Source organism: Lactuca saligna, chromosome 2, assembly GCF_052625555.1.
Source record: "Lactuca saligna cultivar CGN05327 chromosome 2, ASM5262555v1, whole genome shotgun sequence".
Classification (NCBI taxonomy): domain Eukaryota; kingdom Viridiplantae; phylum Streptophyta; class Magnoliopsida; order Asterales; family Asteraceae; genus Lactuca; species Lactuca saligna.
In genome coordinates this window covers 60,218,217-60,290,305 of record NC_136418.1, presented here as the reverse complement: position 1 = coordinate 60,290,305, position 72,089 = coordinate 60,218,217, and the positions used below count along the sequence as shown (strand labels likewise).

Sequence of the window (72,089 nt, the reverse complement as noted above, 5' to 3'; positions counted from 1 at the left end):
TCATTTTACCCAAAGGACATTTAGCAGTGCTTGATTGAGTATGTTGTGGGAATTACAGCCGGAGGATTTTCGGAGCAGCAACAGCAGCAGTAGACAGTCAGTTCCCGATCAGATCAACAGCTACTTTGAGGTGAGTTACCTTCCATTAGCGGTGGTTCTACGGCCACAATGCCGGCCCACTAGTAGGAGTCGTATGTTAGATGATTGTCTTTGTGATGTCATCTATGTTTGCTACTACCTGATATGTTATATGCTAGCATGACATGTTTTATGTGATAGAAGTAGAGATCGGTTGTTAGGACCGAAGGGTAGTGTAGACACCCCAGAAATGTCTGACAGTATATGATGATATGTTTGCATGCTGGCTTGTTATGTTATATACGATAAAGGTAGTAGGAGGGGACTAGTCCCCGAGGATCGGTTGTCAGGACCGACGGGTAGTCAGCACCCCAGAATAGCTTGACACGGGTAGTCGGCACCCCAGAATGGCTTGACACGGGTAGGACAGCACCCCAGAATGGCCGCATGGGTAGTCGGCGCCCCAGAATGGCCGTACAGGGTAGTCAGGCACCCCAGAATAGTCTGGCAGTATGTGCGTTATGTGTTTTAATGGTATGTGGTACGATGGGGGAACTCACTAAGCTTTGTGCTTACGTTTTTCAGCTGTTGTTTCAGGTACCTCTTCAGTCAAGGGGAAGGCATAGGCGCGGTAGCGGCTCATCACACACACACACACACACACACACTCCTTGATTCCGCATTTATGAGTTTACCCTGGGATTGATACTCTGATATTTTGGTTGTTTAACTATTATGGATTTCAAATTTGGTTTTCGATGTGAAATGGTTTGATTAAGCAATGTTTTAATTATTAATGTTTTCTAAAGTAATGTTTTAAAAACTAAATTTTTGGACGCGAAAATTGGGTCGTTACACCTCTGGTTCACTTAAAAATGACATGAAAGAGTGAAAATAAGGTCGTTCAAGAAATTAACCTAGATATGCTAAAATGAAATAAAAACAAGGAAATTATGCTAAGGATATACATAGAAAAAGGGCTAAAAGTTGTGCAAAAAGGGTGCACAAAATGCACCCAACAGATCTCCCCAAGCTTAGACCTTTCTTGTCCTCAAGAAAGAACAAGAAACAGACGAAACGGGACGATTTCTGGATGAAAAAAAAGAAACTTAGAACGAAAAGGGGATGAAGGATCCTATAGGTTAAGAATGAATGCATGCAATGTAATGCCATGAAAATTTAAGGTATGTATAAAATGCACTTGATAAAAAAATGAAGCAAAAGAAAAGAAGATTAAGAACAAACATAAAATATGTACTTTTGTAACTAAATAAAGGTACGATCAAACTTTACATCAATAGGGCTTCGATCATTGATACTTTGGCAACCATCCTGTTTCCTTCCACATATCACAGACTCTCAAAGTGAGGAAGACCTGAAACGGTGTAACCCAGTAATCCAACCAAAGTTTTATTTAATCTTTATACCTTACTAAGCTTTATGGGAGAAAATAACATAGTCCGGATTTCATGTCCTTAAGACTAGATGGCCAAGAATCAGAATCGACGCATCCTTAAGAACCCGTCACAGCGAATCAGCTTTCACTAAAACAGTGAGCCCACCCGAAGGGGCCCAACTCCTATGCTTTCACTTTTTCGAGAGCCACAAGTATCATATCACACAGTTCTTCATTCGCCAGATTTGACTTTGAATTGGCTTTTGATTGGATTGAACTTTGATTTGTACTTTTTTTGAGCTTGGATTCTTCAATCTTCATTTTTGGAATTTCTTCGTTTTGGCACTTGAAATTCTTATTTGGGTACTAGATATGACAATTTTACCCTTCCTTATTTCTTGACTGTGTGGATCTGATACTTAAGCTCTCTGTTACCGTGCGGGTAACGCGTGTCAACAAATAGGTCCGTGTTCTGTGGGTTCAGAGTTGCCGATAAAAGATTCTTTTTAAACATTCAAAAGCAAATCATCCTAAAGTTGTTATTATCACCCAAAAAAACGTTTCAATATAATTTTTTTTTATTATCTAAGGCTAGGGTCTCGAATTACAGTGTTTTGGTCCCCTAGTTAAGACAACTGATTCTACACTTCCGGTAACAATCTGGTCGCTTCGATTTTTTTTTCACTTCATGGAGCACTTGTATGTAAAGAGTGTCATCATCTCGTACCCCATAAATTTTTTTTATACAAATGCAGAATGCAAAGAAAATGAAAATGAAAATAAGAAAATAAAAAGAAGAAATAATAAAATAATAATAAAATAAAAATTTTGAAAATAAGAAAATGCATGCATGAATATGAATGAACCTAATATACAACTCTAACCCTCCCCAAGCTTAAAGATAAGCATCGTCCCCGATGCCCGGAGAGGGTGGAAGAACCTAAAACGGAGGTGGGGGAGGAGGATAGTAGCTGGGGTTTCGGGTCCAAGCCTAGAAGTCCTCCTCCTGTTTGCGCTGACGCTCTTGAGCCTGAGCGTACTGAGTAGTGAAAGTGGAAAAATTCTGGGTCAGGCTGGCAATATCTTGCTTGTAGGTGTCGAGGCGGGTGTGGATTGTCACACCCCAAAACCAGAACGACGGAACCGTTTGGGGGTGGAGGATGTCATGTCAAGTATCACGAGATATGTATATGGTAAGCGAGTAATAAATAACCATTTCATTTCAAAAGAAAGTGTTTACAAAGTGTGTTCACAAAACATAGAATTCATACACAAATAACAAAATAAGACTTGAAGCTGAAATGCTTCATCTTCTAAATCCCCAGCACGAGCACCTGTCTAATAGTCTCCTGAGAATACAAGTTATTTGAAAGAGTTGATAAGCAATTAAGTTGGTGAGTTCACAAGATTTTAGTGATGTGAGTAAGCTGTAAAATGTTGTTGAAAATGTATATGTAAAAGGTGATGTAAGCTGTAAGTTCTGTTTTGAAAAGTTCGCCTGTTCCTCTAGAAAATCCTATATTTCCTACTTTAATGGAAGTTGAGTAAAATGACACTAGAAGCCTTTCTATGCGTACTAAGTGGGTACAAGTTATATATATACTTAGAGTAAACAAACAATCGATTATGCGCATCTGCCCTAAACTCACAACCCAACGGGGAACAGTAAGTAAGGCGGATAGCACACATTCCATTGGTTGTTAGATCGTTGTCATATATAACCTTGGTGTATTCACTTGTTACTCATGGAGTTATTTATAATGGTTCCTTTATATCTAATGGAGAGTTCTTTTAAGAAAACCTATATTTCTTATAGTAAAATAATGACTACGGTTGTTACTTTTATAATAGCTTTGTTTATATTGCTATATATAATCTGATATCGGGTAGATAGTTAATTGGGGGAATCTGCCCTAAGCCCACAATCCAACGAGAACAGGACATCGGGGGAAAACACACATTTAACTAGCTATCGGATATTAGTTCTATATATAAACATGGTGTATAAACTAAGGTATTATATAGTTAACTCACTTAAAGCCCTTTTAAAATTGTACTGCTTAATAAAATGGATTAAGCCTTTTCTGGGAAATCTTTAGTTTTGTCTATCAAAAACACTGACTTTGATAAGTAAGTTCTGTACTAGAAAAACTGTGCTTTGACTCTGTGTTATAACCTGATCCATACTTGGTACCCTTATGATGACTTAATGTATACTAAGCATAAATATATATAGATTTGGGTAGATAATAGATTGTGGGAACTCAGTTCAAGACCCCAATCCAACGAGAACAGGAAATGAGGCGGAGAACACACATCCTATTAGCTATCGGAATCTATTAGCATATATGTATCCTATAGTGTATACATTAAGGAATCATAAGATTAGCATTATGGTCCTAACTTTTAAAAGTAGCCTTCTACCAAGACTCGACTGTTTGAAAGCAGTCTTCTACCAAGACTCTACTGTTATGAAAGCAGTCTTCTACCAAGACCCTATTGTTCCTTTGTCAACTGAAAAGTACATTCTCCCTAGTTTATAACCCATCTCGATTAGAGAATAGATCAACCTTCAAGTGTTACCGACACTTTATGAAAGTAATGGGAGAAATGAGTACCCTGATGTCGTTTATAATGACATACGGAGGTACTAACAACCTAAAAACATATGTGTGTTTTATTACGGTCATAATGTGATAAGAAATTCCCATACTAATCGTTCTCCCTACGAGAGATTCTGGGAATCAAGGTTGTCTTTCGCAACGAGTTGCTAGGCCACGTTATCCACATTAAAGTTATGTGATCACGTATACCCAATATAACTACCACAATGCATTGTTATTAATTGGTATAGTTAGATCCTGAAATTGTTCCATGCTATAGCACGTTATTACGTTATGAAAAGACTCATTTATCTAATAAGTTATGCTTATACTTTAAAAATGGAGTTTTGTATAACTATAAAGTAACATAACCTTTAAAAGAGTTTTGAAATGTTTTAACAACTTATAAATAACATAAGTAACATTTTGAAAGATGTTTATATCAAACATTTACACAATTATCATTGTGTTCAACTTGTATTCCCCCCCCCCCCCCTAAAACAATTAAAATAGTGAAAAGATTCATTACGGGGTATGAACTCACCTGATGTGGGTGATTCAAACGGGTATGCGTGTAAGGATGAGAAGCTCCACGAATGAAGTCCCGAGACACAATAAGTCCTAAATGACATTTAAGGATACATATTGACATAAATATAGTGTTTACAACAACTATATGAAAGGAAACGCCTTCCGAGACTAGGGAACACCTTAACCAAGTGTTGGAATCACATGTGATTCAACATAGGAAGGTATAAAGGCACTTAAATGAGTTTACTACCATGAGTTCACGGCCCAAGGGAGTTTACGACTGTAAACTCATGGTTACTCATGAGTTAGTGCAAGTTTGAAGTCTAGGGGGTGATTTAGGGACATTAGCTTTAACCTAGGATGAGAAAGACCACTTCTTTTGGCACTTTTGGGGTGTTCACGGCCCAAATGAGTTTACAACCGTAAACTCATGGCCAAATATTCTTATGAGGGTCCTAAAGGTCATAAAGAAGCATTCTAAATTCATGCTTAAGCCCTTGGAAGTGTTTGTGGCATCAAAACACCCCTAATTTGAGTTTTTGGCCCATAGACCATTTGGTCATGTGTTTGCGGCCGTAAACACTTGTGGGTGATTATATTTTAATTGTTTTGGGTCCTAGACACATCAACGTAAGAGGCTATGCTAGTCTCTTGGCTTAAGGGTGGCATTTAGGGCATTTTGAGACCCTAAAATGGAGTTTACTCTCCAAGATGTTCTTGGGGAGTAAACTCTCAAATCTTTTTGTTTTGAGTTTGTTTTCTGTTCCTAAACTCATTTGTGTACAAGTCCAAACTAGTTTCATGACTTAAGGAAAGGCTAGGCTCCATTTGGCTCCTGAAAAGGAGTTTACTCTCCAAGATGTTCATGGGGAGTAAACTCACAGATCTTGATGTTCTGTTGTGATTTTGATGTTATTAAGAACAATGTAAGCTATATAATACAACTAGATTGAAGTACTCACGATTTGGGATAAAAACCCGAAGATCCGTGAGAGAGAGAATTTGGCTTTTCTCTAATTGGGAATGTAACTAATGAATAATTTGGTTCAGAATCCTATATATAGTCCTGGGATTTTTGGCAGAAAATATTTAAGTCCCGGAATGAACTCTAATATCATAGAGTTTTAGAATAACAGAGTTGCACAAAACCCAAGTGCATCCTCTCTCCTAATATCTCCTTAAGTGTAAATCCTGAATTGCTCAAACTTGTCCCAAAAGTTTGAAAGTTAGCAGCAACAGGCTTGGCTTCTATTGAAGTGGATGGTTTCAATGAATGGAAATTTTTGGGTTGTCACATCATCCCCCCGTTAGAATGAATTTTGTCCCGAAATTAGCTCTCTTAGCATTACTACTGGGGTTGCGCTCTTCTGATTTGCAGAATACTCACTCGTAGACCTGGCAACTTGCCCTGGTGTTCTTGATAGGATTCATACTTGGTCCATCTATCATTACCTCGTGTATACAAGCCATATATAATTAGGATTACTAGGACTGTCGGATGTGCGACTCCGCTCTAGGTCCACAACTCAACGGAGAACAGGAGATAGGGCGGAAGCACACATACTAGATCTGCGTAATCATACTCATATACCACCCTCGCGTATACACTAAATAATAATAGGCGGGCTGTATTCGTCCTTAGCCTCTATGCTAGAACTTGGTCTGCTGGATGAGTGGTATGTCGTGACGGTCTGCGGATATCTGGCGATAAGGCTTCGGAGGACAAAGTACTCTTTGCATAAGTACTTCGGGGTTTAGAATGCGAAAGATAAAGTTTAGGTTTAGGTCGGACCTTTGATACGAATGACGAAAGTTTCGAGAACTTGCCGATCGAGGCGATAGAAACCTATGAACTCAGTATGGTGAGGACCACGCCAACTCATGACGAAAGGAAATCAACGGACTCTATACTGAACAAATTTTTGGTCAGATGAAAGAAACGTCTGATATATGACGATGTACCCCTGGTATGATTTGTATTGTACTCCTAGTATGTTCAACAATGTAATCCTTGTAACTGTTCTCTTGTTTCCTGTTTTCTACTTAAAGTTAACACTCCTATGTATCATACCGCTATGTGCGCATACATACAAATAAAAGTGCTTTATTAACTGAAGGGATACTTTTATACCGTAATCCCCTGCGGTACCACTACCATCGCCCGTCATATACCAGCTGTGCATTTTTAAGATGTGCCAGACGGTCAACTGAGTATCTTTGCCTCAAATCCTAAACCAATTAAGGAACGAGGATCTAAGCGGAGTCACTCACTCTAAGTCTGCAACATCTTAATTGTGCACAACCCTGGGGTATACGGTGAGCCATAATAGCTTCTCCAAGGGATCTTTTAGTTCTCTGAATATTACGACCTAATTTAACATGTGAGTTTGTTATAGTTACTTTTAAGTGTCATCCCCAATTATTAATCTTATATGAATATAAATTAATTTTAAAAGTAATTACTATTTTGAAAACGTACCACTACTCGTCGACGACTCCGGGGTAGATTCTCCTACGGTGATCATCAGAATACGTCCATCCCCGACTGAGTTTCTGATTATCGGGTAGTCCTTCTGACGGTGTCCAGTCTCACCACAGCCATATCAGGCTTGGTTTTCTTCAGTTCCAAGGACTTGGGAGATCGGTTGAGCTGGTGCCCTGCAGTAACAGACTGTGTGTCCCTTTCTGTGGCAGTTTAAACACTGCATTTCCCGGCACACTCCTGTGTGGTGAAAGTTGCATTTTCCACACTTCGGAAGGTTTCCAGCATAACGACTGGCAGGTGCTAAAGCAATAGGCGTCGTTGCGGCATACATAATACTCGTTTGTTGCTCTTGCGGGGTGTCTTGTGTTGTTCGTTTCTTCTTTCTCTTGTTCGCCGACTTCTGGTTATAGTCCTCTTCCCTCGATGACTCGGGAATAGGGACTTTTACGCTGTGGCGGACTCCATGATCGATGAGTCGCTGAGCCAAGCGTTTAGCACTATCGAACGTGGTTGGGTTAGAAGACAATACATTTCCTTGGGTCGGAGCAGTCAGACCCCAAATGTACCTTTCTATCTTCTTGCTCTCCGAGGTAATCATCTCGGGGCATAGAGCTGCTAGTTCGATGAACTGGTCCGTGTAGGTCACTATGTCTGAGCCGACCATAGTGAGATCCCACAGCTCTTGTTCCAACTTTTAAATCTCTCCTAACGGGCAATATTCTTCCCGCTTTAACTCCTTTAGGTTTTCCCAACCTATGGAGTTTGCCACTGATAGGGTCAATGACTTAACATGGCTGTTCCACCATGTTAGGGCCTTGCCATCGAAGGTACAGGCAGCAAACTTCACTTTGCTTCCTTCGGAGCATAAACAGATCTCGAAAACCGACTCTGTTTTCTCGAACCATTGCATGAGGGCAATGACTCCTTCAGTCCCTTTAAAGGACAATGGTTGGCATCTGGTGAAGTCTTTGTAAGAGAATTCTCCCTAGCACACAGGGACTTCACCTTGTGTAGAATTGGTAGGCGCTTCGCCTCCACCTGTACTGGTGAAGTGATATTGTGCCATGGCTGTTGCCACAGCCTCGGCCACTGCAGCGTTCAAAGTTGCTGCATCGATTTGTGGAGAAGGTATGGGAGTTATCGGAGTAGCGTGTCTGGGTGATCTGCGAGGAGGCATCTTTGCTAAAAGAAAACAAAGATGAGATGGAATAAGTCTATAGCAACGGACACAAGCCAAAAGCTGAAAAGACAAGGTTATCCTAGTTCTGGATGTATCGGGTCCTGACTTCCATAGGGTTTTAGGAACAATTCATAAATGAGTCTATACCTAATAAACTCTATGAATTTGAAATAACTATCCTAGAATGAATATCTGTTTCCTGAATAACTGTTACGACATGTATGAAAATAATTCTAACACATGAAAAGTGAGCAGTGTTTCCACTCGCTCGATAAATTAACCTAATTAATATTTATTAGTGTGATGCGCAAGACGTTTTGGTTACTTCGGCTGGTCTTTCCTTGAAAACTTCTCATGGACTTGTCCTTGTTCCTCCTGGACTCTTCTGTTGTCTACTCTGAGGAAGTGGTTACGTTTATCTGGGCTTGTCATGCGAGAATGAAAGTGACTAAAGAACCTATGAGCTTTAAGGTAACTTTATGGGGTGATCCTTAAGGAATCTTCCTATAATTATACTAGGTATACCAGTTGGTATTGTATAAAATTGAAGATCAAATAGACCTTAGAACAATTGATACCACCTCAACACTACTTCCTTAAAAGGAATGGATAGCGAAGCGTCGGTCACAGATTCTATGTCTATAAGATCTTGATTATATATAAAACTTTATGAATATACCCTGTAAGATTATAGACCTATCCGCAAGGGTCTTTTAAGTTATCACATAAGTTATGTATCTGGACCAAAATACTCCTATAGTATTCTAACATAATGTACTTGGTATGATCTAAAATCGTTATCGCGTTATAGTATCATAGAATACTCCCATAGTACTCTAACTCTAATTGTACTTGTTCTGACGTTCTCTTGACTGGTGATAAGGTAAGTGTTAACCCTTTTGCAACACCACATCAGTCCTGAACACATGTTGGTCACATCTCGAATGAATATAGTTGATCAGGCTATATTGATCCTAGCTATGATTACATAACTGTTCGGGTTGACGACAGTGCCCAACCTTGAAATACTTTTAGTTATGTTCTCCTCGTGATCCTAGTTCTATTATGTACATCTATGAGCAAGTAGGTATATTTTATAAATTGTAGTTATATTCTAAAATATATCATTATCTAGAGCACTTAAGACCCTAGTTCTATTATCTACCCCACCCCAAGCTTAAAGATAAGCATCGTCCCCGATGCCCGGAGAGGGTGGAACAACCTAAAACAGAGGTGGGGGAGGAGGATAGTAGCTGGGGTTTCGGGTCCAAGCCCAGAAGTCCTCCTGTTTGCGCTGACGCTCTTGATCCTGAGCGTACTGAGTAGTGAAGGTGGAAAAATTCTGGGTCAGGCTGGCAATATCTTGCTGGTAGGTGTCGAGGCGGGTGTGGATTGTCACACCCCAAAACCGGAACAGCGGAAGCGTTCGGGGGTGGAGGACGTCATGTCAAGTATCACGAGATATGTATATGGTAAGCAAGTAATAAATAACCATTTCATTTCAAAAGAAAGTGTTTACAAAGTGTGTTCAAAAAACATAGAATTCATACACAAATAACAAAATAAGAGTTGAAGCTGAAATGCTTCATCTTCTAAATCCCCAGCACGAGCACCTGTCTAATAGTCTCCTGAGAATACAAGTTATTTGAAAGAGTTGATCAACAATTAAGCTTGTGAGTTCACAAGATTTTAGTGATGTGAGTAAGCTGTAAAATGTTGTTGAAAATGTATATGTAAAAGGTGATGTAAGCTGTAAGTTCTGTTTTGAAAAGTTCACCTGTTCCTCTAGAAAATCCTATATTTCCTACTTTAATGGAAGTTGAGTAAAATGACACTACAAGCCTTTCTATGCGTACTAAGTGGGTACAAGTTATATATATATACTTAGAGTAAACAAACAATCGATTGTGCGCATCTGCCCTAAATTCACAACCCAACGGGGAACAGTAAGTAAGGCGGATAGCACACATTCCACTGGTTGTTAGATCGTTGTCATATATAACCTTGGTGTATTCACTTGTTACTCATGGAGTTATTTGTAATGGTTCCTTTATATCTAATGGAGAGTTCTTTTAAGAAAACCTATATTTCTTATAGTAAAATAATGACTACGGTTGTTACTTTTATAATAGCTTTGTTTATATTGCTATATATAATCTGATATCGGGTAGATAGTTAATTGGGGGAATCTGCCCTAAGCCCACAATCCAACGAGAACAGGACATCGGGGGAAAACACACATTTAACTAGCTATCGGATATTAGTTCTATATATAAACATGGTGTATAAACTAAGGTATTATATAGTTAACTCACTTAAAGCCCTTTTAAAATTGTACTGCTTAATAAAATGGATTAAGCCTTTTCTGGGAAATCTCTAGTTTTGTCTATCAAAAACACTGACTTTGATAAGTAAGTTTTGTACTAGAAAAACTGTGCTTTGACTCTGTGTTATAACCTGATCCATACTTGGTACCCTTATGATGACTTAATGTATACTAAGCATAAATATATATAGATTCGGGTAGATAATAGATTGTGGGAACTCAGTTCAAGACCCCAATCCAACAAGAACAGGAAATGAGGCGGAGAACACACATCCTATTAGCTATCGGAATCTATTAGCATATATGTATCCTATAGTGTATACATTAAGGAATCATAAGATTAGCATTATGGTCCTAACTTTTAAAAGTAGCCTTCTACCAAGACTCGACTGTTTGAAAGCAGTCTTCTACCAAGACTCTACTGTTATGAAAGCAATCTTCTACCAAGACCCTATTGTTCCTTTGTCAACTGAAAAGTACATTCTCCCTAGTTTATAACCCATCTCGATTAGAGAATAGATCAACCTTCAAGTGTTACCGACACTTTATGAAAGTAATGGGAGAAATGAGTACCCTGATGTCGTTTATAATGACATACGGAGGTACTAACAACCTAAAAACATATGTGTGTTTTATTACGGTCATAATGTGATAAGAAATTCTCATACTAATCGTTCTCCCTATGAGAGATTCTGGGAATCAAGGTTGACTTTCGCAACGAGTTGCTAGGCCACGTTATCCACATTAAAGTTATGTGATCACGTATACCCAATATAACTGTAAAGTCCCGAAAATAGATCTACCAATGATCAAAGACAAACACAGATGCAAACAACGAAATAACAAGCAATTAAAAGAACAAAAACCAAGCTTGCATACGCTTTAAAGCAATAAAACGTCTGATACAACTTGGAAAACACGAAGGCATCAACAACCAATAAAGTCTAATACCATGCCCTATTTATAGACTCGAATTACAACCGTAAGGAGTTTACGGCCGTAAGGAGTTTACGGCCGTAAACTCACTCTGACCGTAAACTCAGACAAAAACCTTCCTTATACACACCCACTACTATTAACTAGTATACCTAGACCAAACCACTATACAAGGGTCTTTCAATCTCCCCCTTGGTTTGGACTAGCTCGACCCCATTCCCTTCTTTACTAGCATGACGTCGATCTGCCCCATTGCACCATTCCACATTTTCTTGCTCAGAATCTCTGCAACCATCCTAGTATAAGCTTTAGCTCCTTCTTCATAAACATCTTCAACCACCTTGATCTGAAAATTGCTTAAGAAATGGATATCCCACTTCCTAAACTGCAACAGGTCTCTTCGATCATACAACCGTATGCACCCATCTTTGAGCTTGATGACCGCACCAGAAGTATTTTCATCATAAACCCAGCACTCCATAGAACCGAGAGATCCGTCTTGATAACCTTGAGCGATTGGAAATTGTTTCACTTGTTTCGTTGGTGGCCACATAACAACTTGTAAAGGCTTATCAGAAGAGGCTTCAAACACATCCGGATGTTCCAGTATCACTGATTCAGCAGTAGGCATCATTGGAAAACTTTTCTTGACCTGTTCATCTAGAAAGAATTTGAACTGCGACACTTGAGGATTATTTAGTAAATTGATAAACGGAGCTTGTGATAAATCCGTAATATCAATTCTTGTCAATGAGCTAAACGCATGGATGTCTTTATACAACTCGGAGTTACCACTCTTGCGAATGATAATCCAAAGTCGAAGGGGATCATGAAATCCCCATGTAGCTACACCCGAACGATCTCCATAAGTATCTCTGAAGCGAACAAGTTCAAGGTCGGTTACAGTGATCAATGGCCCACCCTTCGAAGCACTTCTTGTAGCATTTCTCTTGAATAGTAACTGACCCCTTTCAACATCATCTTGTTGATTTTTCCTGATTATTTCTTGAATGTGAGGAGCCAGAGGAGGAACAACTGTAACACGCGCAGCAGAACCAGAAGATTGACCAGTTGGCACATCTACTGGATAGGCTTGCATGTGTAAATTTATTCTTTTCTCTTCCACAGTTGTTTTATACTTATCACCAAAATCTGCCTCCAATTTCTTCTTCAGCTCAAAGTAACTTGAAGTTAATAGGTTGAAATGTTCTTGAAGATCAGTGATTTGTTTACTTTTCACTTTCTTATCTCTTTTAACCTCCGCTAACTGTCCACCGAGATAGGTTTTATCTGATTGGAGCTTAGACACCTGAATACGAAGATCAATATTCTGTGCGCGAAGTTCGGCAACCTGAATATCAAGCTCAATATTCTTTTGGCTGAGTACAGAGATCTCCTTTTGTAAACTTGCAATGGATGGATCATCATCTGGATCACCCCCTTCATCTATGGATATGCATTTTCCTCGATGACTGGGTAAGTTAAGTTGTTCTTCTGCCATATGCAGAGCCAATCTCTCGAAGCGGCATCTCTGTCAAATCTAGGAATTGAAAAGCCGGGCGGTGCTGAGGTACCGGCAACATCACAAGCTGAACTAGTTTCAGTTGCAAACATCTTTGTTACCGAAAGCCGAGTAGTAGTTGTAGCAATAGGCGGTGTAGGAAGACCGCTGACCAAGCTAGCAATCAGCTCAGATTGTCTTGCGTCAAGTCTTCTCTTCTTCGCTTGAGGCTGGTTATCTTGTAGAGGAATTACACTAACAAATGGTTCAGAAGTCGGAGAAATAGACACAGGAGGGCAACGTCCTATAACTATCTCCATAGGATTTGTGGTTGACACCATCTGTTCAGAAGTTGGAGTAAAAGCTTCACTTGACTTTCTCGTTTCAGTTGCTGACAAGACAACATCATCAACGTTCTGAAAAATCGTATCCAGATTCTCATTAGACAAAATATTGGCGCTACTGGCCAAAGAAGCCGCAATATCATCGTTATCAAATCCGGTAAGATCAAGATCTTCAAACGAATCATTTCTATCATCACCAATTCCCATTTCCTTTTCTTCTTGCCTTTGACTTGATTCGTGCTCATGATCCGAAACACTTAGGTCTTTTGGGGTCGGAGAAGTCGGTTCAGAAGAGTCGTAAGACACTGGTAGCTCATCCAGCTCTGTAAACTTTCCGAATTTCTCTAGCGGATAGAGCCCTCGGAAGATAAATTTTCCTTTTCGGTTTTGTTTGATTAGGCCCACAGTGTGTGGACCCAAAGATTTCATATCCAAGGTTTCTCCCGTCTTCCGAACCTCTGGGAATTGTATATTGACAAACATTTGGATGAAGCGAGGGTATTGGAGAAAAGTATCCCTTGTTGAGGCTCGGATGTTGATCACAAATTCTTCTAAGATGAACTTCGAAAAGTTGAAGTGAAATCCTGCAGCTAGAGACACAAACGCACCAGTCGTACGTTGAGAAATTTCATCAGCTCCAGACTTTCTTCCAGATACACAACTCACGAAAACATGAGCTAGAAATCTCCAATACGGATGGAGCAATTTCTTCAACGTCGGTGGATAAGTTCCCTCATAGCTCATTCGTCTTAGAATCCTTTGTACATCTTCAATACCAATCTCCGTCGGATAACCAGGTTGGTCGTCAATCAACAGCGCCTCTCGAATTAAGCTTTCATTGATTACGATGTCTCTTCCCTGTACCTTTGCTGCAATCGTGAAATTGCCACCGTCATCCATTTGCGTCCTTGCCGTTGCCCAGAATTCACGGATAATGTTATGATAAATCACTGGATTCACCGTAATCACCGATGCAATGCAACACTCACGCAGCCTATGGATCATTGACCGCATGTCAGAATGCACGACCGGTGGATCAGCAAGAACGATCGCCAAATTATGCATTTCCGCGAATTTGAGGTTAGTCATTTTCTGCACTCAAACACTGTTATAAGAAACCGACACAAAAATAAAAATTTATTTTGACCCAAAAAATAACAATAAAAATATGATCAAAATAACATTTTCTAGTAAAATTTTTATGTTTACGGCCTCTTCATTATTTAATTTTTTTTATTTCCCTTTTTATTTAAAATTAAAAAAACTGATCTTGGGCCGTAAACTCCTGTTTACGGCCTAAAGATTTCTTTGAAAAACTGACTTTTAAGTATCAAGGAAATATTTTAAGCATTTTGAACCTGAAAACATTCGAATTCATGGGCCGTAAACTCGGAGTTTACGGCCTATGAATACCGAGTTCGAAAATTACCCAAAATTCGACCTTTTGCTTTGAGATAACAAACAATAAGCACATATTTAGAAACACAAAGGCAAATTACATCAAAATAAAATAAATTTGAGTCGATATCACGAACATTTGGAGTTTACGGGTTAAGCTTACGGCCGTAAACTCCCCGAGTCAATAATTTTAATTTTCGAGCACAATGGAACGGTGAACTACGAAACAAAATACATATTTGGAATCTACACGACGATACCTTCACGATGATGTATTTGTTTATCGGAAATGTGAACGAAAATTTTTTGCGAGTTGAGAGAGTTCTCGAGTTTGCGGCCGGAATCACTTTGAATGTGGTGATTCCGGCAGTAAACTCCACCTTTTACTATTTACCTTCCTTACCCTCTTACCTGATAGTTATCCAGTATTTCCAATTTTTACCAATTAATTAATTTAAAAATTTTGAGGATTAAATTAATTTCTAAATAAATAAAAAAATAAAAACTTTAAAATAAAAACTAACACTACAATTTAAATGCTAGAAAAATAAAACAAAGTAAAATAAAATTAAAGATGAAAATAACGTTAAAAATAAAAACCAAAATTAAAAATAAAAATAAAAATAAAAAATAAAAAATAAAAAATAAAAATAAAATTTTAAATTGCAAACCAAAAATTAAAATAAACTAAAACAAAAAAGATAAGATTCTTAAAAATAAAAAATTTCAACACTTTAACGACTACTACTTTTGTGATGCTTGGATCAAAGTTATTGGACAATCTTATTTACTTCTCGGTACCCTTATCTTCACATCTCCATCTGACCGATTGTCAGTATTGTGGTCCACTTAAACACGAAAAACTTCTGACAGATTTGGACATTTTACCAATGACAAAATTTAGGTACTTAAGCAATTATGAATGTCTGTCACTATAAAAACTCCTAAATCTTAATCAGATTTATCTTATGACCATTTAACTGACTACAACCAGGGATATTGTTGTCCACCTAAATCGAGCAGCGAGATCTACAGACAACCTGTAATTGTTCAATTTTAGGTGTATCAGAACGTGTTTCCCGTTTCCTGATATGCTCCAGCCTTCAAGAACTTCCAGAGTACTCCTTACATCGGATGAGCAGACAACCATTCAGAGAGAAGATAGATTCATAATTGACTAACTTATTGCTTCAGAGGGGTTGAGAAGTAGAATGTTGCATATGCTGTGTACCAGGTCGGATTTGAGGTCACGCAAAGGAGACAACATATGGCTAACAAATAGGAGAATTTTCACATATATCACTTGCAGAGAAGGGAATTGCATATGCTGTAATCCAGGTCGGATCTCTTCCAATCACGCAAAGGGTACAACATATGACTAACAGTAGGAAAGAAAAGAAAATGATATTCTATAGACCTAACTTATCGGAATTTACCAGTCGCCCCATCCAACCGGAATTAAGGACAAAATCCGCACATCGAGGAAAAGTGACACCACGGTTCCAGATACGGTTTATTTATTGTGACCGATAGATTCTCATGTTTATCTCCCTGCTCAACCTATCCGAGCGTCGTGACATCAGGTTAAACGGATCTAACTAGGTCAAAGTTTGTCATGTCCTTAAATTCATTAGGTTCAACTTTTCCTAGTCAAGTCCATTTAAAGTCTTTTGTGCCTACCAGCACATCGAGTACAGAGCGTAGACGATTCAACTTAGGTACGTTACGCTGATTCAGATTGTCCGTTATCACTTGGTTATTTCATTTCCCATCACAATACTTACAACCGAAGTTGTCACAATAAATTGTTAAACAAAAAGGACACTATTTTTGGATTTTTTAATTTTTTAATTTTTTTGTTGTTTTTGGATTTTTTATTTTTTTTTGTTGTTTTTGGATTTTTTATTTCTCCCCCTAAATTTGTGCATGGGTGAGAACATGAAAGAAAAACAATGCGCAAATTTAAACTATCCTAACAAAAATTCAAAATAAAAACTAATAAGAACAAAAATTCAAGAGAAAAAAAATAAAATAAAAACTAAAATAAAATAAAAAACTTAGTCCTCAAAACGTATCATTTTCAGAAATCCAACGAGCACATCGAAGCGAGCTTTGTTAAAAGGTTTTTTGAACAGATCCGCCACATTGTTATCAGTGTGGACCTGTTCTATTCGAATTAAAGAACGTTCATAACAATCTCTGATAAAGTGAATTTTAATATCGATGTGTTTGGTTTTAGAGTGTTGGACTGGGTTCTTAGCAATTTGTATGGCAGCTTCATTATCACAATATATAGGGGTTTCGAAATAATTCAAACCGTAGTCCAACAGCTGATGTTGGATCCAGATAACTTGAGAACAGCAAGCTGATGCAGCTACATACTCTGCTTCTGCTGTCGAAGTCGAGACAGTGTGCTGCTTCTTGCATTGCCATGAAACTAGTCTGTCACCTAGGTATTGACACCCTCCTGAAGTTGATTTCCTGTCAAGCTCACAACCTCCATAATTACTGTCAGTAAATGCATAGAGATCAAATTCAGAATTTTTCGGATACCAAAGACCCAATTTAGGGCAACCTTTGATATACCGAAAGATTCTTTTAACAGCAATAAGATGAGAGAGTTTAGGATTAGCCTTATAACGTGCGCATTGACAAACTGCAAACATAATATCTGGTCAACTTGCAGTAAGATACATCAGGGACCCGATCATTGATCGATAGAGAGTTTGATCTATGGGTTCACCTTCTAGATCTAGAGTCAGAAGAGGTCGTTCAGCCATTGGTGTTGAAGCAGATTTCGCATCATGTAGCGCGAACTTCTCAAGAATATCCTCCACATACTTGGCCTGATGTAGAAGGATTCCGGTTGAATTCTGTTTAACCTGAAGCCCCAAAAACATGGTCATTTCTCCCAAAGAGCTCATTTCAAATCGTTTCTTCATTACACTTTCGAACTCCTTGCAAAGCTGATGGCTGGTTGAACCAAAGATTATGTCGTCGACGTATATTTGAACAAGTATCTGATCCTTGTCGACATGTTTTATGAACAAAGTTTGATCGATAGTACCGCGAGTGTAACCGTGTTCGAGCAAGTGCTTCGTTAGAGTTGCATACCATGCTCTAGGAGCTTGATGCAGCCCATACAACGCTTTGTCCAACTTGTAAACGTGATTAGGAAACTTCGGGTCGACAAACCCTGGAGGTTGATCAACGTAGATTTCTTCCTTCACCTTACCATACAAGAAGGCAGTCTTGACATCCATTTGAAAAACAGTGAAGTTCATATAAGAAGCATATGCTAGAACGATGCGAATTGCCTCCAAGCGTGCTACAAGAGCATATACTTCAGTGTAGTCAAGACCCTCGACCTGTCGAAACCCACGAACTACCAGTCTAGCTTTGTTTCGCACAATGACCCCTGAATCGTCCTGCTTGTTACGATAGACCCATCGTGTGTCAAGAGACCTTTTGCCTTTTGGTAACTCAACTAACCTCCAAACACCGAGTTACTCAAATTGATGCAATTCTTCATGCATTGCATCCACCCAACTAGGTTCATTTAGAGCCATTTCTACATTCTTGGGCTCAATCTATGAGATGAAACAAGAATATAGACATGTATTAACGTCTCCACTTTGACTTCTAGTTTTGACTCCATCCTCTAGCTGGCCGATGACGTTTTCAATTGGATGATCGCGTTGAACTTTTGAGGGTATTTCTTGGCGGATATCATTTAATGAAACAGGGAGGGTGTGTATGTTGATCCCTCCTTCATTTGCTGGTTCGGCAGCCCCAGATGGTTCTGCGACATAATCATCTGCAATAAGATCAGGAAAGAGTAATTCCATGAATGTTGAGGAGACAGCGGAAGCATCGTTTGGAGTTAACTCTTTCTCTGCAGACATATGAGGTGTCGTTCCAGCATCAGAAGGGTCAGTACGGACTGATTGGGGACTATCATATACCACAAACGGACTCTCTTGAGAAGTAGAAGATGATTCCCATGCTCCTGTTGAAGAAGACTCCCCCTCAGATGCAGCGGAAGATCCTCCCTTATGAGAACCAGAAGCATCTCCCTCAAGTGAGGCTTGAGCTTTTCCTTTTGATGAAACAGAAGATTTGGATACTGGCTTGTACAGGACTTCTTCGTCTTCATCTTCAGAGATGCCCTTCCTATACATATCAGTTCGAGATACATTGTTTGAGTACATGTCTAAGAATTTGAAAAGTGACGTATAATCAAACAACCAATCCGGACCCACTCGAGCGTCTGTCTCATTCTCTTCTAACCAACGCACGTCATAGGATTCCACAATTTGCTTGGTTTTCTTATTGTAGACTCTATAAGCGGTGCGTGCAGCATACCCCACAAAATAACAATTATCTGCTTTGGCGTTAAACTTCGGGTTGGCATCTAGGTGAAGAAGGGTGCAAGGACATCCAAATACTCGAAAGTGACTGACTGACGGTTTGTGACCATAGTAAATTTCATATGGAGTTTTCATTTGAGCTTTATTGATAAGCACTCGATTCTGAACATAGAAGGCAGTGTTTATTGCCTCTGCCCAAAAGAAAACAGGAAGCTTTGAGTCACACAACATCGTCCTTGCAGCGTCTTTAAGTGTTCTGTTTCGCCTTTCAACAACACCATTTTGTTGAGGTGTATGAGCTGAACTAAATTGACGCAAGATACCCTTTTCAGCACAGAAGTGATTGAGAACAGATTTCTTGAACTCTGTTCCATTATTGGTGCGAAGTGCTTTCACCCTTTGATTGGTCTGATTCTCAACAAGTATGATGAACTTTTTGATCAATTCAGTGACGCCAAATTTGTTGGATAGAAAGAAAACCCACGTAAAACGAGAGAAATCATCGATCATAACTAAATAGTAAGAACTTCTATTGATGCTTAGTATGTTCACTGGACCAAATAAATACATGTGAAGAAGTTGTAGAACCTGACTTATTGAGTTGACCTGCTTCGGCAAGTGTGGTTTTCGATGATGCTTTCCTTGAGCACATGACACACATTTCTCAAATGTGATAAAGTCTTTGACAGGTAATCCACGGACCATCTCATTCTTTGCAAGACGATTGAGATTCTTGGCGTTAGCGTGACCTAATCTTCGGTGCCATAACATTGCAGTTTGCTCGGAAATCTTTGAGAACAAACAAGTAACTTGCTCTGGGAGATTGCTATTCATATCGATAATGTAGGCATTCCCATCCCTTTTTGACTTTATGAGAATCCATTCTTCAGGGATGACAAAGCCCGGCTTTAAGATCATGCATTCCTTGTCAGTGAAATGCGTAGAATAGCCCTTGTCACAGATCTGCGAAACGCTTAGCAGGCTGTGCTTTAACTCTGGAGCGAAATTCACATTTTCAAAACTCGATACCAATTGTAAAGTCCCGAAAATAGATCTACCAATGATCAAAGACAAACACAGATGCAAACAACGAAATAACAAGCAATTAAAAGAACAAAAACCAAGCTTGCATACGCTTTAAAGCAATAAAACGTCTGATACAACTTGGAAAACACGAAGGCATCAACAACCAATAAAGTCTGATACCACGCCCTATTTATAGACTCGAATTACAACCGTAAGGAGTTTACGGCCGTAAACTCACTCTGACCGTAAACTCAGACAAAAACCTTCCTTATACATACCCACTACTATTAACTACTATACCTAGACCAAACCACTATACAAGGGTCTTTCAATAACTACCACAATGCGTTGTGATTCATTGGTATAGTTAGATCCTGAAATTGTTCCATGCTATAGCACCTTATTACGTTCTGTTCTGTTTTGTTCTGTTCTGGTATTGTTCTGTTCTGTTTTGTTTTGTTTTGTTCTGTTCTGTTATGTTCTGTTCTTCATTGTACTAGAATTAATGAATGGCATTCTCTTAAACTATACCTATAATAGCTTACTAACGCTCTAACTGGACTGTTACTGAAAAGACTCATTTATCTAATAAGTTATGCTTATACTTTAAAAATAGAGTTTTGTATAACTATAAAGTAGCATAACCTTTAAAAGAGTTTTGAAATGTTTTAACAACTTATAAATAACAAAAGTAACATTTTGAAAGATGTTTATATCAAACATTTACACAATTATCATTGTGTTCAACTTGTATTCCCCCTTAAAACAATTAAAATAGTTAAAAGATTCATTAAGGCGTATGAACTCACCTGATGTGGGTGATTCAAACGGGTATGTGTGTAAGGATGAGAAGCTCCACGAATGAAGTCCCGAGACACAATAAGTCCTAAATGACATATAAGGATACATATTGACATAAATATAGTGTTTACAACAACTATATGAAAGGAAACGCCTTCCGGGACTAGGGAACACCTTAACCAAGTGTTGGAATCACATGTAATTCAACATAGGAAGGTATAAAGGCACTTAAATGAGTTTACTACCATGAGTTCATGGCCCAAGGGAGTTTACGGCCGTAAACTCATGGTTACTCATGAGTTAGTGCAAGTTTGAAGTCTAGGGGGGTGATTTAGGGACATTAGCTTTAACCTAGGATGAGAAAGACCACTTCTTTTGGCACTTTTGGGGTGTTCACGGCCCAAATGAGGTTACAACCGTAAACTCATGGCCAAATATTCTTATGAGGGTCCTAAAGGTCATAAAGAAGCATTCTAAATTCATGCCTAAGCCCTTGGAAGTGCTTGTGGCATCAAAACACCCCTAACTTGAGTTCTCGGCCCATAGACCATTTGGTCATGTGTTTGCAGCCGTAAACACTTGTGGGTGATTATATTTTAATTGTTTTGGGTCCTAGACACATCAAGGTAAGAGGCTATGCTAGTCTCTTGGCTTAAGGGTGGCATTTAGGGCATTTTGAGACCCTAAAATGGAGTTAACTCTCCAAATGGAGTTTACTCTCCAAGATGTTCTTGGGGAGTAAACTCTCAAATCTTATTGTTTTGAGTTTGTTTTCTGTTCCTAAACTCATTTGTGTACAATTCCAAACTAGTTTCATGGCTTAAGGAAAGGCTAGGCTCCATTTGGCTCCTGAAAAGGAGTTTACTCTCCAAGATGTTCTTGGGGAGTAAACTCACAGATCTTGATGTTCTGTTGTGATTTTGATGTTATTAAGCACAATCTAAGCTATATAATACAACTAGATTGAAGTACTCACGATTTGGGATAAAAACCCAAAGATCCGTGAGAGAGAATTTGGCTTTTCTCTAATTGGGAATGTAACTAATGAATAATTTGGTTCAGAATCCTATATATAGTCCTGGGATTTTTGGCAGAAAATATTTTATTCTCGGAATGAACTCTAATATCATAGAGTTTTGGAATAACAGAGTTGCACAAAACCCAAGTGCATCCTCTCTCCTAATATATCCTTAAGTGTAAATCCCGAATTGCTCAAACTTGTCCCAAAAGTTTGAAAGTTAGCAGCAACAGGCTTGGCTTCTATTGAAGTGGATGGTTTCACTGAATGGAAATTTTTGGGTTGGCACATGGATTGACAGGAATTCATCCATATATTGCTAATGATAAGACGGGGGTGTAGCATAATGGGATGAGCTGGCACCACCGGCAGGAGAAGCATGGTGGTCCTCCTCTTCATCATCATTATCATCACCATCTTCCTCTTCTTCCTCTTCAGAGAAGGAATTGGGGAAAAGATATGGTGTGATTTGCCAGTCGGTCATATGATTGGGGTCTCGGAGATCAAGAATTCCTTTGTTGTCGGGTGTGATGAAGAGCTTGGGATCATGATTTTGACCCACGGTCCAGTGATGTGTGCCATCGTCTGCCGAACGGAAGAGTCGCATGGACTCAAGGACAGTAGTGGTGAGGTAAGGCTCACCCGACAGTGGCTGGTGGGGACCGGGGTATGGGGCTCGGATTTGGGCGCTCTTGGCGAGCATACTGACAATACCCCCGCAAACAATCTTTCCCGATCGGGATGTGCTTAGGCGGATGAGTTTGTGACACAAAAACCGACCATGATGAGGAATGAGGTTGTTCTCGGGATGGGTCATTGCATAGAGGATTTTGAGTTCTAGCGCGCTGATGGTGCTTCGCTCCTCTCTAGGGGGGACGAGCGAAGCAATGATTCTATGAACTACCTTCATCATGGGATGGATGAGTGATGAGGCTTTAGCGGCACTAGAGACATATGGGTGTAATCGGGTGAGTTGGGTCCACCACGTTAAGTCAAAATATCCTTGAATTGGGTCGGTGGGGCCAAATGTGTTTTCCGTTGGGGCCCCCACAATGGCATTGATTTGATCTAAAGAGATCTCATAGTCTTGATTCATTAGACGGAAGGAGAGGATCCCATGGTCCAAATACACTGAGGATAGAAACTCAGCTGTTGGGACTTTATAGCTCAATTCATGGACCCTCAACAAGCCGTGCCACCCTATGTTGCGAAACAGGGTTTTGACTTGACTATAAACATGCAACTCTTTTAGGGATGGAACATGCGCAAATTTTTGGATGGCATGACCCCGTTAAGGAATGACTCAAGTTTGCCTTGTTGAATTGGGCCAAGACATACGACACCACAATGAGACGGGTCGGCTGGAGGTGTTGGGGATCTAGATGGAGGTGATGGAGATCTAGATGGAGGGGATGGGGATCTAGGCCTCCGACGGCGGGCGGATGATTTGGTGTGTCTTGGTCTTTTGGAAGATGTAGCTTCCATAGTCAAGTTTTGGGACAAATTAAAAGTCAATAGGTTAATATGTCAAAAAGTCAACTGTTGACGGGTCTAGTCAACTTTGAATTTGGCCACCAAAATTTCGCGGGAAATTTGGTTTTCAACAATTTCCTACTAAGAATCAAGTCCAAATAGACCACAATTTCAAGTAATTTGACCCAAGAACACAAAATCCAAAAGTTAAGAGTTGGAAAGAATTTACCGAATCGTGTGTTGGATTGTGTTGTTCTTGATGGAAAAGATCTTCCTTAACCTCCCCAAGCTTACTCCTTTCAAGATTAAGACACTAAAACACCAAAATCAAGTGAGATTTTCGGATCTAGGGTTTTTCAAAACCCCCAAATCCACCATTAAAATGCAAGAAAATGGTGTTTAAGATGGAGAAGATGAAGTGTAGATGATGAAAATCAAACCTTTTTGTAGATGAAAGCCAAAATCTTGAAGAAATTGAAAGGTTTTTGATGAAAATCGGACCCTAGGTTTTTGTTGGGAGAGAGGGGCTGTTAGGAAGTGAAAGTGGGGATAAATGAGGTCAAGTCCCGATTTTTTTTCTTTAAAAAGGGTCATAACTGCTGCGCGGACACGACCCGTGTCGACCCAGGCCAAATTGACACGCCCCGTGTTGGGGGTTTTATGCTGAGTTAAGGACAAACACGAACCGTGTTGGGTCAAGGCCAAAACCAACACGACCCGTGTTAGTCTCTGGAAGAATTTGGGTGTACTTTTGCATGGACACGACCCGTGTCCATTATAAGCCAAAATGCGACACGACCCGTGTTGCCCTCTGGAAGAATGTGGGACTTTTTTTCACGGACACGGCCCGTGTCAATTGTAGGCCAAAACCAACACAACCTGTGTTGGTCTCTGGGGGAATTTGGGTCTTTTTTTCCATGAACACGCCCCGTGTTCCATTAAGGCTAAGAGGGACACGACCCGTGTTGGTCCCTGGATGCTAATCCCCACTTTTTGAACTTGAAAATTTCCATCTCTTTGAAATGAAATACTTTTCCACCCTAAGGTCCGTTCTTTTGGTTTGAAAACAATGACAAAACACATTTGGAACATTAAAAACCATAAGAATGCAAAGAACGAAATGTTTTAACGAAAAATGACGAAAATACCCCCGGGTTGCCTCTCGGTTAGCTGCCCTTGTTTTAGGTCATTGGCTCGACTTTGTCCCCCAGGTGTGCTTCATTCTTGGTATGTGGGGTTCTCCAACTCATCAACCTCTTCATTCTTCACCTCAAATCCTTCATAAAACGGCTTCAACCTGTGACCATTAACTTTGAATGTTTTACCTGTTTGCTTGCTCGTGATTTCCACTGCACCATGGTCAAACACCCTTGTGACCATGAAAGGACCAACCAATCTTGATCTTAACTTTCCTGAAATTAGCTTGAATCTTGAGTGGTAAAGCAACACCTTTTGTCCTTGTATAAAAGTCTTTCGGGAGATTGCTCTGTCATGATATGCTTTTGTTTTCTCCTTATAGATCATGTTACTTTCGTATGCATCATTCCGAATCCCCTCTAGCTCTTGGATATCAGGTTTCCTTTTATTTCCTACATCATCCTCACTCAAGTTGAATTTCTTTACCGCCCAAAAAGCTTTATGCTCAAGCTCAACTGGAAGATGGCATGCTTTACCAAACACAAGCCTATATGAGCGCCTTTGGTGTGCCAAACCGTGAGAAAATCTGTACCTTAAGGAAATCGACCACAACTTTGGAATCATTAGTACAGGTGGCCTTAGCCTCCACCCATTTGGATACATAGTCCACCGCTAACAAAATATAAGAACAACCAAAAGATGGCGGAAATGGTCTCATAAAATCAATACCCCATACATAAAAAATCTCATATACTAGAATAGGGGTAAGGGGCATTTGATTTCTAGAGCTTAAAGATCCGGATTTTTTTCACTTTTCACAATGTGCACAAAGCACATAGGAATCATGGAAAATAGAAGGCCAAAAGAATCCACTATCTAAAACTTTCCTAGCTGTCCTTTGGGGTCTAAAGTGACCACCACAAGCATAAGAATGACAAAAATTAAGGATAGATTGTACCTCTTTTTGCTCAACGCATCTGCGAATTACTTGGTCCGTACAGTACTTCCAAAGATAAGGCTCGTCCCATATGTATCGTTTGGCTTCCTTCTTGATTTTGTCTCTTTGCCAACGGGATGAATCTGGGGGAAATTGACTTGTGACCAAGTAATTGACGATATCTGCATACCATGGTGCTTCTTTGGCTGCAAATAAATGCTCATCTGGAAATGTGTCACAGATTGGTATACCATCTTCGGGCGATACAATGCGACTTAGATGATCCGCAACCACATTTTCCTTTCCACTCTTGTCTTTGATCTCAATATCGAACTCTTGCAAAAGCAGCATCCGCCGTATTAACCTCGGCTTCGAATCTTTCTTTGTAAGTAAGTGCTTTATGGCTGCATGGTCCGAATATATGATCACTTTAGTTCCAAGGAGGTATTGTCGGAACTTCTCTAAAGCAAAGACAATAGCAAGCAACTCTTTCTCTATTGTGGTGTAGTTGCCTTGTGCCCTATCAAGGGTCTTTGATGCATAATAGATGACATGGTGTGCTCGGTCAACCTTTTGTCCCAAAATCGCCCCAACCGCGGTATTGCTAGCATCGCAAATGATTTCAAATGGAAGATCCCAATTTGGCGGTTGAATAATGGGGGCGGATGTCAACAAATCTTTAAAAAGATCAAATGCCTTTTTACATTCATCACCAAACTCAAAATCGGCCTCTTTTTGTAGAAGTTGACACATCGGCACCGTGATCTTGGAAAAATCCTTTATAAACCGCCGATAAAAACCTACATGGCCAAGAAAAGAACGTACTTCTCGAACATTTGTCGGGTATGGTAAGCTCTTAATAACATCTGTTTTGGCCTTGTTAACTTCTAAACCTTTTTGGGACACCACATGTCCAAGTATCAAGCCCTTGTCAACCATAAAATGACATTTTTCATAATTAAGGACTAAGTTCGTGTCAATGCACCTTTGTAAGATTTTGGTGAGATTTTGCAAACATTCATTAAAAGAGTTTCCATAAACAGTAAAATCGTCCATGAAAACCTCTATGATATTTTCCACATATTCTGAAAATATGCTCACCATACATCTTTGGAAGGTCGCGGGTGCATTGCACAAGCCGAAGGGCATGCGTCTATACGCAAAGGTGCCGAAGGGACATGTGAACATGGTTTTCTCTTGGTCTTCTGGGGCAACCGGAATTTGATGAAAACCAGAGAAACCATCAAGGCAGCAATAGTGGGATTTCCCGGCCAATCGTTCTAACAACTGCTCAATGAATAGCAAAGGGAAGTGGTCTTTGTGGGTGGAAGCATTCAACTTCCTATAATCGATACAAACTCTCCACCCGTTTTGCATACGAGTGGGTAACAATTCCCCTTCGGAGTTTTTGACAACGGTAACTCCGGCTTTTTTCGGGACTACTTGCATAGGACTCACCCACTTACTATCAGAAATGGGGTAGATTACACCTGCATCCAAGACCTTCATGATCTCCTTTTTAACCACCTCCATCATAGGTGGATTCAACCTCCTCTGTGCTTCACGGGTTGGCTTGAAGTCCTCTTCCATCAGTATTTTGTGCATGCATAATGATGGGCTCAACCCTTTTATATCCGCAATGGTCCAACCAATAGCCTCCTTGTATTTCTTCAAAATTCCAACTAACTCTTTTTCTTCTTCTCGTGCCAGCTTGGTCGAAATTATCACCGGTAATGTCTCTTCCTCTCCAAGATAGGCATACTTGAGATGGTCGGGAAGAGCCTTCAACTCAAGAGTCGGTGGTTGTATTACGGATGGGAGAAGTTTTGGATTAGAACTTTTTAGCTTCATGCGGGGTGGTTCAACTCTCATGGGTTGTGCTTTCTCCAAGGAATCAATTACTTCAATCAATTCCTCTTCCAATGTGTACTTGTCAGCCAACTCCTTAATCCCTGTCTCATCAAAGTGTTTGCTCAAGATGGTGGTTAGCACATCTTGGCTTGACATCTCAAAGCAATCATTAGTACATGAATCAATAACATCTATGAAGTTTAAAGAATGAATATCGCTAGGATAACGCATGGCTTCAAAGATATTAAAGTTAATTACGTCACCATCGAACTCCATTGACAAAGTACCATTGGCTACATCTATTTTTGTTTTTGCGGTACTCATAAAGGGTCTCCCCAAAAGGATGGAGCTCGATTGTGGGGTGTTTTCATCACCCATGTCCAAAACATAAAAGTCAGCGGGAAAAACGAGCTCATTAACTTGCACTAACACGTCCTCCAATACACCTTTCGGATGTACCAAAGACCGGTCAGCAAGTTGAATGATAACTCCAGTTTTTGATAAAGGTCCAATTCCCATTGTCTTATAACTCGAATAGGGTAAGACATTAATTGATGCTCCAAGATCAAGCATGGCACGTGGTACAAAAAGGTTACCCATTTTGCAAGGAACCGTGAAAACACCCGGGTCCTTGCATTTTTTTTGTTGCCGCTTTTGTAACACGGCTGAGACATTTTCACCAACCTTCACAGTTTGATTTCCTTTAAGCTTTTTCTTAGATGTGCAAAGTTCCTTAAGGAACTTAGCATATCTAGGAATCTGTTTAATGGCATCTAAAAGAGGGATATTGATTTCAACCTTTCGAAACATGGTCATGATTTCGTCATCTTCCCTTTCTCTTTTGGTGCTTGCCAGCCTTGAAGGAAATGGAGCTGGTGTGACTTTCACTTCGGATTCTATTAGCTTCTTGGACTTTGGAGTACTCTTCTTTTCCTCTTCTTTGCCAGCTTCTTCCACCTTAATCTCTTTTTCTTCTTCTTCTTCTTCTTCATCCGACATCCTTGGACTGTCATAGCTTTTCCTACCTCTTAGTGTAATTGCACACGCATTGTGTTTTGGGTCCTTCTCCGTTTGAGAGGGTAGCTTGCCTTGCGACTCCATCTTACTCACAGATTGAGCAAGTTATGATACTTGTTGCTCCAAGCTTTTTATGCTTGCCTTGGGTTCTTGTTGAAAGCTTTGAGTACTTGTGGCAACGCTTTTTACTATGTCCTCTAAGGACATACTTGAAGAACTTGCTTGTGGAGGGGGTTGTTGTGGATGCCTTGGTTGGTAATTTTGAGGTTGGAATGGTGGTCGTTGTTGATTTTGAGGAAATGGTGGTCTTGGTTGATATTGATGCGATTGATTTTGCTGATAATTCCCTTGTTGATTGCCTCCCCACCCTTGATTATTGTTCCATCGCTGATCACCTCTTGGTTGCTCATAACCTCTCTGATTTGCCCCTGAATAGCCTCCCATGACTTTCGCTTCTTCATAATCTTCCTCTTGAAGTTGTGGGCACATATCGGTTGGATGGCCCACTTGGGTGCAAATACCGCATGGGCGGGGTGTGGGCTACACACCTTTGTCTTTGGCCAACATCATGACTACTTTCGTGAGCTCGGACAATTGAGCTTCGATCTGAGGAGTTTGAACTTCTTTTACACCCCGGGGTGCATCCGTATCCCATTCTTCATCATGGTTTGAATGTTTGGAATCTTCGGCCATGTTCTTGATTAGATTTCGGATCTCAGTTGGGGTCTTATTGGGCAAAGATCCGCCACTAGAAGCATTGAGAAGCCTTCTTTCCTTAGGGGTCATACCTTCAATGAAATACTGTAGGAGTTGATACTCGGTGATCCCGTGCTTTGGACAACGAGCACAAAGTTTCTTGAATCTTTCCCATTATGTGTGGAAAGCTTCTCTTTTGTGTTGTTTGATTCCGATAATTTCTCGTCGTAGGGATGAAGCTTTCATTTCGGGAAAATACTTGTCCAAAAACAACCTCGCAAGGTCCACCCAAGTAGTCACCGTCCCCGGTGGAAGGTCATAGAGCCAGTCTTTGGTGACGTCTTGCACTGCAAAGGGGAATGCCCTAAGCTTAATATGATCCTCCGTGACATTGTGTGGTTTCATACCCACACATACTACATGGAACTCGGTGAGGAACTTGTGAGGATCTTCGTTCTCCAATCCTCTAAAAGTTGGGAGTAAGTGAATAAGTCCGGATTTTAGTTCCAAGTTGGTGGCGGCTGGGTATGTGATGCAAAGGGGTTGTTGAGTCACCTTTTGTCTTGACCATTGACGGAGAGTTTGTCGGGGTGGTGGGTTTGGAGGACCTTGATTCCCTCCAAGGTTATGTGCCATGGCTTGAGAATTGGTTGTTGTTTCTGTAGGTGAACTGTTTAGGATATTATGAATAGGTGAAGAGGGTTGAGTGGTATTTATGGGTGAGGCTATTTGTGGTGAGAGTGATGGGCTGTCTGTTTCTGATGCGGATACACTTGAGAGGGGTATGTCCTCCCAAATGTTGATGACCGGGGGATTGGACGATGAAGAAGTACCGGAAACCGGTTGCCTCTTATGAAGCTTGGCTTGCTTCCATAACTTCTTTGTAGTCTTCTCTATCTCCGAATCAATTGGCAATGGTGTACCTGTACGAAAAGATCTAGGCATAAACAATTAGTAACACCGTGTCCCCGGCAACGGCGCCAATTTGTTAGGGGTGTCAGACCCAACAAATAAAGGGGTACGATATACTCCTAAGTAACACTACTCTATTGCACTAAAAAGTAGTACAAGGCAAGTAGGGTCGATCCACAGAGACACGGGACAATCAGTCTATACCCTTTTTGTGTAAGGTATTTGTTCATAAAAGATGAAAGAAAAAAGGGGGGTTTGATTGCAATGATTAGACAAATAAAGTAAAATCACAAGTAATTGGCTAAACGAGTAAATTAAATTCAAATATTATAAAGACTCCAACTTCATGTATGACAGTTCAACAATGTGAATCCAAGATGACAAGACCTTTGTTTCATTCTATCTAAGTTGGTACTTGAAAGTGTTAACAAGCTCTAAAACTTTCCATTCACCACAACAATTAACCAAAACAAGCTCTTTGATTAATCCTAATCTTACTAACCTAATCTAAACAAGCTCTTAGAATTAGATTGAAAGATTGCATGAAGCGTTATGTGACTATTCCCAACAACACCCAATACTCCTCATAAGCTCGGGAGTGTAAAAGTGTATGAATAATATTTACACTAAATTCATTCAATAGAGATCAATTTAATGCTTCTTACTTGTTCAATTTCACAAAACAATTATGGATTTTGTAAAAGAGATAACTGGAACGACCTAACCCTAATTCAAATGGCCAATAAGAATCACAATTAGAATCAAACATTCGATTGAAGCAAAATCAAATTCATTAGATAGAAATTAAGAACAAACATCAAGTCATATGATTAGATTCACAACTAGAAAGTCAAAACATGAGTTGGAGAAAGTAGAGTTCTAGCCATACATGACTAGAACAAAACCAGAAATCTAGAAGATGAAATCAAGAATTAAAATGCTTACAAATACGAAATCAAAATGTTTCCAAATGCTTAACGGACAATCCTTGCTAAAAACTTCAACTTCTTCCCCTCAAAAAATGCTTTCTCTCTGCTCTGCTTCCCCCAAAAATGACCTCATTCCCGAAATAAGAAAAGAGGAAAAACTGCCAAAAAGACAGTTTTTAAGTCGAACACGCCCCGTGTCGAAATAGAACAAATCAACACGGGTCGTGTTGAGTGTAAGTACGATGCTCAAAAATGCCCAAATAGCCTAACACGCCCCGTGTCCATATAGGTTAAATGAACACGGGTCGTGTTCATCGAAGTCAGAAGATAAGTGTTTGATAGCCAAACACGCCCCGTGTTTGATTCCAGTGCAAACCCAGCACGCCCCGTGTTGCCCTCTAGATGCTCGTCCAAACTTGATTTTTCTAATTCTTCCGATTCTCTCCCAATCGTCCCGCAATCTTCATCAACGCTCCCTAGCACCTCCAAAAGTGCGCTCCAACCTCTGGTTCACCTGAAAATGACATGAAAGAGTGCAAATAAGGTCATTCAAGAAATTAACCTAGATATGCTAAAATGAAATAAAAACAACGAAATTATGCTAAGGATATACATAGAAAAAGGGCTAAAAATTGTGCAAAAAGGGTGCACAAAACGCACCCAACATCTATAAACTAAAAATGTTTTTTTTTCATGAAAAATTAGGTAGGTTTCAAATATATACTTTTTTAAGATTAATTTATAATTAATATATATAGTCAAATATCATGTTTTCATTTATAATTTATGATGTTTGTTACATTTATAAACGCTCATGTTTGGCATGGTTTGCAATATTAATTCAAAAGAGATTGGTAGCGGTTAATTATATATATATTATCTATATATATTATCACTTCTTAGCTACAGTACCTAACCCAATTACTGTTCATCAGGTTACTTATGGTGGACTTCTTAACTACAGTACCTAACCCAATTACTGTTCATCAGGTTACTTTGGCTCCACCATGGTTACTTAGCCACCGCCTCATCCGGTATCTACACCTTTTCATCTAGATCCTTCCTCATTCCACTGTCCCAAGAACCCACCGCCTCATCTTATTTTTCCTCAACCTTCTATCGATCAAATGTATGCTTCCTTCTCTAGCTTCTCTTTGGATTCGATTACTGCCGCCTAATGTAACCCTTCACCCGCTTCACCAGTAGCGATTCTTCATTTATCGTTTTTAGGGTTTTATCTCAATTTCATGTTGTTTGCTTATAAAATTGAATTTGGGTTGTTCGTTGTGTACTGCAACAATTTTTAGGTTTTCTGATTAAATCCAATATGATTACCAAGGAGGAGGAGCAACAATGGTTTCTTCTTCCATTTGTTATTTCGATTTGGTGGTGGGGGTGCTTGGGAAACCGGAATGCTTGGTGGTGTTGTCACCTGGTGGGCACGTCTTCTCCCCTTTTGTTCTTCACCGTCTATCTGTTTATCACGTTTCCAACCGACAACTCTCTTTGCATCCAGTAGGAGATGGAGGTAGCTACAGGACCTAACGCCACCACTGTTTATAGGGTTAGTTAGTGTATCATGGTTAAAGTTTAATTCCACACCGTATGTTCATCGAATCTACATGTTCCCACCGTCTTTCTCTTGATCGAGCGCTCCTCCCCTAATCGAATCAATCGGTGTCCCAAAGCCGAGAGAGAGAGAGAGAGAGAGAGAGAGAGAGAGAGAGAGAGAGAGAGAGAGAGAGAGAGAGTGCAGTCGATGTTGGTTTGGGGTCATCGCCCCCTTCTTCCCGTCTTCTTTATTTCTACAATGTTCGATTGAAGCTTTTCGATTTTAGGGAAGGTACATTGAAAAGATTGAAGTTGTATATTATGCTAATAGGGGAGATGATTGAATGAGATACTTTTTGTAGCCCTTCTTTATCTTTTGAATCCTTTTGCACGTTACCTGCTTCTTAATCCCCTAATGGCTTACTTGGAACATTCTTAATCTAGCCTTATCAACCATCGGATTTTGAATATCATTTGAAAAACTCAAATTTTATATGACATTGTTACAGGAACCACATTTGCACTACATCTAAAAGTTGCATCTCATTTCTAAGGTAAAAATATCTATTTTCAGATTCATTGTTTTTTTTTTTTTTTTTTTTTTTTTTTTTTTTTTCATTTCAAAAATATTTTGATACTAAAATGTTACATTTATTCAATATCATCCCAAGAAAATCTTGAAACAAACTATCAAGATCAACTACAAGAGCTACAGGCTTTAAAACATGTTGACAAAGATGAACGTCGGTTCATAGAAGCTAATAACTCCTCAAAGGCATCATTTTTAACCAATAAAACTTTGTTCCAAGTTACCAAGTCAAACGGAAACGACACAATCTGCTCTCCTTTCCAATAAAGCGGAAACAAGCACTTAAGAGTTAAGATGACAAAACGCCCTGTCCTTGCTATTGGTAAGTTTAAACTTTTTGCTAATATTCTATTTTGTTATATAAAATTGGTATGGTATTACTGATTTTATACTTCAGCGATATGCAATATTGTTAGTGGGGTGCCTACAACAATTAAAACACTTTGTGTTCATATTTTATTTGTAGGACGCAATAAGGGCAGATTTGATTTCACATAATTACACCAACTTTAAACAACCTATTTATTTTTAATTGTTATTAATTATATATATAAATAAATGGCTATAATATATGAAAACACTACAAGAAAATTCCTAAATAGCTACGGAAAGTTGCTACGGAATCAAAATCTATAGCTATTTTACTATGGAATATGCTACGGAATAGATTGTCGTAGCTTTTTTGCAACATAAATGGCTACAAAATTGTATTTCATAACTAAATTTTAAATAGCTACGTAAAATTGCAACACCATCAAAATTTGTAGCTATTACATTACGGAATATGCTACGGAATGGATGGTCATAGCTATTTTGCTACGGAAATCGCTACGGTGTTGAATTTCAATGACTAAATCCTGAATTGCTACCGAAAGTTGCTACATAATTGAAATCTGTAACTATTTTACCATAAAATATGCTACGGGATTCTTGGTTGTAGCTAGTTCGCTACGAAACTTATTACAAAATCTATATCCGTAGGTAATTGGCTACAAAATTTTCTACAAAATTAAAATCCGTAGGTAGTTGGCTACGTAATTGAAATCCGTAACTATTTTTCTACAAAAATTTACTACACAAAAAAGGTTGTAGCTAATCTACTACGGAATTAGTTACGAAAACGTTAACCATAATTATTTTATTTTGTACTATGGGTTGCATTTTGTGCGAGATATTATAAGCAATACATGTACGTTAACAAAAATATATATACGAATAGTCTGAAAGTCATATTCGAAATGCTTTATCTCACACAAGAAAAAAGTTTGTGACGATTCAAAATGAAATTGCTTTATTTACAATGCAATGTAATTTTTCGACTAAGGTTGTCAATTTAATTACTCCCAAAATTTTGGATCATTTTTGTGATTATGGCATTATTTTAAGTCTAAGGGGGTATTCATGTAGATCTTGCAAACATTAGGGGCTATGATGGCAAGATAAATGAGTCGGAGGAAGTTTAATCGCAGCTCTCAAGTCTCAATTTATCGTCTCTCTTTCATATCGATCTTCTATTTCTCTTTTTTCAGAAATCGATCAATTAAATTATGGAATATTAGTAAACGATTGCATCATCATCAACATGAGGAAGTGAGATTTAGCAATCTTGATGCTCTATGCTTTCGCCATTTTCTTTTCCATTTCAGGTAAATCAGATTATCTCAATTCACTATGTTAATCGACCTCAGTACCTAGAGCTGTTTAGTTTCTTATTTTTTTAGTAATTTGTACTTCTAGTTGAAATTGCATGATTACTACGTCTAATTTGTCTCTATTTGACAATATCATGAAGGCGATTTTACGTTTAAGGAGGCGTAGTGCAATCTATTGGATGAATATCCGATTAAATACGAGGGGGAACCTATTGTGTCCGATCTTAATGGCGATCGAAAGAAAGAGGTTCTTGTGGCTACTTATGATACTAAAATTCAGGTATTGTTTATCTAGTTCGTAGAATCGAATTTGCGGTTTCAATTGAAGGTCATTCAAGCACGTTTGATAGCTCATAAGGATTGGTTCGTGCTCAAATAGTTTCAAAGTATGAACGATTTGGAGTTATATTCTTATCCCAAACCTCTATAGTCTTCTTCTTCCAAGCATACTCTCAAACACTTTAATTTTTAATTTTTAACTGAGTGTTGCTCCAAATGAAATATGGCTATTAGTTGCTATATAATCTTGTGTTATATCTTATATTAGCAGATACACTTGTAGCATTTGCAACTTAAAAATCATGGGGTACTACTACACTACTATGTTTTATTTATATTTATAACTACCTTTATTGAGATTGGAGTTATGAATATGTTCTTAATCTTCTTGTACTTAATTTTTTCATATTGATCAGGTTTTAGAAACCTCACTAGGCGTGTGGATGAAGGATTTAGTGAGGCTCATGTTCTTGCAGAAGTAATCTTGTTACTTGATAAAATTTGTTGCTTTGGGCAGATGTGAGTAGCCATGGGAACTGGGGTAGTGGGGTAGTTGACTGAACTTTCAAATGTGGTCATGTACAAAACCAAGTCTTGGTTGTTGTGACATCAGGTTTGTCTATAATGTTCTTTTATCATAACCTCCAAAGGCTATGGGAAACAAATGTGTAGGTCAGTTTTTTTTTTTTATAAAATTTGCATAAATCTCAGTTTTTATGGTCAACTTTAATTACATTCTAGTTTTTTTTAGGAGGATTTCCCACACAATGCTCACCATAGAGAAATGTCAATTTATTTAAGTAATTATACATCAAAACATGGAGATGTTGGACATGTATTGTTGGAGGAATGATGGAAATGCAGCCACATGTATGTCTCTTTAACTCTTCTGTTTTTATATATTCATTAATATAATTTATAACATTGTATAAAAATTGAATAATCATTTATTTCTACACTATTTTAGATGCACCTTGATCCATTTGAAGAAATTAAAATGGCTGAGGAAAGTGCAGATAAGCATCAAAGAAGCGGAAGCGAAAAAGAAGTAACAAATTTTGAAGTTTTATTTCTTTCTTAAATTTTTGTTTCTAGTGTTTCTCAAATCAAGTTATATATATATATATATATATATATATATATATATATATATATATATATATCCCTATTCTAATAAATGAATAGGTTTAATCTCCATTTGACATGTGTCACTCTAATATATATATATATATATATATATATATATATATATATATATATATATATATATCCCTATTCTAATAAATGAATAGGTTTAATCTCCATTTGACATGTGTCACTCTAATATATATATATATATATATATATATATATATATATATATATATATATATATCCCTATTCTAATAAATGAATAGGTTTAATCTCCATTTGACATGTGTCACTCTAATACAATTTCTCATTAATATCATGCCACATGTTAAAAAGATATATTAGGCAACCCTTCAAAATTTCAAATTTACTTTTTCTAATTATATTTTAAATTTGAAGTTATAATAACTTTAAAATTTTGATATGTCTCATAATTAATGATTTATTTAAAGTAATTGATAAATAATTTATGAATTTTTACTATGAAAATTTAATTTATTTTGTAACTGTGGTTCCCACGAGTTATAAACTAGTATATATATATATATATATATATATATATATATATATATATATATATATATATTCTACAATGCATCATCAGCTATTGATTTATGCCATTTTACAATTTATGCTTTTGCTGGGGCGAACCGGTGCGCTTCGCTGGAGTAGAAAGAATGAGATAATAATTATATCTTATAGATTATTACTTATTCAATTTACTAACATTTAATCTCTTATTAAAAATCTTGGAAGCCACTTCATCAGATGAATCTTCACTAATTGCATAACATAATTATAAACTCGATGTTCAAGCTCTTAATAGGCATCAACCATAAGAACCTAGCAAACTTGTTGTTTTGTGTAAAGCACAGGGCGACACCTTTTGTGATTTACTAAAAAATCAAATTATTTAAACATATGAATTCAAAATCAGTTAGTTTAATTTTATTGAATCTAATTTTATTGAATCTTGTACAACTAAAGAATAACATAGTTGGAATGCAGTTCCCTTACAGCTTCTTTGTCCCGCATAATTGGTCTTCAATATGGTCATATTTTGATCGAATTACAGGTGTGAATTTCATTTAGATTTTAGAATATTTCCCTTGGTCAAATCTTGGTTGACTGAATTTGTTGCAGGGGCATAAATATTGACTTTCCCTCATAGCGTATATGCTTTTAGAGTTTTAGTTTTCAATATTAAGATTTTTGGTTTTTGTTAATGTCAGGTATTCCTTTGGACAAGGGCTTATACACTATAAGTTACCAGATGGTAATGTCGGCAGCATCAGGACTCATATTTTGTGCATTATATTTATTGGTACATCAAATTCAAATATAAAATATATCAAAATAAAATGTGTATTTATTTTAAGACGTGTAAATCATTATATTTTATTGTATAGGTGAACAGATTAAGGTATACAATGTTTGTGTTGAATGGATGAGAAAACATTCTTGAAGCATTTTTATTTGTCACATCAAAACTTTTATTGATTATGTATCGAGTGGTATTTTATGTTTAATTTGTTGCAACTTTTGATTTTGAAATTGTATTTTTTTATGTACTGGATATTTCTTTTAGTTCTTATAGAAATACTTTATTACTTTTGGTTTTATATTAATTGTATTTTTATAAATTGATATAAATAGTAAAATTGAATAACCAAAATTTATTGAATAATGGTATGGGACAATTTCTACGGTATTGGGTACGGAATTTGTTATGGAAAATTGCTACGGAATTTGCTATGAAAAGTTGTTATGTAATTGGCTATGGAAAAATCGCTACGGAAAAATCATTATGGAATTCGCTACGGAAACACAGCTAAGGTATTGGTTACGGGAAAATTTCTACGGAATTTGCTACGGATAAATCGCTATGGAATTTGTTACGGAAAAATCATTACGGAATTTGCTACAGACAAATTGCTACCGAATTAGTTAGGTAAAAATTGTTATGGAATTTGCTACGGAAATACTATGTAGCTCAAATTGCAACGAAATAGATGCCGTAGAAACTGTCATAGTAAAATTGCTACGAAATTATAATTCCTTAGCTAAACATATTGCTACAAGAAATAATGTTATGGAGTCTAATTGGAAATTTATGTAGCAAATTCCGTAGTTAATCAACTTTAGCTACGGAATTTTAGCCTTTTGCTACGGAAATTTTCCGTAGCCAAATTGAAATTTTCTTGTAGTGAAAAGTGATAGTTGTCTCACATAACTGAATAAGGTTTTTTTGTACATGGGTTGGAGGATACCACAACCACAACATGGGATTATAATAAACAAATTAATAAGAAACAGGAAGATGAAGATGGGATTGTTAAAAGGGACGATAATGTCCAGAGAACTTATTTCAGCAATTAAATTTGAATGTGGAGTGGAGGGTAATATAGTCCATGAGCGTGAAGGAGTTTCTTAGGCTAAAAAGGTATGTTGATTTTTCCTGTTTCTACTTTTGAATTGTTTGTACTTTGGTAAATCTACTTAATTAAATTAATTATGTTAATTTCATTGTTTTATAAATTTTTATTATTCCAATATTTTTTAGCTACCACTTGAAAAAAAAAAAGGAACCAAATATATCAAGCATTTGCTATTTCTGAAAGTAACATGTTATTTATATTTTGCACCTAGGATTCATTGCATAACATATTTATTCTAATGTGCTCAAATGTTGGTCGAATGGGTTGAGACCATGGGCTTAATGTCGCGGGTCGACCCATCGGTGTTTTGGAGTGTTGTCCAAGATACGCGTTATATGGAAAGTTTCCTAATTCTTTGTTTAGGAATTGTAATCCAATATGAATTCTAGATCTATATATGTATGCATTGATCATGTATAGAGGTAGGTCAATTGTTAGAGTTTTTGTGATACTGAATTTCTCTAATACAATCAAAGTGTTAGTTTGGTTGATATATTCCTTTAATTGGTATCAGAGCCACAACCTCTTGCTCCCGATCAATTGATTTTTTCAAGCCGGCAAAAGCTTTTCTTCTTATGCAAAACTGTTGCTTTTCCTCCAAGTATTTAATACCCCAATTATTTATTAATTGTTTCTTGGATCAAGAACACGTTTTGAAGAAAACAATTGTTTTCTTGTGGTCCAATTAAAGAAAAAGCTTCTGGTCCTATTGGTCGTCGTTTCCATTTTCTTAATTCGAATCATTATTTTATTGCTCATCTGTTGAAGAAGGTGTGTGGTTTGTTGTTGATTACTCATGGCAGGAGACGGAACGAATCTGCCCGTGAAGGAGGCACACTCGATCTCGTTTCAATTTCCGCAGCTGACGCCATTAAACTACACGATATGGAACATGCGTATGAAAGTTTTACTCGGCATTCACGGCGTGTAGGACGTGGTTGATCCGGGTTCAACGGATGCAAAGAGAAACAATATCGTGATGGGATTATTGTTTCAATCAATACCGGAAGATTTAATCTTGCAAATCGGGAATCTCGCCACTGCTAAGGAGATGTGGGATGCAATCAAATCTCGGAACATGGGTGCGGATCGAGTGAAGGAAGCACATTTGCAAACATTGACTTCGGAATTCGAAAGTTTGAAGATGAAAGATACGAGCACTATTGACGATTTCTCTTCAAAACTACCGGGACTTGCGACCGTTTCAGCGACACTTGGAGGAACAATCTCACAAGAGAAGTTGGTGAAGAAATTTCTTACGAGTCTTCCTAGTCGATTCATTCACATCGTAGCAGCACTCGAGCAAGTTTTGGATTTAAAAACCATTACTTTTGAAGATGTAGTTGGGCGGCTGAAAGCTTACGAGGAACGGACTAAAGAAATTGGCAAAGCATCCGATTCCGGTGAAAAGCTACTTTATGCCAAGACCGATAACTCAAATCGAAACCAAGACTCAAGCCGTGGGAGAGGACGTGGTGCATACCGTGGGGGACGAGGCCGAGGACGTGGCCGTGGTCGAGATAACACCCAAAACCATGATCAAAGGGTCTCATCAAAGAATCGTGATGATCAAAGACGAAAAGGCAAAAATAATGAACAAAGAGACCTATCAAATATTCAGTGTTACCGGTGTGATAAGTTTGGGCACTTTGTTTCGCGATGCCCGGAACGTAACAGGAAACATGAAGCAAATCTCAACGATGCCCGAGAGGAGGTCGATCACGAAGAAGGAACATTTTTTATGATGCAAGAGGAGACAATCTTCCTAAATGAAGACAAATATATTCCACCCAAAGTAGAGGCAAATCAAGAAGACGACGATATGTGGTACCTCGACAATGGGGCAAGTAATCACATGACCGGGAAGTACTCATATTTTTCGGAGTTGAATAAACGGATAACCGGAAGAGTAAGATTTGGAGATGGATCGTGTGTTCGAATTGAAGGAAAAGGATCAATTTTGTTCGAAGGAAAAAACGGTGAGCAAAAAGTTATGAAAGATATCTACTATATTCCCTCTCTTCGTAGCAATGTCATAAGTCTTGGCCAAACGACACTATCCGGTTGTGACATTAGAATGCATGGCGATTACTTGACAATGAAAGATCGAAATGGAAGGTTGCTAATGAAGGTTCCACGTAGTGAAAATCGTCTTTATAAAACACGACTTAAAGTTGGAAAACCCCAATGTTTGCAAGCAAAGATCGATGACGAGTCTTGGTTATGGCATGCACGACTAGGCAATATCAACTTTGGTGTGGTGAATATGATGCACAAGATGACTAATGGAGTTCCAATTTTGAAACATCAAGAAGAAGTTTGCGAAATTTGTGTGATAGGCAAACAAAACAAACACACATTCCCGAAGAAAACCAATTATAAGTCTAAAAATATTCTCGAGATGTTACATGGAGATATTTGCGGGCCTATTGATCCTCCCACGATGGCCGGTAACGTTTATATTTTGGTGCTAATTGACGATTTTTCTAGATACATGTGGTCTTTTTTGTTAAAACACAAAAACGACGCGGCGGATGTAATTAAAAAATTCAAAAAGTCCATTGAACATAGGACTGGGAAGGCTATAAAGACGTTCCACACAGATAGAGGAGGAGAGTTTACTTCAAACGATTTTAATCGTTTTTGGAGCGAAGAAGGTGTTGCAAGAATGTTAACGGCTCCGTACTCACCCCAACAAAACGGCATAGTAGAACGACGAAACCGGACGCTAATCGAGATGACACGTTGTCTTATGAAAGCAAAAGAAGTTCCAAATCAGTTTTGGGGAGAAGCCGTTCGACATGCAACCTATATTATAAATCGTACCCCTACGAGAGCGTTAGTAGGAGTCACACCTTACGAAAAACTCTATGGTCAAAAACCGAATCTTGAAGATCTAAAGGTGTTCGGATGCGTTGCGTATGAAAGGATTGTTTCGAAACATCTAAAGAAACTTGACGATAAATCGAGACCATTGGTTTATTTCGGAACGGAACCGGGTTCGGGAGGTGCTCGTTTATTTAACCCATATGAAAATAAAATTATTATAAGCAACAATGTAACTTATGATGAAAAGTTGTCATGGCAATGGAAAAAGGAAATTGAAAAAGGTACGAGAACAATAGCAGCGGAAAAGGAAAATGATTCTGGAACATTCAAAATAACTTGGGCCACTTTGATAAATCAGCCACATAATGGGACTCACCAGCCCAATACCAATGCCACCCCATCTCCGCAACATTTAAATGAAAGCCCATTAGTAGCGCCGAGCCCAGCAGCCCCGAGCCCAACAGTGGACAGCGCAATCTCGACAGAACCTGATACGGACAACAGCGACCACGAGTCCGATGGCAATAACGAGTTCGAGAATAACCCGGTACGTCGTTCTAATCGTGTTTCCGTTTTGCCAGTTCACCTCAATGATTATGAGCTTAGCATGAATGAATTAATGTTATCGTTTGACGAGGAACCAAGTACTTTAAAAGAAGCCATTGTGAAACCCGAATGGCTTAAGGCAATGAAAGACGAGATCGAGTCAATTGAAAGGAATAAAACTTGGAAGTTGGTGTCTCTTCCCAAGAATGTTAAACCTATCGGATTAAAGTGGGTATATAAAATCAAAAGAAATGTGGACAGATCTATTTCTAGGTACAAAGCACGAATCGTAGCAAAAGACTATGTACAAGAACACGGGATTGATTTTGATGAAGTTTTCGCACTGGTAGCCCGACTCGAGACGATTCGTTTATTGATCGCTCTCGCGGCCGGGAAGGGATGGAAAATTTATCACTTGGACGTAAAGACGGCCTTCTTGCATGGTGAATTAAAAGAAGAAGTGTACGTACAACAACCCGAAGGTTTTGAGAAAAAAGGAGAAGAAGAAAAAGTTTACAAGTTAGCAAAAGCTTTATATGGCCTAAGACAAGCACCAAGGGTGTGGAACATTAAACTTGATGGCATCTTACGAGGAATGGGTTTTAAACGATGTTTGCAAGAAACGGCAGTTTATAAAAAGGCTTCAAAAGGAGAATATATCATTGTGGCAGTGTACGTAGATGACTTATTCGTAACGGGAACGTGTCATGAAATAACAAGCCAATTCAAAAACATGATGTCGTCAAAGTTTGAAATGTGAGATCTTGGCTTGTTGACTTATTACTTGGGCATTGAGGTTTCTCAAGAAAAGGGTTGTGTTACTATAAAGCAAGAGGGATATGCAATGAAAATTTTAAAAGAAGTCGGGATGGAAGAATGCAATGCCACTCAATGTCCAATGGAACCGGGACTAAAATTATCAAAAGCCGAGAATGAACCAGAAGTTGAAGCCACTAATTACAGAAGGATAGTTGGATGCTTACGCTACCTCCTTCACACTCGTCCAGATTTATCTTACTCGGTCGGGGTAGTAAGGCGTTATATGCAAAGTCCAAGAGAATCTCATGCGCGCGCGATCAAGCAAATTCTTCGTTACCTTCGTGGTACAATTTCGCTTGGAATTAAATATGAAAAGTGTGACGAGTTGAAACTTTTGGGTTATAGTGATAGTAGTCATAATGTAGACATGGATGATGGTCGGAGTACTACTGGTCACATTTTCTTTCTTGGTAATTCCCCTATTATGTGGTGCTCGCAAAAGCAAGAAACCGTTACTTTATCTTCGTGTGAAGCCGAGTTCATGGCAGCTACTTCAGCAGCATGCCAAGCAATTTGGCTAAGGGAGTTGCTCGCGGAGGTGACCGGATTAGAGAAATAGAAGGTGTTGATTCGTATAGACAACAAGTCGGCGATCGCGTTGTCTAAAAATCCGGTGTTTCACGGGAGGAGCAAACATATTCACACTTGTTTCCACTTCATTCGGGAGCATGTGGAAAACGAGCAAGTAGAAGTCGAACACGTGGCGGGAAAAGAACAAGTAGCGGATCCCCTAACAAAAGCCTTAGCGCGAGTAAGGTTCGGTGAAATGAGATCGTTACTCGGTGTGTGCGAGTTGCCGTCTCAACCATTCAGGGGGTGATTGTTGGTCGAATGGGTTGAGACCATGGGCTTAATGTCGCGGGTCGACCCATCGGTGTTTTGGAGTGTTGTCCAAGATACGCGTTATATGGAAAGTTTCCTAATTCTTTGTTTAGGAATTGTAATCCAATATGAATTCTAGATCTATATATGTATGCATTGATCATGTATAGAGGTAGGTCAATTGTTAGAGTTTTTGTGATACTGAATTTCTCTAATACAATCAAAGTGTTAGTTTGGTTGATATATTCCTTTATCAAAACATTACATACTTGTAGGATTCTACTACTCCAACTTGTGTTATAATGTCTTAATAAGATTTTTTTAAAGTATAATATTACAATAGAAATAAATGAAAGCAGGATGCTATAATACAAACATAACATAATGTATATTGGTGTATTTTGCACTTATCCTTTTCTTGTATAAACTTTGGAATCAGGAAAAACATGATCTTCTGACTCTGGACTTTAGCATGAAACCAAGCAGACATTGGACTGAATTCTTCTACAAGACTTTGACACCAACCGATACAAACACATATGGTGGCTTTTTTGTACCCCGAAGGGCAGTAGAAAAACTCTTTCAACAATTGGAATTTTTCTTTTTAATTCATTTCCATTTTGTAAATAGAAAACAATATTAAAGTTAAAATTGTACAAAGAGTTACTTGACTTTCAATGCAAACACTCGCAAGGGTTACCCCTCTAGTTATATATTAAGGTTGTCTTCACCCCTTTTCTTATTTAATTTTGACGAGGTTTACAAGTACATATGAAAATGGGTGTTACATCTATGTCTTGATTGGTCAAATGAAAAAAACTTAAGAAAAGTCAAAATATGGAAAGTGAAATTTAAACCATACCTCTTTCTTTTGGCTGCTCTCTCCGAATTCAAAATGCTTCACACTTTGTGTAAGGTTGGTTGCATAGGGGCTATGAGGGGGCAAACTTAGCAGCAGCACAGAGTCTAATTTTTTTATTATATATTACATATATATTTTTTTATTTAAAAATAAAAATTTATAATAATGATAAAGACCCTTTTTTTTTCTAGCCGGTTCTGGGCCTATGATGATATTTAGGGCCTATGATGATATTTAATCCTGAGAATCAATCGTGAGTTGTAGTTGCACCCATGATTATATGTGCCCTCATTTCAAAATTGATGGTGGTAGGTGTGAATACGCCTCTAAACCTTGTACATGCGGTAATGGTTATTGTTTCAACAGCTTGAAAGCCACGGATGGAGAGACCAGAGTTATTTTCACCTTTTATTCTCCACACCTCGTTTAGCTTTCCTAATTCCTTCACTTGGATATTTCTCAAGCTGCTGTTGTTGCAGCCTTCTCCAGTTTGACCAATAGAATCCAAGTCGATGTTGAATAACTCTTCAATGGAACCACATTTCTTGACTTTAAGCTCTTCAAGATGATGCAGCAATGGCATGGGATTGCACGGAAACAGATTCACAAGATTATCACAATCCTTCGCATAAATCTCTCTCAGATTAACTTCTTCCTCACTTGTCCTAATGTAGTCACGAGGCCAAATCTCCTTCAAATTTTCCAAGTGTTCAATTTGCAGTTTCTCCAAGTTAGGAACCCTAATCTGCAAAAATAATCATACATGAATAACCTCATCCAAACAATACATCATACAATCAAATTACAAACAATATGATAAACCTTTTAAATGAAAAGATTGTTTGAATTGTGTTAACATCAAGCATATAATCTTACCTCTTTCTTTAACAAGCAAGATGTTTCCGAATTATTCACCGGATAAATGTTTGTGATCTTTGGAAGGGTTCTAAGTTGCAGCTTTACTATTTGTGGTAGCGCAATTATGTTGACGTTACAACACAAACCCAATAGCTTCGGTAGCCCACACAAAGATAGAAACTTCAGCTTGGGGAATATAATTGTCGTTCTGCTACCATTAGTATGTATGAGTTCTTCCATATTACTGCATTTTTCAACTTCAAGATGCTCAAGCTTTGACAAATCCTTTGCAACACCTGTTGTGAAAAGGTATTTCAGCTCTGCACACTCTGAAACGACAAGGACTTTTAAATTGTAGAACGAAGAGTGTTGATGAGGACGTGCGGACTTCAGGTCAATATTTTCAAGATCATTCATATCTGCCACACTTAAACAGAGCACTTCTGTTTCCTTAAATAACTCATTCGTTTTATATTTGAATACATCAAAGCTGTTAGTCACCAACTGCAACGTGTTTTCGTATGAGTGTGTGATCTTACTAAAACCTCGGTCTAGAGAACGCCCCACAGATATCTTAAATCTTTTAAGCTTCTCAAACGAAATATTCTCCAGTTGGGCATTGCTGCCAAAGAACTCAAATTCTAACGCAGAAAGTGTTTTTGAACGTTCTGCCATTCCATTTAAGTTATTATCTGTGAACTTAATGGCATTTCGATCTTCACCACCAGCTATCGCATAAAGCTCTTCAAGTTTTTCCAAACTTTTGAAGACACCCTCATCTATAAGAATAGCACTGCAATCTGTCAAATCCAGTAGCCTTAGCTTCTTCAAATTTCCGATTCTGGGATGTAACCATTGAATGTTGGATCCAGCAAAACTGAGCACTTCCAGGTTATATAGATTTCCAATAGAAGAACAACCAGTTATCGATAATGAGCATTGATGGAGATGAAGCACTCGAAGTTTAATGGAGCATTCCTCTATTGCTGGATAGCGCTTCATGCTAGCATATTCTATAACCTTAAGTTCTTTCATTTCTTTGTAAAAGTATGAAGGAAAGCTCAACGACTCATCTCCTTGCATAAGTTTCAAAAACGAGAGCTTTGGAAATTTAAGGTCTTCAGGAAAACGAGTCATACCCTCGCATGTTGATATAATTCTTTCGTATATGCTCATATCATCTTCAGTCCACTTTGGCATACTACCGTATCGGACAAATGAAGCATCCTTGCCTTTGGAAACCATATTCAAAACAAAAGAAAGCATCAGATCATGCATCTTGATACAGCTAACATCTTCACTTTCCATCAGCAGATTCTTCAGCATGAGCTTCTCAATGCTGCTGCTTAGCCTAATCCTCGCAGCTTCTATGGAAAACACTCTAAATACTTTCAAGCCATATGCATACCTTAGCAACTCTTCGGTAGGAATAGCACTTGGAAACAATCCACAAAGAAAAAAAATGGACCGCGTCTCCTCTTCGAGACTGTCGAGGCTCTTTTCAAAACCAGTAGGCTCAATTTTGTTAAGTCGATCATGCTGCTCTAAACGAGAAAGTGTGTCCTTCCATGTACTCCTGCTTTTATCTTTGAGATAAACTGCCATTTTCTCGATAGCCCCGGGTAAACCGCCACACATTTTTACAATATCTTTGCCTATCTTATTGAGCTCCTCCATCTCCACATCATCACGCATCCCTACAACTTCATCGAATAAACTTTGTGCTTCTGCTTCTGTTAAGACTTCCACATTCAGAACTAAGTTATCTTGAACTCCCATCTTATTGCAAATATCTAAATCTTGAGAAGTCAATAAGACCTTAAAGTTCACACCTTCATTTGACAACCGACTTAAACCAATATAATTTAAATCAACACGCTGACACACATCATCAAGTATTATGAGGAACTTAATCTCACCTCCTTTAGAGATAGCCTTGAATCTATTAAGAATCTTCTCAATTCTTGCTGGTTGATCAGCTATCTCTCCAATCTCTACACCTAGATAATGTGCTACAGTATTCTGAATGATATTCAAGTCCGTTTCTTGCCCTATAACCACGTGAACCCAATAATCAAACATTTTCCTTTCTTGCACAATCATCTTCAGTCTTTCCACCATTTTTGACTTCCCTACTCCACCCATCCCACATAAGGCTACCATGCGGGTAGCATTGTCGGGTTTGAGTGCGTTTAGTGCTTCTGTAAAAATATGCTCTCTTGATGGGAATTGATCATGATGGTCACTTGATGTTACAGAGCTGGTGGATGCATTCATGGGACGAATTCTGCCCGGAGGAATGCGATGATCAGTCCATATGATCTTCGAATTGCATACCATGATATGGTGGATCTCCTCATTAATCTTGCAGGCTCTCTTTCCGTTCTTGTACCTAATTCTGATATTGAAACAACATACAACATCAGTACTGAGCAGGTTTTCCACCTTTTCATTGATCTTTTTTACATCTTCCAACCATTCTTGGACATTAGTTGGGATCTCAAGATCGTCTCTCTCGTTATGTACCATTTTTTCTTTCACACCGTCTCTGTCGATATTCAATGACTTGATGTTTCTACGCATATCCTCAACATGTTTTGTGCACGAAACTATGTAGCTTATGTGGTTCCTGACAGGGACCATGGCCTCCTGAGCAAGTGGGTTCATAAAGGCACCAATAAGTGGGTCGAAAGTTGCCATTCCTCAATATTCTTGATTTTAGTAGCCCCTACACATATAGAAGCAACTGAATTAACAATGGGAATTTAACACCATATATGGAAATTGATAAACGAGCAAGAGCAACTACATTCATACTAGCTAGACTAATGATAATTGCGAACAAATACACTAAGCCTGATAGAAAGGAGATAAATTAAGACTGAGATTGAGAACTATTTGAAGATCAGAGATGCAAGTCGGAGAAATTATTTACTGTGATAAATAAAGATTTTTTTGTCTCATTTATTTTGCCAAATATACTACATAACTATACAAGGCAAAACCCATGAGTTTTAAATAAGTATACAAAATAACTTATTAAAAAGTTTTTAATTTTTTTATATACAAGCATATTTATAATAAAATAAAATATGACTGTGATCAAATCAAAATAAAATACAAAATATTTTTGTTTCATCATCGTTGTTAGACCTCATTTTATAAAGGTTGGAAAAAAAAAAGTTGTATTAGCTACCAACTTTTGCCGCAAAGGTCTAATATCTCAATTTTATTTTGTATATTTACATAATAAAATTTATTTTGTATAATTACGAAAGTATCTTTATTTTGTATAATATCTCAACTTTTTATTATACGAATTGTCATATAATATTTTGATTTTATTTATTTATTTATTAATATTAACGATATCAATATCGTTGTAAATGATATTTGTTCATCTCCGAAGGCTTAACTCTAAACCATAAGAAACTTAGTGTGTCCATGTTTGTTATGCATGTTCGTTAAGTTGATAAACGAACAAAAATAAACATAAACGAACACAAATGAATATAAATTAATCAACAAGGTGATGTCGAAATGACCACCTATGACAATTCGTCTATTGAATAATCAGATATTAATACGAGCTTAAATAAATATAGAAAATAAAGAATAAAAATATTAATACAAGATTAATTAAACATAAATAAAAAAACAACAATTATGATAGATTATATATCTTGTATAAAAAAATAGAAGAAAATTTAATTGAAATAGTATAATAGTATATATAAATAAAAAAAATAAACTTTATGGATAATAGTTAATAACTGAAATTATAATATTTTAAATATTAATATAAAAAATATTTTAAATGAGAAAAAGTGAAAATGGTTTTAAAAAGTGGATACATAATTATACCTTATTCATTAAACCATAATTATTTATTTTTTTAATAGTTTTTTGTTTGATACAGGTAATTATTTATTTCTTTAATAGTTTTTTGTTTGATATAGTTATAAGTGGTATTGACTTATTTATTAGTGGTTTTAGTTATGGTTTTAGTTATGGTAAATTACACGAATGGTCCCTATGGTTTAGGGTAATTTGCACGTTTGGTCCCTAACTTATTTTTTTAACTCGGAAGGTCCCTACTGTTTGTTTTTGTTACGCGCTTGGTCCCTGTCTTACTTAAAAAATCTATTTTTCCCTTTATTTTTTAATTTATTTAAATAAACACACCCCTAATCTCACCCTTTTCACCTTACCTTACGTACTGCATTATTTTTTTCTATTTAAATAATAGTCTTTTTAGGTATGACAGGGACCAAGCGCGTAACAAAAACAAATAATAGGGACCAGACACGTAATAAAAACAATCAGTAGGGACCTTCCGAGTTAAAAAAATAAGTTAGGGACCAAACGCGCAAATTACTCAAACCATAGGGACCATTCATGTAATTTACTCTAGATTAATATATACTTTATTAGTTCAATTTTATTTTATTTTGTCTTTTTTCGGTATTTCTTTTCGGCATGAATGTTTTATGGGAATCATTATATAAACCAATAATAAAAAAATCAAAATCAAAAAACGTACCTGATACTAAAAAGGAAGACTCTAATTCTTGAACTTTGCAACTTGAAAAATAAATAACTTTATTCTCAATTTTTCCTACATAATACAAAACAGAAAATACCATTACTTTAAAATTATATACGAACCTCCTAAAAACCTATATATTGGCAAACATTAAAATTTTGATAATCATCAGTGTAAAAGAATCTCAAATACGATAAACATAAATACGAGTAATTTTCAATTGCTTGACAAAATGGTTTTCTAAGCATTCAAATGGTACAAATACAGGGGAAGGAGTGGTGTAAGCTGGGCGGAATGGAGCTGCTGTCCTCTGTAATTTTTTACTCATTCACTCTTATGTTGTTTCCTATTAATTTCTGTTTTTTTTTTCCTGCAACTCCAAACTTAGCAGCTTGCTTCGTTTGTTTTTTTGGTTATATATAATTATGCACCGTTTCCAAAAAAAAAAAAAAAGACAACATGGTCTTCAACATTTAATAAAAATTTTCATTAAGATCATAAATTGAATGTTAACATAGTAAGAATCAGAATAAACATCGATTAAACCCAAAGATCAATCAATGTCCTTTTTTCATACCCTTGTACTAAAACTAAATACAAAAATCCATAAATATAAACCACCGACATCTGAAGACTATGAGTTTTTAGTGAGCTTGTTTGGTTAGAGAAGAGTTAGCTGTTACACCAACAAGAAACAAATTCTAGATTCTTTTATATGTAGTTGTTTTTTCTTCAAAAAGTCAAACAATAATATTAGAAGACATCCATCGGATACTCTTTTCAAACATCCAGATCCATAAGAAATTTAGATTCTAAAGGTGAATAAAAGGGTTAATTGAGTTTGATTTGAAAAGCACGCAGTTATAAACTTCGATCTAGGTTTACTTTAGAAAACACCATTTTGTTCTTACACAAACCAATATTGAATTACAAGAGGAAAAAAAGGTATAGTGGGTTACATTAGCAAGTACAGCTGGATTAACAAAGCTATCAAGCCAGCAAAACAATAACATATATAATGTGAATCAATAAATAAAAGAGAATACCTGCGTGTGCTTTGTATTCCAATCTTTCGAGGATCAAACTATGAATGTGAGAGAAGATTAATGGCAAATGGTATAGATAGACTTTATAAGTAATATTTTGTGAGTGGTGGGGTATGCCTGTAAATCTTAGTCCATAGATGGTGGATCTTAAATTGACCTTATTCTTTTTAATCTTATAAGTATAATTATCAAATTTCTTTTTTGTGAAATTAATTATTTTTATTAATTAAATTTTTTTAGTTAATATTTATTTATTTATTTTACGTTTATTTATCTTTGTTTGTTTATGTTTCAATTGTTAATTTTGTTTTTGGTTTGTTTATATTCATTTTTTTTAATATTTGATTTGTATATTTTTTTTAGTTTCAGTAATATATATATATATATATATATATATATATATATATATATATATATATATATATATATATATATATATATATATATATATTCAAATGAGAACAACTTTTGATTTGAGAACAATGAAAATAATTATCAGCCAATCAATTCAAAAAATATGTGCGTTCTCTTTTTGATATCGTCAGCGGTAGTGAGGTAATTTTAACTTTTATAAATGAGATATTCATCAACGTCAATCACATATTCTCATTCAATATCATACTTACAGTTCATCTTGTTGATTTGTTTCGATTGATACAGACCCCCTTCCAAAATTGCATTTTTCTTCTGATTATAATCATCGATACTTATCCAAGGAAGAAAATACATGTAACGTCCCAACTGTCAGGTATCATTATTATTCAATTTAGACGTCATGTTTTAAGGCCTACTCGTCGAGTTGATGTTATGACTCGTTGAGTAGAAGCGGGATAGGACACGTCATTTAATGAGTTGACTTGGCGAGTCAGGAAGGGGACTCGACGAGTAGGAGCTGGCGGGGAAAACCCTGAATTTCAGGGTTTTTGCACCCTATATATGTAACATCTCGAAATTCAGGTACATCTATTTAACCCTTCTTCTTTATCAAGTTGTCAAGTTTAGCCCTTTAGTGGAAAATGTTGCAAACGAGTATGTTGGGCGTATTGAAGAGTACGTTGCGCGTACTCATGCGCTTATTATGGACGCGGACTCAATTAGGTACGCCGGGTGTACCAAAGTTATGTTGGGCGTAACTGGCTCAGATGCAAAACCCTAAATGAGACTTGAGGACTATAAAAGGAATGATACAGCCCTTACCCCCAGCCACCATATTATAGAGAGTGAAACCCTAAGAGAGCAAAAAACCCGTTATAAGCTTGTGTGTGTGTTCTTAAGCTTGAAAGTGCCATTTTGTGGTAGTGAAGAAGAAGAGAAGGCCATTGTGGGAGCTAGAAGTTGGAGAACAAGCTTAGATCCGAGTTCTATAGAGGTTGGAGCTTCACTTGGAGGTAAAAGCTCAAAGCTTTCCTTGTCATCTTTGATTTGTGCTTTATGGACCCATTTTTTAGGGTTGTTGGTTCCAAGGTGGAGACTTTATGAGCAAAGGGTCTCCATAAGCTTAGATCTGCCCTATTCCAGTGTAATATGTGTTGTAGGTTCATAAAAATCCAATCTTGGACGTGAATATTAAGTCATGCATGAATTAAAGGCTTAATGAGGAAAGAGGATGGTGTTTGGAGTGATTGGTGACCTTTACAGCCATGCAAAGGCTTAAAGGTTTCGACTTTTATGGATTAAGTGGCCTTAGAATAGTTAGATATGGAATTTGAGCTTTTATCTTAACCGTTTAAGACCAAAAATCAATAAGTGCATGAAACTGAGACTTACGCTGGGTGTAAATCTCAGAACGCACCGCGTAAGGGGTTAAGACCTCGATTCTGGATCGCCGGCGTACGCCCCGCGTACAGAGCTGGTACGTGCCACGTATTGCCCTCTGTTGACTTTCGTTGACTTTTAGGGTTTGGTCAACAATTGGACATTTGGACCATTGAAGGGGTAAAATGGTCTTTCCCCTTCTGAGAGATTATAGAAAGGATCTAGTCTAGCTTTTGAGAATCGTGACTAATTAGAGGTAAAATACTTTATGTGATTAGGCGGAGGCTAGATCAGTATTTCGAGTTCGATACTTTCCAAGATTTCCCGAGGTGATTCTTCTCACTATACATTACCTAGAGTGGTATCTATGTGCAGGCCGGAGGGTCTTATGTGTTCTGTGTATGTGTATGTCTGAGATCTATGTGCATTGTGTTATATGTACGCTATGTGTTATATAGACCGGACCAGAGGGTCTAACGACTCATGAGGCCAGAGGGTCCTCGTTCAGACCGGACCGGAGGGTCCAACGATTTAGACCGGATCGGAGGGTCGAACGAGCTAGACCGGACTGGAGGGTCCAACGAGCTACGGGACTGGAGGGTCCCGCTGAGACACTTTGACCGGAGGATCATACCGAGTTATAGCCTCGAGTGGCTTATGTGTTGTATGTGGTATTTTGGGGAACTCACTAAGAATTTATGCTTACAGTGTTATGTGTTATGTGTTTTAGGTACTAGCGAGGATCGCGAGAAGGCGTCGGCATGATCCGTACACACTGACAAAGGATTGTATTTTTGTGATCTTGGGATATGTGTTGGGCTTATTATGTTGCATCTTTGGACTTTTGTATATATCCGGATTGGACCTGTCCATCCGTGATTATCTCTTAGGGTTAGACTATATATATGCATGCATGTATGCATTATATTTTACACGTCTTATTATTTACAATCGAGCTTTGTAACCCTAAACACCTCTACAGTCGAAGTTCTTAATCGAGCTCTTCTGAGGTGTTGAAGCATTAACCATTCAACATATTCAAGCCATATTCTCTTTCACTTTACGTTCTTTCTTGTTTGCGTATTTAGAACTAATCAATCCTGATAGAACATTGTTCTAACAATTGGTATCAGAGCAGGAGTTTGTGTGATCAATACGCATTCCTTCTGTATTCAGAATTCTTTAGGGTGCCCGCTTTTATCGAATATATAACAAGTCGTCTTCTTCTTTTCGTAGGCAACTTTGTTTTAGATAAAACCCTAATCTCGAGTTTAAAAGTCTGATTCTAAAAACTCAACATGTCTCATGATGATTCGCAAACAAATCCCATTAACATCTCTAACAACATCGGATCTACAACTAGGATACCCATACTCTATACTCAAGACTATGAAGTATGGGCACTTCACTTTGAAGACTACGTGATAGGTTCTGAAGATCATGGTTATCTCATCTGGGAAGCCATCACTCTTGGACCATTTGTTCATTCGGGAACGAACACTACTGTCAAGACTCAGCAGGAGTACAACAAGCTGGTGGTAGACGAACAGAAGATGCCACAGGATGAGAAAGACAAATTGCTATGTAACGTGAAATCCATGCGAATGATAAGATTCACCTTGCAATCCGACACCTTTTGGTTAGTTGGTTCATGCACGACTGCTAAACAAATCTGGGATAGATTGAAAGAACTCTATTCGACTGATGAAGATCTGGAACACTCAACTCAAACCTTGTTGCTGTCAGAGTTTGGAGCTTTCAAACAGAAACCAGAAGAGAAACTCGTACAGACGTTCGATTGGTTCAATCACCTACTCATCAGAATGGTCAAGCATGGAATAGAAAGAAAGGTAATTGAGCAAAAGGTAACCTTCATGAACGGACTAAGAACCGAATGGATGGCTGTGGTCTCTACAGTAAAAGCGCATGAGCAGTTCAAATCTTACTCGCTTGCAAAACTTGTGGGAATCCTTAAGTCCCATGAAAGCGAAGTAACCAAAGAAGCGAAAGTGGTCTCTGGGATGGGATCATTGGCTCTTATATCAAAAGGAAAGGGTGTTGCAGAAGAAGAAGAAGAGTCGGATACATCTGAATATGACCTCTCAAGCGAAGAATATGCTATGATGGTCACCAATCCAAAGAAGTTTTCTAGAAGAAAATTTCCTGTCAACAAGAACCGAAACTAGCAAGGAAGTTATAGTTCCGAGAAGGCGAAGGATGAAGCGAAGATCGCCTCTCAAAAGACTGAAGACAAGAGCGAAAACAAACTTGCTGGAGACTAGGGATATGACTGCAACTACTACCATGGCAAGAACCACTTTGCCAAGGATTGCATGTTAAGGAAATTGGCTGAGAAGAGAGACAGGGAAGATGATGAGGCATATTACATGCGAAAGCTGGAAGAGATCAAGAACAAGAAGAAAAATAACGGCACAAAAGGTACGATGAATGCTTTAATTATGCAGGAAAAGGGTGATGAAGATGAGTTTGGTGGCGTGGAAGTGTGGACAACCGACTCTGAGGATGAAGAAGTAAGAAAGCCCACTTATGGAAGGGCTTATGTGGCAAAGGAAGCAGGTTCGACTGGGAAGTGCTTGATGGTCACCGTTGGATCATCAACCGAAAGTGCAGATAAAGAACCGAACCTGAATGAAGACAAATGCTTCGCGGCAAATCCTGTCAGTGAGCAGATCAACGACTGCGATCAGTTGATCAAAAAGGTACAAACCATCCTCGAATCACTTAAAATTCCATTAACTAATTATGAAGAAGAATTAAACAAATTAAAATTTAAATTCTCTAACTTAAGTGGTAGTCTCACGCAAACTCGCTTAGCGAATTCTAACATAACTGACCAACTCAGCAGGTTGTCTTCAAATAGTGAGGAGAGAAGGATGTGGATAGAGTTGAAGGAGGCGGAATTAGTGAAAGCTAGGGACGAAAGTTTTTATTTACAAAAAGACAATTTGAAAATTTTTAAACAGAGAAATGTTTTTTGTTTAATTGCTAAGCGTTTATACACTAATATAGCCCAATTGCATTTAAGCTGTGAGATAAGTAAGAAAATTCATAAGATGATTTTTCCATTTCTTGAATTCAAGGAAGATGAGGTAATAGCAGAATGCGAATCAGTAGTGTCATTAGAAGAGACATCCATGTCATACAAAATCGGTCTTGACAAAATAGAAACATTCATAGATTCAAAAGAACACAAATGTATGTTAAAAGACATTTTGGATGGAAATGATAAATTGAAAATCAAATCAGACACTATTCATTCATTTGATCAATCAAGTGCCAAACTAACTTCTAAAAATAAAATAGACTTAGACAATGCATCTGAATTTGATGAGATGAGTGAGATATCTGTAGAAGATGTAGTTGATTGCTCTGAGTTTACTAAGAGCGAAACTGAGAATGATAAACCATTAATCTCAGAAGATTCGGTTGAGTTTGCTAGTCTAGCAAAGGATAAGGAAAAGAAGCTTAAAGAAAAAGCTATGGTTTATCAAAAGGTTCAAACCGTGCCAAATCAAGTATATGCAACTGAAGGAGTTACTCATAGACAATTAGAAGAATTAAGAGTCTTGGTAGAAGCATATAATGCAGAAGTATGTGAAGAGTTCTTCTGGTCGGCTACCATAGATAATGCAGACGAAACTGTAGGTTTATCTGAGCAGACCTCCTGGAAAGTTAAAGGAAGATACGTGGCTGAACCCTTAAATAAACCCACAGGTTCTGACAAACCAAGCATGAGTGGAACCAAGGACATTCCTATGGAACAAAGCGAAGAACCGAAAGCTCTAGTCAAAACAACCGAAACCCAAAGAGAGAAGCAAAAGGCAAGCTTCAACATGCACAAATCGCAGAAGGAACTGGCTGAGCAAAAACGCTTAAGAAATCAAAGGTATGCATAGAACTTAAATGAGCGAAAGAGTTACTGGAATTCACAAAATTCCAACTATGTTCCTCCAAAGAAGATCTCAGAGGGCAAAGGAAAAGAAAAAGTAACAGACGAATTCAGCCAAAGTTCCTACAATTCCAAGTCTGAGAACTGAAAATCCACTTTCGGTCGTCGACCCTGTTTCGGTCCTAAGTCGAGGTTCAGTCCCCTTAACAAAAGGAAACCCAGTTTCGGTCCTCAATCAAGTTTCGGCTACAACAAACCTCAAAGCAAAGCATCTTTCAAAGGAAAAGAAAAACTAACTGCTAATACTAGGAGCAACAATATGCAATCATCAACTAATCCTAGGAGTCAAAGGCCATCAAACAAACTAACCAACGAACTTAAATTTAAACAAGATAAAACAAAAATTAAAGTATATACAATTAAAAGAAAAGATCAAACCACATTAGTAAAAAGAACATACTTGGTTGATATTTCTACTGCAATTCCTATCTCTGTGAAAAACTCACAAGGACCCAAGCAACTTTGGGTTCCTAAATCTGCTTAATTTCGCAGGTAATGAGTGACGAGCAGTTTGACGAAGAATGGTACATAGATAGTGGCTGCTCGCGTCACATGACAGGGAGGAAGGAAGAACTTAGAGAATTTCGTTCGCTGAAAAATGGTGGCTGTATGAAATATGGGAATAACTCTTTTGGAACAATCAAGGGATACGACATGATAACAAACGGTGACTTCACAATTCGAAAAGTGGCTTACGTAGAAGGATTACAACACAACCTCATTAGTGTGTCACAATTAGTTGTGGGCACAGGTTTAAAAGTATCATTCGATGATGAAGGTTCAGAGATAATTGAGAAACAATCCAAGAAGGTTCTGCTGAAATCTGAACATAAGGGAGAGATGTACCCATTAAATCATAATCCCATACGAGGAAAACCGACAATATGCTTGCTAACGAAGGCAAATACGGATGATAGCTGGTTGTGGCATAGACGACTTTCGCACCTGAACTTTAAAGACATTAATAAGTTGGTGCTCGGTGATCATGTATGTGGACTTCCTCTTATCAAATTCGACAAGGACCATCTGTGTGCAGCATGTGAAATGGGGAAACAAAGCAGAAAGAGCCACCCTACCCGGATCAACACAAAGATAGCTGAAGCTCTTGAACTCTTGCACATCGACTTATGTTGACCTTCGGCTATTGAAAGCTTTGGTGGAAGTAAGTATATTCTTGTAATTGTAGATGACTTTTCACGCTTCACCTGGGTTTTCTTTCTTAAACAGAAATCAGATGCAACTCCCAAGCTGAAAACATTCATTAAGCAAATAGAAGTGTAGCTGAGGAAAACAGTGAGGAATATTAGAAGCGACAATGGTCTGGAATTCAAGAATAATGATTTTGATGGTTTTTTGGCTGATAAGGGAATAACTCATAACTTTTCGGCACCTTATACACCACAACAGAATGGCATTGTTGAAAGACGAAACCGTTCTCTGTGTGAAGCAGCCAGAACTATGCTAAGTTTTACTTCATTTCCATTATACTTCTGGGCTGACGCTGTCGCAACCGTGTGCTACACTCAAAATCGGTCCCTACTGAACAAGAGATTCTCATTAACTCCGTATGAGATACTGAACAACAGAAAGCCGAATGTCAAATTCTTTCACATTTTCGGTTCAAGGTGTTTCATTTTCAACTCGAAAGAAAACTGAAACAAGTTTGATGTCAAAGATGATGAAGGAATCTTTCTGGGATACTCACTAACGTCGAAAGCGTACAGAGTGTTGAACAAACGTTCAAAACGAATTGAAGAAACTTACTATGTCACCTTTGATGACAGCTATACGAAGAAAGTCCAAAGAAAAGAAAGTGATCTGGGAGACATTTTTCAAGAATCAGGACAAGTATTGGTTCCCATAGCGAACTTGTTTGAAGAATACATGCAGCTGTTTGATGAACCAGAAAAAGCAGCTACCTCAGAAGCGAAAGCCACAGATAACAAAGTTGAAAATCTTCAAAAAATTATCGATGAAGCTGCTAAAGAGATGGAAAGCGAACCTCCAACTGCTAAAAGCGGTCCATCATTACAAGGGGAAAGTTCAACTCCAACAGAAACAAGTAAAGCATCTTTCGAGGGGGAGGATTCAGCTTCGTCTCCATCTCCTAAAGGCTCAGAAAAGGAGGAAAGTTCGGCTCAAAGTCCACCTATTGGTAGTTCAACCGAAGGGGAGAACTTTACTCCTACAGCAAATGCAACCTTGAGTGAAGACACAAGTTATACTTCACCAGTCGAGGGGGAGAAAGAGACCGAAAGCACAATTGAGGAAGGTGAAGGTGATCTATCTGAAGCCGAAGTAGAAGTGAATGCTGAATTGGATCCAGAATATGACCCAAATTATCCTCCATTGGTGAAATGGACCAGAGGCCATCCCAAAGAACAAATAATTGGTGAAACATCTGAAAACGTTCTCACTCGGTCTCAAATAAAGGCGAAACAAACTGCATTATTCTCTAAAGTTGAATTTTGTATGTTTAATTCATTTGTTTCAAAGATCGAACCAAAAACGGTAAATGCTGCACTTGATCATTCAGATTGGGTCCAGGCAATGCAAGATGAACTTAATGAATTTGAACGAAACCGAGTTTGGAGGTTGATACCTATACCAAAGGATGCCTCTGTAGTTGGATTGAAGTGGGTTTTTCAAAATAAGTTGGATAAAGAAGGAAATGTCATTCGCAACAAGGCTCGGTTGGTTGTGAAAGGATACTGTCAAGAAGAAGGGATAGGTTATGAAGAAACATTCGCTCCGGTAGCTAGGCTGGAATCAGTAAGGATCTTCTTGGCATATGCAGCTCATAAAAACTTCGAAGTTTTCCAAATGGATGTCAAATGTGCCTTCTTGAATGGAGAATTAGAAGAAACGGTCTACGTAGAACAACCGTCTGGGTTTGTAAACGAGAAATTCCCTGATCATTGTTATGTGCTAGATAAAGCAGTGTATGGATTAAAGCAAGCACCGAGAGCCTGGTATGAAACCTTAACTCATTTTCTAAAAATGTCAAAATTTAAGCAAGGTTCGGTTGACCCTACCTTAAAGAAAGAAGGTGAACATTTATTGATCGTTCAAATTTATGTTGATGATATCATCTTCGGCTCTACGAATCCTAGCTTAACAGCTGAATTCAAAAAGTTGATGGAGACTAAATTTGAAATGAGCGCAATGGGTCCAATTAATTTCTTTCTTGGTTTAAACATTAGACAGGGAACAGAAGGTATATTCATCAACCAGGAGGCTTATACAAAAACATTACTAACAAAATTCGGTATGACAGGTGACTCAAAAGTAAAGGTTCCAATGGCATTTGGCACTAAACTAACACCATCTCTGGAAAAACCGGCTGTTGACGTAACAAAATATCGTCAAATGATAGGTTCACTTATGTATTTAACGGCTAGTAGACCATACATTATGTTTTCTGTGTGTTATTGTGTCAGGTTTCAAGCAAATCCAAGAGAACCTCACATGGTTGCGTTGAAGAACATATTCCGTTACCTAAAGAGAACTTCTTCTCTCGGTCTCTGGTACCCTGCAAGATCTGGATTCTTCACTCAATCTTATTCTGATGCTGATCTTGGAGGATGTGGACCGGACAGAAAGAGTACCACAGTTGGATGCCAATTTCTCGATGGAAAACTTGTTAGCTGGTAGTCCAAGAAGCAAACTTGTGTGTCGTTATCCACAGCCAAAGCTGAGTATATTGCTGTAGCCTCTTGTACTTCTCAAGTCATCTAGATTCAAAGTCAACTGAGAGACTATGGGCTAAGCATAAAGAAGATACCTCTTTATTGTGACTCAGAAAGTGCGATAAGGAATTGTCACAATCTGGTGCAACATTCAAAGACTAAGCATATTGCACTTAGATACCAATTCATTAAAGATCATGTTGAAGATGGGAACGTAGAAGTACACTTTGTTCTATCTAATGATCAACTGGCCGACATATTCACTAAGGCATTACCTGAAGCACTCTTTAACAGAATCTTATAAGGCCTTGGTATGATGGAAGCAGAGTCGGTACCGAATCCTTAAACCTCTTGCTAAAAATTAGACAAGTGAAATGGAGCGACCACTCGGTCTATTTCGGCTCCTTAAATTTTTGGAACCGAAATGCACCAACCGATCGGTCTATTTCGGCTCCTCAAATTTTTGAGAACCGAAATGAACCGACCACTCGGTATATCTCGCTTCATTCAACTATTTAAGGTTTTGATTGTAACTTGCTTACGTTTCTTCAATGTTTATTTAAATTTCTTTTTCTGTTTTTATTTCTTTTTCAGAAAATCTCAAAAATCCAAAAATATTTTCTTTTTCTGTTTTTATTCTTTTTCAGAAAAATTTAAAAACTCAAAAATATTTCATTTATTTTTTTTGTGTGGGATATTGGTTTGTTTTTGTCTTCTTTCGGTCCCAAGGATACACGAAGAACAGAAAATGGAGCTGGTACAGGTATTAAGTATATTTTATGAACTAGTTAAGGGTCCCTAGAAGCATGCTACTGCATGTTGACTCAAGCCTCTACGACCAAGAGTAAGGCCTTAATGATTCGATTCAACCTATCGTTTCTTCCCAATCAGGCAATTCATCTTTACTCGGTCTAGAGCTACCTTACTCTTCTCACATGAGTTAAGAGTTACTCTGCTTTTTCCTTTTATATAGCAGAAGGTACCTTCGTTTCTTTCACCATCCTCAAACCATTCTCCATCTACTATCGGTTCACTATTGTAGCCCTTGAGACTCTCCGTTCTTACCACTGAGGTATATGGTTGCACAACATCTGTGTTTGTGATCTTAGATACGTATACCGCGTGCTAAATGAAACCCAAAATTCAACACCTATAATGACTTAACGGTGAATTTCAATATTCAAGATCTTACTTTGTACCAAATGAAATCTTTTTTATTTGCGAGGTGTTTTATGAATTTGTCTAATACCAAGACTATTCTTCCCAAAAAGATCCGTTTTTTTTTAAGATTTGTATACACTCTCTTGTCATCACAAAATAACACCTGCCTACTTGTTCAACAGATCACATCGGTCTCACAAGTACTTCTTCCGACATTTGGTCTTATTTTAAATATTGATGTTCGGTTGAAGATAAGCCACCCTAAGCCTATATCATGAAAAGAAGCCTTTCAATGTTTATTAACAAACACTTGATCGTATTCTCGGGAATCCATACAAGCACTTTGAGTCTCTCTTGACTTCGAAGGAAGCGATTCTTGCCCAGAAGCCTCTGTTTTTCGTCTAATTGTCAGACATCACTCACAACCTAAACACATTTGCTTTATTACTTTATCGTTTGTCACTCTAATGCACGAAATTTTTTAATTTTCCACATTCTATTGATGATATGTTTGCGTATATTTGTCATTTAGTGACTCAAGGGCAATTCAGGTTTTGGTGGTACATTCTAATTCAAATGAAGATTGAAGAAATCTTTTGGGCACGTGAATTTGAACGGTCGCCTTACGCACGCGTGCTGACGCCTACCTAGGAACATCCAACCTGTCAAATAGCGCTTATTCGGGCTACTTTTTAGAAGATAACGTCACAATCGTCACATATTTCTCTCTCCTACCAACGGTGTATAAAGGGGTTGCACGCTTCATTGTCTTCTACTGCTTCCAAGAATTCTAAACTGTAACGGCGATTTCAACTATTCATCTTCTTCCTTTGATCAACAATGGCGACTTCTTCTTCTGCACAAGATCAAACCGCTTCATCAGCTTTCTCACCATCAAACCTAATCAGAACATGATTATCGAACTTACTCCCTTCATGTACGATTCTTATATGCTGCATGTTGTGGAGTGTTTGAAGTATTCTCCATTGGTGGTTGCCCTCACCCGGTACGAGGCGGTTCTAATGTCCTTATTATCGCAAGTTTACTCATCTGCATCATATGACAAGAACTTCCAAACCACAAGAAGAAGGCTTCAATTTCAAAAGGGAGGTTTTGTTCCTTATGCCATCTTGCAGTGGATTCATCGGTGGTTTCTTCTGATTTCATCACCACAGCACAACTATTCTCAATGATGTATGAGATGGGCTACACTGATGTCTTGACCACCATTTCCAAAGTCAAGAAGTCATGTCTACCCTCTCAGTGGAATGGTCTTCTTACTCTGTTGATAAAGGGCTTGGCAGAAAGGAGTGCTGGATCTGATGGCACTAGCAAGGGGTTTTTGGCTATTCTTTACGGTTTGTACAATGGTTTGAACCTGGATTATGGGTCAATCATCTGGTCTCAGGTCGTGCAGAGTCTGAACACATCTACTCATCAATCTGAAATTTCTTGTGGGAGGTTCTGGACCATCATCACTCAAAGGGCTATTGATACCTTGGAGATTCCATTGATGAAGGATGCTCTCATTGCGTCAATTTCAACCTCCCATACGCAGAAGATCATCATCTCAGACTTGGTCAAATTTCGTCATTATGGTTCAATACCGGAGACGATGTATCGAAGTGTTACTCAGCAAAGCAAAGTGATGGCGAACTACAACAAGTTGCATCCCACAGAGCCGAGAGTTCTCACACCAGAACAGCAAGCTGCTCTAGACGCTCTTGATAAACCGAGTAGCCGAGGAAAATGAGTGACTATCAAGAAGGAGACAACCGAGACTAAACCTTCGAAGCCCTCAAAGAGCAAGAAGCGAAAATCCGAGACCGAAGGTACTTCAAAGCCAAAGAAGATCAAGCAAATGGCCCGAAAACCTAAGGGTCCATCTCCAACACCATCTGACAACGAAGAGGATCAAGAAGCCGAATCTCCTCATATGTCTCCAAGAGGTAATACTCCATCTCGCTCTCCTTCTCCAACTCAGGAAGATAAGATTCCAACCCCACCTCCATCCCCTAAACACTCCCCTCCTAAACCAGAAGAATTTAAAATTCCAACTGCACCCCCTTCACCAAAACAAACAACACCAAAACAAACACCACTGAAACAGCCAACTCCTACTCCGAAACCGACACCGACAGTTCCAGTTTCGGTTGTTCCAACTTCTATAACCAAAACTTCTCTACCACCTCCACCAGTATCTTCGGATTCTATTTCCACCATTCCTTTAACCACTCCAATCATTACACCAATTACCACAACCACTACCAAACCTGAGGAAACAGCAAGGGTCAACGTATCTCATATAGGGGTACCTATTGTATCCGAAACTCAAGTCATCACTATCCCTGTTTCGCTAACCAAATCAACCGATTCGGGTGCTACACTCAGAAGTGACAATGATGAGTATGACTCAACATACTTTAGTCCCTATCGGTTACAATCGGATGAGGATACTAAAGCTCCAACCAACCGACACCACTTAGACAGTATTCACGAGAAGCTGGATAAGTTGCTTGCTGATAAGAAAGCTTATGGCGGGGTTGTTCTTAAAGCCTTTGTGGAAACCGCCATAGAGCAATATACAAAAGCAATGGATAATTCAACTTCTGCTGTCAAAGAATCCACTTCAATCTGCAAGAAAGCTACAGCTGATGTTACTGAAGTTGTTCGCACAACACAGATCTTTCTTGATTCTTTGAAAGGGCATGCAGATACAAATGAAGCTAAAATTCGTGCCTCAGTTGATTCTCTTTCTCAAGCTTTAAAAGAAGAAAACACGAAGTTTGAAGAAGTTCGTTCTTCTCTGAAAGCCGATAATGAAACTCTCATAAGTTCGGTTTCATCCAAACTGGCCTCTATGCATGCTGATATAGCCAAAGACGGTGCTTTAAAAAAAGAAATTGCCAGACAAGCCTCTACCATCGCAGTCCAGCAAGTCCAGCTTACTCAGTCAGAGAAGGAGATTTCTTTGTTAAAAGCCGAAAGAGCTGTCTTTCAAAGCTGTGCAAACAATGTGAAGGACATGCTCACCAACATCCTTGGTGCTCATGATCCGATTCTAACTCTCACTATTCGCAATCATCTCACCACCAAACTGCTTCCCGCCCTTGTTATTCTACACGAAATGAAAGGTGTTTCAGAGCCTTTCGTCACTCCAAAAAAAGGGGGAGAGGAATCGCAGAAAGACGATATCACAAAAGAACTGAAGGTTAATGTAGCTTCAGGTTCTGACCCGAAAGAAAAGATGAAACATATTGCTCTTGATAGTGACAGTGATACCGATGAGACTGTAGCCAAGGCTTTGCAAAGAAAGAAAAAAGATAAAGAGTTAGATGAAAACTTGAAGATCACTAAAGAGGCTGAGGAAGCTGAGCGAAGAAACAAAGAAATAGAAGATATATTACAATGTAAGAAAGCTCTTTTTTTGAATGGACTAGGGATGTGCTGATCAGTCAGGCAATTGAGTCACCAAGCTTCTACTGCTTAGAGTCGATTGCTTCATTTGACTGTGACAATTCCAAGGACTCACAGTTTGACATGCCGATTACATGGAAGGCATTTAATTTTCATTGTTTCGATTCAACTGTTAAGGTTCCGTTTCCAAGTCCAAAGGTTGACTGAGAGCTTATTGAATGGTCTTTAAAATATGGTCAACCTCAATACCTTACATGGAGTGCTCAAAAGATTACAACTGTCAAAGTTTTGAAGCCGACTCCAGCTGGCAAGTTTGTAAATGTCCATTTCAAAGTAACACGAGGGACTGCAAACTCTGTCTCATTGATATTGCTTGCTGATCTTCCCAATCTTAATCCACACGATTGGATTTTGCTTGTCAACATTCTGCTTGATCATTCCAAGGAGTATGAACCGATTATAGAACATCTAAAAAGAATGTTGGGATCCTATATCCGTGAAGTTGCTACGAGGGATCAGGAGATTGCAAGGGTTATGAATAAAAAGCCGACAGTCAAGCCGACCCAAAAGCCCGATGATGTGAATAAGATGAAGATCGGACAGATCGACTCAACTCATTTAACGGTCATATTTACAAAGGGTGACGCTCACAGGTTCTTGTTCACTTTGGTAGATAAACATCTGTTTTCTACTGACTACTTGGAGAACATCATTAATTTGATACATTGGTGCAAGCAGAACTCGGATGCTGATAAGAAGAATTTTACTGATATGCTTTGGTGGTACATCACCTTTCGGTACCATATGTTAGCTATCATACCGAGAGTGTTCAAGATGGTGAAAAAGCCCTCGGTTCCTAAGAGTTGAAGTCTCGGTCCCGAAGACGCAAAGGGGGAGATTGTTGGGCTTATTATGTTGCGTCTTTAGACTTTTGTATATATCGGGATTGGGCCTGTCCATCCATGATTATCTCTTAGGGTTAGACTATATATATGCATGCATGTATGCATTAAATTTTACACATCTTATTATTTACGATTGAGCTTTGTAACCCTAAACACCTCTACAGTCGAAGTTCTTAATCGAGCTCTTCTGAGGTGGTGAAGCATTAATCATACGACATATTCAAGCCGTATTCTCTTTCACTTTACGTTCTTTCTTGTTTGTGTATTTAGAACTAATCGATCCTGATAGAACATTGTTCTAACAATATGTTTTATTTTGATGACATTTGATGAACATGAGATTTGAGAATATTATATGAGTTTTTATGTTGTTGGAAAAATGAAAAATTGTTTTAAATTTTCACATCGTTACAATATATTGGACCATTAGCGCCTCCCACTGTTTTTTTATCACCCCTTGAGAGCCAAAAACCCTAATTTTCGTGTGTGTGAGCCTTGTGAGTGTTTTAGATTCAAAGTCTACTTCAGTTTGGGCACATTTTGGAGGTACCCAGTTGATCACCTTGGTCTTTTTCCTCCTAGAATCTCTCTTGTGTGATGTTTAGGGCTTCTTTAACTTATTTATGAAGGGATTATTGTGTGGGAGCTAGTTCTGAAGTTGAAACTGCAGATCTAAACCTCCCTTGGGTCCTAAGTTCATAAAGTTCTCAGTATTGTCATGAAAGAACCCTTCCTTATGAGTAGAGCTTCATTTCAAGCATAGATTCATATTTTGAGGCACACAAATACATAAAGGTAGCAGCTTTACGTTGCTAATGCACTCTAGGGACCTAGATCTACTGCTTGGAACGGATGAATAGTTTAGAATCACTTGATCATGGGAGTATTAGTATGGACTCAGCGAGTCTAGGAGATGACTCGGCAAGTCAAGTAGGGTTTTTGTCGGAATTGGTCCCACGTGGGCTCGGCGAGTCTGGGAGATGACTCAGTGAGTCAGTTTGGGTTTCCAAGCACTGGGTCGCATATTGACTTGGCGACTCTGTTAGAAACTTGGCGAGTTGAGTCGAGTAACTCTTGAATCAGTAGGGACTCGGTGAAGGGGAAAGTTGCACTCAGCAAAGAGGTCAACATGGACTATTGACCATTGACCGGTGACTTTGACTTTGACTAGGGAGTGTCTTGTGCTTTCCAAGGGCATTTTGGTAATTTGAGTAATTATTGAGGGGATCGGTTATGGGTACAGGCGAGGTGGTTGGAGCTATATCTGGAGGTGCGGACAGTATTATTCCGAGCTGCTATCGAGGTGAGTTATCCTCACTATATCAATAGGGTCTAAGGCATGAAGGTCGTCCCTTCAGATTGTTATTCTAATTATAGTATGTTGTATGTGGTTATGATCTATTAGATCGGTATCAGGATAGACAGTATGTTGTTATGCTTTATGATCCGTTGGGATTGGTATGTTAGTGACTTGGATAGGTCGGTATTGTGGTTATAAGTGATTGCTATGATAGATGATCTGTGAGATAGTTATATATATATATATATATATATATATATATATATATATATATATATATATATATATATATATATATATATATATATATATTCCAGTATATGTTATTTATGCGCACATGGTTATTTGTTCGATGGTTGGGTTGAGGCGGTCCTACTTTGTGCTAAAGGCCAACATACCCGACGAGCGGTCCGGATAGACTATAGGCCCTGCATGACAGTCCAGTCATACCGAAGGCTCAGGATAGATCCAGATAGACGATAGGCCTTGCAAGGCGGTCCAATCAGGCTGAAGGTCCAGTATGCATGTTGCTGTTATCTGTTATTGGTATGGTATTATCGGTGTAGTATTGGTATTTTGGGGGTAACTCACTAAGCTCTCGGGCTTATAGTTTCATATACATCAGGAGATCGTGGCAAGGCAAAGGCGTGACTGTACCGCTCCTCACCCTTATGATTTTGTTTCTGGGACACTCTGATGAATAATATTTTGAAAACAATTTGTATAACACTATTTGGGTTTTAATGGATGAAAAGTTTAAAATTTGGCTTAAATTTTTTTAATGTTATAATACAACATTGATTGTTAAATCCCATCTATTTTCGGAGATCGGAGCATATATCGTTAAAACTGAGGAAGCAAAATGCAAATTTGCTTCGTATTCTCTTCATCGATTCCAAAAATTTACAATGAAAATGAGTTAGATTTGTATTCTGTTCATTGTCAAATGAGTTTGCTTTAACAAATCGTTCATAAAAATCTAAAAATCGACATGTTTTCATCATTTAGAAATCGACATTAAACACTAGTATTTGAAAAAAATCATTTGTTTTAGAAATCAAAACATTTATTGAATGATTCGATTATGATAATGCTCGATTTTTACTGTTATCATTTGTTTTTTATTTTCATATTGTTTTCTTCACTTACGAGAGTTTATTTTGCTTTTGTGGTTCTAAACCTCTATTGTAAATGCATTTGTTATTATCTACCTACGATTATGTTAATAATCTTGATTTATTCTTGCAGAAAAACCTAAAATATTAGAAAAATATGTGATTAGCATATGTTTAGAAATGTAGTACTTGAATCACATGTGATTATAATTTGTTATTAACATTATACGCTTAGTTATTATAGAAACAAATCCTTGATAAAATCATATATATTATTAACATTGTATGTTTAGTTATTATAGAAACGGATCCTTCATAAAATCATATGTGATTGTTATTGATATAAACTCTGAGTATTTTCATGATATATCTTATAATATAATGTTTTAAATCATATATGATTAATATATGTTATAATCATACATGTTTTATTCATATATAATTAAAAAAAAATATACATCAATCGCATATGATTATACACATAAACAACCCATATTGTGTTTTAGTCACATGTGATTAATATGTAATATATATATATATATATATATATATATATATATATATATATATATATATATATATATATATATTCAATCACAAGTAATTAGCATATGTTATGAATATTTACATTTTATATTGTAGTGTTTTAAGTCATATATGATTAACATCTTTTTTAATAATAATATTTTTGTTGTTAATTACAAGTTTTTTTGTTTGAAAATGTCATTTATAAGTGATAATATGAATTTCTTTACAAATGAAAATCAAAATAGTATTTTTACTGAGAGTTATGAAGATGTTGATGAAGATTTTGAGCATTCATGTTATCAAAACCAGAACTATAGTGTTTCAGGTAAATTTTGATTCAAAAACTCATTTAATCACATATGATTATATAAGGCATTCATTGTTTTTTTTATTCTTGTTGTAGTAGAAGTTGAAAGATCTTGTATGTTCAAGAGTCATATTAGAATGATATTGCTAATTAACATATGATCCTAAAGGGGTCACACTAGCATTCATTGTTTTTTTATTCTTGTTGTAGTAGAAGTTGAAAGATCTTGTATGTTCAAGAGTCATATTAGAATGATATTGCTAATTAACATATGATCCTAAAGGGGTCACACTAACAACAACTTGATATAAATGATTATTTATTAGAAATTAATTTTAATAAATATTCAATAAACTCTTATAACTAATTCGAAATTATTTATTTCATGAAAAACTTAATTTTCAATGGCAAGTAACATAATATATCATATGATATGATTTATCAAGTCATATACAACATTTTGGACTATAAATGTTTTTTGTATTTTACCAAAAGGTTAATGTTTATATTTTATAAAACAAGTTTATAAAATTTATAAACTTTTTGCTTTATTTTTTGCTAGAAAACCATGGACTCTTATGAGTCAAAGGGTACGGGATTTTGATTAGTTTAATCTAAAGAACATACCCTAAGAAAGTATGTGTGGACAAGATTATGACATAAGGACATGGTTGCTCAAATGTGCTAAGATCTCTTGATTCATTCTTTGGTGCATGAAATTGTTTCATGTCTTCTCTCTCTCTCTCTCTCTCTCTCTCTCTCTCTCTCCCTCACACACACACACACACACACACACACACACTTCTCTTGAAAAAGTGTTCAAAGCTTTGGTTACTTGAATTTTCTCTCTTTGAATCAAACTTGGTTTTGATTTAAAGCTTAAGAGTTCGTAAGACATCAAAGGTTGTTATTTCATTTACTCTTCTATGGTTGGTGTTTTTCTTTCCATTTAATTGCAAGATGATCATTAGTAGGTGTAACTTGTTTATGTTTGTTCAAATTTTTATGGTTGGTGTTTTTCTTTCCATTTAATTGCAAGATGATCATTAGTAGGTGTAACTTGTTTATGTTTGTTCAAATTTTCTAAGTCTTCCGTTGTTAGAATAGTGAGTTTTTGAAAATAAATTTTTAAATAAAAAACCTAACAATTGGTATCAACGCCACCTTGCAAGTTTGGTTAAATTTTATATTTTCTTTTGGAAAATCGTGGTTTTTGGAAAATATGAAAAAAAAATTGTATAAAAATGAGTTCATATATACTTTCTATGATAACTTTGTAATTGTTATTTATTTTGACAAAAGTCTACATGCATTTTTTGTTACATAAATCTGTCTTAGAAAAATAAAGGTTATTTTATGTTTATATGTATTTTTAGAGTGCATCAACAAGTTATGGACCATTTGAGTTGTTATTTTGTGTGGACTTGTGAAATGGTTTGTAATATTCTTTTATTCATAAAGTATGTAATAATTAGTAGCTAGTTTTTCATTTTTGTTAATTTATGTAATAGTTTAGTTTTAGCCTAGATTTATTTTATATAAAATATAACAAGATAAAGATGAAGGCCATTTTGAAGATCGAGCATGAAGCCCACGGTTTTGTAATAAGTTTATAAAAGTTCATAAATTTTATAAAAGTCTTATAAAATTGAAATAAAGTAGGTAGTCATTGTAAGTGGGGGAATGAAGTCAAAATAAAGGTCATTTGGTCCCCTTTTTCCCTTTACAAACGGATGTCACACCCCCGAACCAGACGGCGGAAACGTACGACGGCTCGTGTGACTTAAATTGAATATCATCAAAATGAATATACATGAATCATAACATAAACATCACCATGCATCAATATATTACAACTGACATTGTTCACATCAAGTACATTGTTTTAACATTACAAATCCATACATAAATTGTTTGATAGTTTTCAAAAGCAAAACACACTGACATACTTGGTACTTATTTTTCAGCTTACCTGTTACCTGAGAATACAAGTTATTTTGAAAAATGGTCAACATATGGAATGTTGGTGAGTTCATAAGCAGGTTTGATATGAAAATGATTTGTGTAGTTCGAACGAAAACAACCCAGAAAATCCGATATTTTCTGAAAAGAGCATTGTTTATAAAAAGGTGTAAAGATCCGTAAATATATGCATGATGATTTCAAAACATGTATAATTGAAAAACTTTGTATTAAACGTATAAGTGATAATGTTGAACTTCTCCGGAAAACCCGATGCTTTCCAAAATAAAAATATCATATAACGGTTTGAATGGTTATCCATCACGTGAATGGTTTTGAATTACCTTGATTACTTGATTTGTATTGGATTTATTTATGTGAGTCGTTATAACCATGCATGATAATGACTAGTTCACCTGTCTTGGCACTCTGGTGAATGCCAGAATTGATCTTAAGATTTTGTCACCCTAGACTGGTCGAGTCTAACTGTAGCGAACAGCTGAGGTGTGGGGGAGTCACCCCTGTATAGATCTATACACAAACTCTCGCTCTCCCTCCAGGAGACTTTGATTATAACTACAGACTACGACCGACACACGTTGGTGCCACCTGTTAATAATCACTAAATCCCAATTGACTTTGATTACTATTGATTATCGACCTGTATTTGTTTACTTTGATTACGCATAAGCCTAACAAACGAGGAGAAGAGGAAATACAAAGCCCTACTACTTTCGTGAGTTATTTTAGGCTGTTGGGTATACGAAGGACACGTTGACCCATTTCGCATTTGATTACTTGGACCTTACTACCAATGCTAATGGGCCACTAAGGCCCAATAACATTTAAAAGCCATTGAGGGTCTCTTAAATATGAAATTGGGTCATAGAAGGCCCAATAACATTTATAATTACCCCTTGGGCCCAAACATCATGTTAATGGGTCATAAAGGCCCAATAAGCATGTTTGGAACTTTCAAGCCCATAGAATTTAATGTTTACTTGTTTTGGGTATAGTATAGTTGTCAGAATGTTTAATTGAACAATTGTTAAATTTGTATCGTTACG

The 72,089-nt window shown here is 37.5% G+C and overlaps 3 protein-coding genes and 1 pseudogene across 12 annotated transcripts; 2 read left to right on the top strand and 2 right to left on the bottom strand.

The window, feature by feature from the left end:
- Positions 1–24,684: 24,684 nt before the first annotated feature.
- On the bottom strand, positions 24,685–25,227 carry LOC145029762 (uncharacterized). Its single transcript, XM_078978231.1, has one exon. It carries the CDS (start codon positions 25,225–25,227, stop codon positions 24,685–24,687), a length of 543 nt encoding a protein of 180 aa, XP_078834357.1.
- A 6,775-nt stretch (positions 25,228–32,002) lies between these two features.
- LOC145031022 (uncharacterized) lies at positions 32,003–37,769 on the top strand. Of its 9 annotated transcripts, none has more exons than XM_078979470.1 (9): positions 32,003–32,788; positions 33,006–33,050; positions 33,168–33,407; positions 34,615–34,731; positions 34,878–35,886; positions 35,984–36,064; positions 37,156–37,222; positions 37,380–37,471; positions 37,557–37,769. In XM_078979470.1, exons 5-9 carry the CDS (start codon positions 35,866–35,868, stop codon positions 37,596–37,598), a joined length of 303 nt encoding a protein of 100 aa, XP_078835596.1. In that variant the 5' UTR covers positions 32,003–32,788; positions 33,006–33,050; positions 33,168–33,407; positions 34,615–34,731; positions 34,878–35,865; the 3' UTR covers positions 37,599–37,769. The 9 variants fall into 9 exon arrangements, 6 of the variants coding, with proteins under 6 accessions (XP_078835596.1, XP_078835599.1, XP_078835597.1 ...); XM_078979473.1 differs by having other exon boundaries at positions 32,003–33,050; positions 34,878–35,017; positions 35,433–35,886; XM_078979471.1 differs by having other exon boundaries at positions 32,003–33,050; positions 34,878–35,323; positions 35,433–35,886.
- A 5,059-nt stretch (positions 37,770–42,828) lies between these two features.
- LOC145029761 (secreted RxLR effector protein 161 pseudogene) lies at positions 42,829–43,338 on the top strand (annotated as a pseudogene).
- Positions 43,339–44,181: 843 nt separating this feature from the next.
- On the bottom strand, positions 44,182–51,000 carry LOC145031021 (disease resistance protein At4g27190-like). 2 transcript variants are annotated; one of them, XM_078979465.1, is made up of 4 exons: positions 50,914–51,000; positions 49,865–49,939; positions 45,340–48,049; positions 44,182–45,208 (listed from the first exon to the last, which is right to left on the bottom strand). In XM_078979465.1, exons 3-4 carry the CDS (start codon positions 48,019–48,021, stop codon positions 44,711–44,713), a joined length of 3,180 nt encoding a protein of 1,059 aa, XP_078835591.1. In that variant the 5' UTR covers positions 48,022–48,049; positions 49,865–49,939; positions 50,914–51,000; the 3' UTR covers positions 44,182–44,710. The 2 variants fall into 2 exon arrangements, with proteins under 2 accessions (XP_078835591.1, XP_078835592.1); XM_078979466.1 differs by lacking the exon at positions 49,865–49,939 and having other exon boundaries at positions 50,914–50,993.
- Between the last annotated feature and the right edge of the window lie 21,089 nt (positions 51,001–72,089).

Coding starts and splice junctions, on each gene's coding strand:
- LOC145029762 (XM_078978231.1), bottom strand. CDS start 25,227: ATGATTCCAAAGTTGTGGTCGATTTCCTTAAGGTACAGATTTTCTCAC.
- LOC145031022 (XM_078979470.1), top strand. CDS start 35,866: ATGATGGAAATGCAGCCACAT. Junction 36,065..37,155: donor GAAGCGGAAGCGAAAAAGAA/GTAACAAATTTT, acceptor GTTGGAATGCAG/TTCCCTTACAGCTTCTTTGT. Junction 37,223..37,379: donor ATATTTTGATCGAATTACAG/GTGTGAATTTCA, acceptor TGTTAATGTCAG/GTATTCCTTTGGACAAGGGC.
- LOC145031021 (XM_078979465.1), bottom strand. CDS start 48,021: ATGGCAACTTTCGACCCACTTATTGGTGCCTTTATGAACCCACTTGCT. Junction 45,209..45,339: donor CTTGCTTGTTAAAGAAAGAG/GTAAGATTATAT, acceptor TTATTTTTGCAG/ATTAGGGTTCCTAACTTGGA.